Here is a 72,089-nt window from a genome sequence, read left to right on the forward strand (position 1 = left end):
GTTTCTCCTGCTTCCTGTTTTGATTTTGGTTGTCCTGTTTTTCTTGGCCTTATCGCCATCACAAGAGCCCAATATAGCAGTGACTTCTGTTTGAGAAAAGAAAAAAAAAAACCCTCGAGATTTTAATGGAGTTTTACAAGTCATCAACTTCACCTTGTGATATATTGAAGCCTGCATATATCTGTTGTACCTTCCCCGACTGAAGAAGGCATAAGGCATGCGAAACTTACTGTATGTGAAACAAATGTTTTCTTTTATCTGTATGTAGAAGTTAAAGTCTTTTACACTGATTTCTGATGTTGTATATTCTACGCTTAGAGCTTTTCTTCTTATATATATCTATATATATATTACATAAAAAGTTCTTCTGTAATAATACATATCAAATATTTGGTTTGGCTTGGTTTGGTTTAATTCTAAAAACACTTCTAAAGTTGAAGCGTATAGGTTTCTTCTTGAGAATATTAATATTGAAGAAGTTGGTGATTGAGGAAAAGATGTAAATGATGATTAAAATAAACAAAGTGGATGATAATAGAAGGAACAACATGTCGCTATCAGAGACCCACGGGGTTTTAAACGAGACAACAAAATAAGGAAATATGCATGCATTCAACCTAGGGTTACTTGACTCTTAATTACATTTTAAAATTTAAGTTTCTGATATATAATAATTTATAAGAAATAAAATGTTGAAGATATCTTGAAGGGTGAGATTAGGAGGTTATAAAACCTGGGGGCTAGTTTATGTTTAGAAACAAACCATTAGAATTAAACTTTGGCTGAACTTACCACTCTTGTTTCTCTTGTTTGACATAGAACTGTTAATTTTCAATATGACTTATTAGCCTGATACGATAAGACAAAAAAAATTTGGGTTAGAGTTGATTTTATTGACATGAAACTAAATTGAATAGTGTTAAAATTGACACAAAAATAAGGTCGAACTAATCCGAACTATTATAGTATAATTTGTTAAAGATAAATTATAAAAATATTGAATAACAATATCAACCGTTGTTAATGGCAAATAGTTATACTTTTATATAGTTGTAATTACTCTTACCATTCTTTATTTTTATTTAAATATTTTATTTTATTTTTTGATATTAAGAATTTAATTTAGTTAGTGAGATTATTGATGTGTTTTAAAAGTTTTGATATGAAAATTTTAAATCATTTGTAAATAAAACAAAATATTATATTACATGTTTTATTAATAATAAGTTGAAAAAATTTAATAAAGAAATCAAAACGCTAAAAATATTTAGAAGAGTAAAAACAATAAATAATTTTTTATCAATTTAGATTGTGTCAAGTCACTTAGAAGATTAAAAGATTAAGTTAGAGTTAAAAAACTTTTATGCAATTTAGATTTGAGTCAGATTAAAATTGAAGGTTCTTGCCCTAAAATCCGAGCTGACACAACACAAACTAGACTCTATGACACGAATTGTTAGGTCTAGACTTTTACATGAGTATATCTCTCTTAATCGAAGAGTACATCTCATTTTTATGTAACTTTAAGGGGGGGTTTGGTTTGAAGAATATTTTATTATCAAAATTAAAAAATTACTTTGAAGATTACTGGATATAAATTTACTATTATGTTTAGTAAAATTGGTATGTATAAATAATTATTGTAATTGGTTAGAAGTAATAAAAGAGTGGTAATATGTTATTTTATTTATTATATGAATATTAATAGGTATAAAAAGTATATTTCATATTATTTATTATTTTAATTAAAAATTGAGTGCAATTTTGTTCCAAAAATGTAATAAGTAAGGATATAAAAGTAATAATAATTAAAATTATAATGGTAATTTTTTAATATATAAAGTGAAAAGTAGTAATCAGATTACTTTCTATATTACCTGTCACATCACCATTGTTAATGAAATATTATTAGAATCTTTTATTACTTTGTAAACTAAACAAGATAATGAAAGTAATAAAAGATAGATTATTAAAATAATCTTTAAACCTCTCAATCAAACGGACCCTAAAAGTATCTTAGATGTAAATACATTCTTATCTAAAATTTGCATGCCATGCATTAATAACATTGAAGGAAGATGATCATAATTAAGATAAGAATGTCTAATACAGTAAAATGTTAACACAAGAAAAACATTGAATACGTTGTGATCTTGTTCACTAAGTTCTTGAGATGTTCATATTGTTTAACAAAGACAAAAAACTATAACAATAAATGCAAACAATTTTATAAAACAAACACTTCATTAATAACAGAACTGAATTATGAAATTAAGTTATTGTTTGTATAATTTTTTAATTCTCCTTGTGAAAATAGAAAACTAATTCCTAAAATACATAAGCATAAGTATTAAAAAATAACTCTACTAGAATTAGATTATTCTTATTTGGCTGGGACAAAGAATCTAGAAAAGTTACCCTTTAGAGAAAATTAACTTTCATTAAGATTTGCACTCTATAGCACAACTTCCTAAACTCACTAGAATCCTTGAAACACTTTCCAACCACATTATAATCTCTAAATACATTTAGACTCACAAAATCCTAATGAAACTTGAAATCTGTCTTAAAAAAAAAAAATCTTGGTTGGAATTGTATCATGGCAAAGTGGCCACGAGTTGAATTCCAATTTGTGCCATTTGTGGTTGTGTTGAACAAGATATTCTAGTGCCACGGTGAGCATATTTTGTCCACGAAGTTTAAGCAACTTTTCCTTGCTCTCTTTATTTGAATTCCTCTTTTTTGTGTTTTCTTCCTCTTTTTCCTTGGTTCCTCTCTATGTTCTTGTCTTGGTTTCTCTCCATATTTTTGTTGACTTGGTCCTCTATCATACTATCCCACTAAGGAAAAAAACTTTCCCTCGTAATCAAGAAAAAAAGAACTCGCCCTTGAGTTATCTTCATTTTAATTACCTACGTATAAGTTGATAAAGTAAGTTCTTGACACAATTTCCTTGAAATTTGGAGCATAAATTTGGAGCATTCGATAATCCAAATATCAAGACCAGCCATTCAATAATCTATATGTTTTCTGGAAAATTGTGTTAGGAGTGTCGATTAGTGACACAAGACAAGGATTGAATGGGCAATAATATCATTTATGAAAACATAATATAGATGATATCATTCAACAAGACAAAAATGATAACAACAAATGCATAACAAATTGATAGAAAAACAATTCTTTAATGAACTCAAAGAACTTAATTTCATTAATGAATAGAATGGAATGAATATTACAAAGAATCAAAAATATTTTTATAAGTTCAATATTGTCTTACTTTAATTAGAAAAAGTAACGATTAATAGAATTATAATAACTATTAAAAGGAACACCAATCTAACTAATGTTAAAGTATGTGCGCAAGGGCCAATCATATTAGGCTATCCATGGTACTTCTATCATAAATTATATGACAATTATTCAATTCTCATATATATGTGTGTGTGTGTTTCATGAATGCCCTTAGATTAGTAGAATTATGATGAAAGGATAAGTGTATAACTTTATTGTGAGAACCTTATGAGCACATAGATAATACAATAAGAATATGATAGTGTTGAATGACTCTACCAAAAGGTAATGACATATCTCAGGTATTGAAGTTATTGGCATTAACTTACTGTAACACATAGGTGCATATAAATTGTATATCCATCAGAATGACTTGCCAAGAAGATTTCATATATATGGTAACCCAAATGCATATGAAATAAACCTTCTAATATATTGTGGTTCATGTGATCCTTAAATTTGAGATTACCAAAACATTTTACATACCAGTTAGCATAGTTTTTGATAATAACCTAAATACAGTAGTGGTTAGCTATATCGAGAAGAGTAGTGAAGCTTAAGTATGCTCTGAGGTCTTTTGTCCTTTCCATATTCCTAGATTTGAATATAGGTCAAATCAGGTTGATATTAGAAACAAAATCTCATTTTAACTTGATGTACGATTGTGCCCCATTAAAGCAAACTCATACATCATTAAAGTAGATGTATACTCACACATCTTATGATGTATAGTCATACATCATGTAAATTTAGGACTCTTGATTAGAGTTGAAGTCCAAGAGGAGAAGATATATAAATTGGTTGTCTTTCTTTTTAAAACCCTAATTTTTTACCATTGATTTTCTTCACAAAGCAAAAGAAAATTTTCTTCAAAGAAGAGACATTCTAGCAATGACAATGAAGAATTCCAATGGAGCTAAGTTGGTTGACAACCAAGAAATAGGAAAAGAGTTTTGCGGCAATTCTCCTATGAAAAATCTAGGTAAGTAAGAATGGTCATTCTTTCTTAGAATTGATTCTTCGATGAATTGCTGCCTTGCAACATGAATCTTGCATAAGTATTAGTGTTGATACTAGGTTTGATGCAATGAAATTAGATTGTAAGTTTATTATGAAGGGTTGTGAATCTTTAACATGTTATTGATGTCATGATTTAGGATGATGTATAATTCTAATGTAATTAGATTATCTTGTTGCTAAATGCATAAAGACTAAAAAGCCAAGAGAAATCCAACTAAGAATTAGCCAGAAACGATTTCTAAGATGCTATGTATGACCTTGCCTAGCTAGGTCACGAGCATACATGGGTTGGAGACATGAAGAAATTGCAAGGGCATATATTCATGCACGGATTCATGCACAACCATATGTCTCTCCAAAATTCAGTAGCGAAAAATGAAGAAGATGAATAGTGATACATAAACATGTATGCTTGTATGTCTGATGGCGTACATCCATACACCTCATCTTTATACATGTATGCTTGTGAATTTAAAAGGGAGTAATCGTACATGTGAATTTCAAATAGGTACGCTTGTGCATTCAGATTATGTATGCTCATTCCTTAGTAGATTTAGGTGATGCATGCTTAGGAGTTGACATAAGAGTGATCATACGTCCACATAATGATACGTATGCTCGTACATGGCTAAGTGTACGCTTGAACAAAGAAGAAAAAGTATGGTCGTAACTTGGTTATATATATATTGTACCCAAACTATTAATTTAATTTTTATTGAATATCAAGAGATACTTGAGGAAATTATTAGCAATGATTAAGAAAACCCCAAGTATAGATAAAAGGGATTAGATAAAAGTTCAAGAGAAATCCATGAGTTTGGGTATCAATAAGGATTGACCGTCCTAATGAGATATAAGATGATTCAATGCCTATAAGACACTGATATTGAGATTATAAGCTAATTAAGAGAGTATCCGTGACCTAGGTAGCTCATATATAGGGTAGGGTCTATCTATTGGTGTAGTTAGATTGAGAGTTACTAGCCAATACTGTGAGTTTGTCGATTGACAATGAGATTAGACAACCAATACTATAGAGAGCGCATAGAGAATGGTCACTAAAGTGGGTATGTTGATTCCCTTAGATTCGATTAAGATTTCGATAGCCTAAGATTGAGATTGAGATAACATGGTTAGTAAAGGAAAGCGATAGATTTTAATTGAGAGGTAAATATATATCATTCTTGATTATTGAGTATTTTGTACTTATTCCTTTCCTTTGTTTTTTGCATGTGGAAAGATTAGAAGTGATGATAGTAAGGCAATGGATCAGTGATGAAGTGATATGTAAGTGATGGATTCATAGATATAAGATAGATTGATTATGAATTGATAATTAGAGACTTGATTTTTATTTAATACGCAATATTTTTATTATCTATGAGATTGATGACTAGGGATTTATTATGCTTGGAATATAAATGAGATTTTCTTTATTATTGTGATTAATAAAGATTATTAAGGAAATTATTAGAAATGATGGAGATGCATGCATGTTTGATTTTAGATTCATTGATTTGATTTGAGAATGTTATTAAGGCATAATAGATTTTAGTAGCACTTTACTTTAGTAAATTTTTGCTATCACCCAACATAAGGTTGGATTTGATGCTATTAGCATGACCAAGCCTAGAGTTCTTGGTGAGATGTTCCTATCATTAGCGATGCTAAAAAATATAGGCATTTGTAAACAAAAGAAAGATGATTTGTTTTACTTTGCTTCATCACGTTTAGCTACTAGCATACCCTCATCCACCCTTGTAGAAGAAGAAGCAACCCCTATTGAGCAAACTTCACCTTAGGCTTTAAACAACAATTCAATTTTGGTGAGCTCGTTAATGATGTTTGTGCCTTGACCACAAGCCAAAATTATTATGCAAGTGGAGATTGCTCAGATGAGCTCTTAACTAACAACATTATTGAAGTGTTTCCCTTGTAAAGTTGGTGACGCAAATGATTAATTATTGTTTGGTCTATTTGTATTGGTGTTTTACTGTTTTATTTTTTTTATCTAGATAAACTATATTTATTATTGTGTTGATCTTTTTAGGGTTTCAATGCCACTCTGCCCAGTTTAACTTTGTCCTAATAACAAACCTTTTGTGTTTATGTAAGTTTGTTTTTTGTGGATAATGGAATGAATCAAGATGCCTAGTTAATTTTGTTTAGATTTTGGGATGCATTGATGAATTCTATTGTGGTTTCTATTTTACACATATATTGATCATGTCAAAATTGGTGAAATTGAGAATTCCTTCGTATTTTTTTGTGGCACCATATATGACCATGTTATCTATTTACTTAGTTGTTCAATGGCTGCATATATTCTGTTGCGATCAAGACTTTACTCGAATTTCATTCCACAAAATAGAAACACAATTAGACCTAATTAACCATCACTTGGTTAATCACATTTGTATAAAATCATAGGAGTATTTCTTAATCTTTTTCATTTTTTGGTCTGGTAAGGCCAATGTCTCATTCTAAGTGGACGGTGATAAATGCATGAATTCAGAACTCAATTTTGGTGTTTTTGCATTTTATTGTGTTTCATTTTATTGTATTTTTGTTCTATTTTTCGTCTAAAGTTTCTTACATTTTCATGCATAGTGAGTCCATTTACGTTTGCGTTATCTCCATGACATTCTAGAAATGCATGCAAATATCAACTGTATAAGCTAAAAAAGGTAGTTGTATATGTGCTCGTATTAGCATCTAGATTAGCCTACATGGTACATGCATAACCAAAGTTGAATTTAAAAAAAAAAAAGATTTTTGTTGACATGAACTGATGAACCCTAGGCAAATTAGGAAGTAGGACGATTATAAATGATTTTTCAATAATGTTTTTATCTCAAGGGTTATGAATACATGAATGTTTGAGATTGGTAAAGAGGATAATACCCTCAAGTCAATTGGACTTGTTGTAATTTGTAATTACTTTATTTGTTATTAATAAAAATATTATTTTGATTATTCATATTAACGAAGTTTACTCGAATGGTAGAACCGTGACGAGAGAATCAAATGATTGATCATAGAAACTTTATGTACATATTAGGTGGTTATTTTGGAAACATCCATAATTTTAACATTACTTTCACCAAGGGCACAAGTAATGATGATTAGATTATCATATTTATCATGTGTCAAAGCTATTTGTTAATAACTTTATATAGGTACACATTATAGATATGTTTTTCGAATAGACCTAACATGTTACTTGTATAGTAAATTGCATAGGGCTTTTTGTCACGTCTTTACTAGAGTACTACTTCTATAGCATAGTCGTTTACATTATACATGATTTTAAATAATAAGTTCCAGTCAGGTGGTTACACTAGCGATGTTGAAACTAATGCTTCCTTCAACTTGGAAAATACAATAACACATTTAGAATTGAAATCGAATGATGCATCTTTGGTTAATAGGTTCAATAAAGGTTTTGCTATTTTTGAAAAATATTTGATAAATCGTCTATAGAAGCTAGCATGACCAAGAAAGCTCTTAACTTTTTTTATGTTTGTTAGTGGAGGCAACTTCTCGATAACTTTTATATTTGCTTTATCAACCTCTAATCCTTTATCAAACACCATGTGTCTTCATATGATTCATTTTTTGACCATAAAGCGACATTTTTCCTAATTTAATACAAAATTCACTTCCTTACATTTTTGTAAAACTTTAGAAAGGTTAGCCAGACAATTATCAAATGTGCTTTTATAAAAAGAAAAGTAATCTATAAAACTTTCATTATGTATTTAAAAAAATCAGAGAATATAGTCATCATGCATCGTTGAAAAGTAGTTAATGCATTACAAAAAGCATTCTCCTTTTTGTGAATATGTCATATGGGCATAAAAATGTGGTCTAGTTGTCTGGATGGATAAGGACTTAAAGAACCCAAAATATCTGTCTAGGTAGCAAAAGGACGAGTAATTGGTTAGTCTTTCTAAGACTTGATCTATGAATAGTAAGAAGAAATGATCTTTCCTAGTTGCATTGTTTAATTTCTTATAATCTATGCATATGCATTAACCTGTTACTGTTTTCATTGGTATTAGTTCATTATTCTCATTTTGGACTACTGTTATCCCCTATTTCTTAAGTATAATATGCACAAGCTTACCCAATCACTATCAAATATAGTGTATATAAGTCTTACGTCTAATAGTTTGATAACTTTCTTACATACTACGACCTTTATATTAGGGTTGAGTTTTCTCTTGTTTTATATCATTGGCTTGTGACCATCTAACTTGTGTATGCAATGCATGCATATGGAAGGGCTTATCCCTTTTATGGCATGAATGTTGTATCCTATTATTTTCTTATGTGCTTGTAACAAGTGTACCAACTTTTCTTCCAATTCAGAATTCAAGTCAACATTGATAATTACAGGATATGTGAAATTAAATCCAAGATATCTATACCTCAACTTTGCAAGTAATGGTTTAAGTTCTACATGTGATGCATCTTCTATTGAGAGTTATGGCATATCTGTATTTTCTTGCATTGTTAATTGTATTTCTTTATATTTATGGCATGATGAGAATCCTACTGGTTCACTTGCTTCAAATGTTATGCATAGACTATTATCTTTGCATCCATGTTATTGGTACAACTGTGATGATGAGAATCCTATTGGTATATCTATATTTTCTTGCATTATTAATTGTATTTCTTCATATTTATGGCATGATGAGAATCCTATTAGTTCACTTGCTTCAAATATTGTGCATAGACTATTATCTTTGCATCCATGTTATTGGTACAACTGTGGTAGACAAGGCAAGACTCTAAAGTATCCTTTAGGTTTCTTTCCTTGAATATCTATCCTACAACATGAATTCACGTTGAAGGGTTATTTAGTTAAATTGAAAACATTAAACTCCACATTCTCTTATCTTATCTCAAATGTTAACTTTCTGTTCTTCATATCTATTATTGTTTTAATTGCTGTCAAGAATGGTCGTCAAAGGATTATAGAGACACGTGCATCTTCCTTCATTTCCAAGACTATAAAGTTGATCAAAACATAGAATTTTCTTACTCGTATTAGAAAATTTTCTAGTACTCCGCTTAGATATTTAATTGATGTGTCTGCTTGCTAGAAAGTGACTATTGTTGACTTAAGTTCTCCTATATCAAATCTTTTACAAAAGGCATAAGGCTGATGTTTGCTCTAAGGTCATATAATGTTTTGTTAAAGGATTCATTCCCTAATACATATGGTATAGAAAAGCTCCTAGATCTTTTAATTTGGGTGACAACTTATTCTGGATGATTGCACTACATTCTTCTAAAAGTCTATCTCAAATTCTTCTAATTTCCTTTTATTTGAGAGTATATCCTTTAGGAATTTTGTGTATGCAGACATTTGTTTGATGGCTTTAAGGAAGGGTATGTTTAGATGAATTTGCTTGAATATCTTGGAGAATTTACCAAATTATTGGTTTAGTTTTGCTTTTTGATATCTCTGCGGAAATCCTAAGGCAGTGTGGTACTTAGTTTGTCTAGATGTTTTTCCTCTTACTCTCTAGTTGCTTTAATGACATCAATTGTATTTGTATCAGTGGTCAATTTTATGTGCCTATCAAATGATACAACTGGTTTCTCTAAATCTGATGCAATCATTTCTTCTGTTTTTTTTTTATGTTCTGGATTCTTGTATATGTTTCCACTCTTGGTTATTATTGTTTTGCATTACTCTCTTAGATTCAACGGTTGGCTTAGTAATTTTCCTAGATCTTTAAAGTTTGATGAAGTAGTTTATTGGCTTATTTGAACTTCAAGCATTCGATTATACATGGCCAACTATTTTAACCTTCCTATGAGTTATTTGATAGCTTCTTCTTATGCATTAGTTATCTACTTATGTGTTTATATAAAACTTTTTATCATTAATTTTAGGTTTGACTTCTCTTCTTTGGGAGATAGATGCGAAAGTTGAGGTGTCAACTTCCTTGATTGAAATCTTAGTGGTATTCTCAAGTTTTTAGCTTGCATTAGATTGAATAGGTTGATTATTCCATGAAAAGTTTGGATGATTCCTTCAACCTAGATTATAAGTATTGGAGTATGGGTTCCCTTGTCCTCTTTGGTTGTAGTTACCAAGTTTATTTGTTCTATGCTCAACTCTTTTAGGAATAGGTTTAATACTATAATTTATGCTAACATGTCCTCCTTCGCATATCTCACAATGTACTGTGACATCCATTGCTTTTGTATCCATTCTTTCTAATTTCTTTGTCAAGGCATCCAACTTAGCATTTCTATTGTTATATCGCCTATTTCATGAATGCCTTATGACTTCCTAGGTGTTATGTCATCATTCCAATAGAAACTACTCGTTGCCATTCTTTCTATACAATGAATTATTTGTAGTTAATGCCATAAACAATTTGCTAGTTATAGCGTCCATATTAATCTTTATTTGACCAGGTAAACGACTGTAGAAGTTTTGTACCAACATCCAATTTGGTAACCCATAACATGAACAATGTCTTTAAATATCATTATATCACTCCTATCCTTCATATAGAGTCTCATCATCCTTAGTGGTGAATGTAGTAATGTCATTTCTTATTTTTGTTGTCATTTCTTATTTTTGTTGTCTTCCTTGCAGTAAAGAATTTTGTCAAGAAGGCTTATGAAAGAGCTTGTCATGTAGTGAAGGATCTTAAAGGTCTTGATTTGAGCTAGATAATTGTTTTATCATGAAATGAGAAACATAACAAGTCAACTAACCATTTACCATAACCATTCACCATCAAGTAACTCAACATTTCATCGAAACATCAACACAAATCACTTCATAAAACAACAGTCATTAAATAACATAAGTCACATAATAATATTTGATCACCAATCACTATATGAAAACACTACATCAAAGTAGCTTTATAAGTCATAAAATAACCACATTACATGATACTATAACTTGTCTAGGCATAAAACAAAATTAGACAAATTATAACAAACTAAAGCAAAACAATGTTCCTCAAGTGCAAGAAAAATAATTAAAGATACAAATGCAAAAAATATGAAGAGACATGTAGAAAACTAAGGATCTAGATGAGGCATATCATCCATTCACCCATAAGACATTCAAAAGCTTAGGTCTCCAACTTCTTCACTCTATTTGTCTAGTTTAACATCCAAAGACACCTTCCTCAAATTTATAGCTTCAAGAGATTTCATGATCCTTTGATTTTCACTAAGGGATTTGTGTGAACAAGTTTCCTTCTTTGAATGTTTGGCTCAAGCCCAACTTTCTTTCTCAGCTCTTTCTATCACCTATATCTAGAAAAGCACCTCTGTATTGAATTAATTAATTTCTCCAAAATTCTTTACACTTTCTTTATCAAGATCCGAAAACTCTATGACCAATTTTTTAGCTATAAAAGTCACAATCTTCCCAAAATCAATATATTATTTTAAATCTTTAATATCACCTCATTTTTGAATTAACCAACAAGCCATGTTAACTTGTTTTCCTTTTATAGAAGTCTCTATTAAAGTGTCTAGAACAGTCATTTGATCACTAATATTTTTCCTAGCATTTAAAGTATATGTAATCATTCTATGAAGGATTCATGTTGTCAGGCTTTCTAACAAGATGTATTTTAACATGTGGGTGTCGTACATCCCAATGCCTCTACATATTGCAAGAGCATTGTCTGAACTGTATTGCTTAGGCAATTCCAATAATCCTTCACAATCACAACCCAACCACCCCACTAAATCTCTAACGAATTATAAAATTCATAAATCAAGTATTCTTAGCAATTCATGTTCATATTAAACAATTTCTCCCATTTTAACACTCTAAGGGAATTTTAATTTCCTCATTCAAACCTAATGCATTCAATTAATTAAAATATAAAAACCTCGATAAGTATATTCATCTTTCCATTTGAGCATAAAAATTTGTCTTTAGGTATAAGTCTTTGAATATCACCCCATAGGTGATGTGTGTATAAATTACACCCATTCAGGGTTAGTTATTAGGTTTTAGGAGAATTTTTATCAGGGTTTTTTGAGTTTCATTTGATTTTATCTTTGTGTCATGATATATTTTAACTGTATGCTTATTTTATGTTTGTAAGTGTTTTGGTGAAGTTTGAAGACAATTAGAATTATTTCAAAACAAAATTGGAAACTTGTGGTTGAGTGAAACGTGTTCCTGCCGAAAATTCCAAGAAGCTAATACAGACATATAAGACAATTGAATTAGATGAGATCACAAACAATCTTAAAAATCTAGGAAAATAGATTTTTTCACATAGTTGTCAAACGCTAAGTATTTAATACATCCCAAGACATTATTTTCTGTGTCTTTAACTTCTTAGTCGTATTAGCGGTCAAGAATTCAACACAAAAACATAAGATCAAAGATCAAGAACCAAGAAGATTAAGACTAAATGATTCACTTGGATTTCTAATCTTCATTTTCTTATTCTTTTACAAAATATGAGTTGTTTTGATTTATTGGTTTGTGTTTTTGTAACCACCATGAATGGTTAAACATATTTTCAAAGGATTAAGATGGATTTTTTTCGATCCCCATAATGATGTAGTGCTTTTATATTCAGTTTAATAATATTTCAATAATGTTTTGATTTAGTGATTGGGAGTTTATATTCTTGTGTGGTACTACTAATATCTTGCATGTTAGTTTATTGATGTAGATTATTGAGAGATAGATACACAATTAGTTCATACATTTGTTAAATCTGAAAATTCAATTTAGAGATATCTTGATTTCCTTGTGGAGTCATTGGTCAACACAATGCTTAAAGGTTTATATTAACCAAGAACCACAAAGGTAAGTATCTATTTAATGTTTACATGTTTATTCAATCTGGAGAGAGGAATTAGGGTATTATAGGTTGATTAACTAGCAAACTCATCACATTTATCTAAGAAGTACACAACATGCGCTACTAGTTACGTAGGATTATTAGTGAACTCTTAAACCTAGAATCAAATCATGGATAGTTAAGTTAGGCGATAAAATTAGTTAAGTTTGTTAGTTTAGTTAAAGTAGGTAGTTAGATTAGTTAATTTATTTCAACTGCATTAAGTTCTGGTGCCCTAGCTAATTAAGGTTTCAAAACGAACTATTAGTTAGCTCTTACTTTATGTGGGATCGATGTCTTTCGATAATACTTGATTGATTTGTACACTTGCGAGTTAAATGTGATACATTTTTTGCATCGTTGTTGAGGATTGATGTTAGTTAATATTAGTATAATTTATGACTTTCTAGACTAAGGCTTTCATTTATTTTTTTGTAATTTGGGTTTGGTTTAATTTTTATTTTATCTAGTTTTTTTAGAGTTGATCACTCTCGTCGTTCTTACAGGTGCCTAAGTAGTTTATGACAAGGTTGGGAACTTTTAGAGCACTGAAGTTTGATCCCAAAATTGGAAAAACCTTCAAGAATCTAAGAAAAAGCAAGTAAGAGTAAAGAGGAGGAGAAAACGTTGTCTCTAACATGGAGAGTCATTAGCTAAAGATCTACATGCACATTTGTCAAGATTCTCACAAATTTGTAACACTTTCAAGATTAGTGGAGTCATAGTCGATGCTATCAAGTTAAGGTTGTTCTCGTTCTCACTCAAGGACGGAGCAACGACATAGTTGGACTTAAGATCTCTAGGATCCTTCGCAACATGACAGGCCAAAAGAGTCTCAACTTTTTCCGACAAATGCATTCTGTATTTAAGTTACAACGTTGCAACCAAATTTTATAGGTGGCTAATTTTAATTAAGAAGCTGAGCTTTCATTTCGAATTTCCCATTCTTTGCTGTCTTGGTCATGTATGTATAAATATATCCAAACAAAACTGGTTCTGTACATTGAAAATCGTAAAATAATACATACAAATTTTTAAGTTCTCGTAAAGGAAAAAAGGGTTTTAACAAGAAAATACTTTCCACAAGAACAACCCCACAAAGGCCTTCAGACTACCGTACTAAAAGAAATAAAAGCTTCCAAACCCTTAAAAAAAAAAAAAAACAAAGGTCTTCAATAGTATTAAACAAACACTAGTACTGAAGGCCTGTAAAGATATGTACAAACACAGGGTTTTATTTATAGCAACAGCTGCAACACTTCAATTCAGAATATTTCCCAGTTAATTCTAGTGATGAGCATGCCGAGCAGAAGAGTAAGCGGAAAGTGTCGAACCAGTTAAATGCAATGAGTGCTTCGCGAGATCCACACTCTTCTTCATAGCCAACCAGCAAACACAAAAGAACCCAATCCAACCTGAACAAAACATAATTCATCCAAAACAAGAGTTATATGACAAATCTGTTACCAGAACTTATTTAATAATAGAAGACTAAAGCATCATATAACAGATCAATATTTTTGAGCACGAGGTTTTTAATGGGATATTTTACTGTCTAGTCAAAGCCCTAATATAATATGGTACAACAATTCCACAATGAACAAGTAAATCTATGAAGCATACAACCTGGACATTCAATTGCCAAGCAACTTTGCATATGGGCAGGCACCCCACAACATCCATGTGCAGCTTTAAGACACAGTTGAATAGGAAAATGCAGTAGACCAAGTAATGAGAGTAATACAACTAACAAGGTATATATCAGCATTCAGGCATGACAATAAACATGCAAGTTAGTAGATGATCCTCTCTGATAATTGAACATAGATTTTCAGGAATTACAGATCATTATCATAGTACCACATCCGTTTTTTGAATCTCAAAACAAGGCCTTAGATCATCAACTTCAATTAGAAGCTTAGCCACCTAAATTTTCAAAATTATCAAGAAATTCAACATCAGTTTTGAAAAATTCTTCCTATACAACATGAGTAAATGCAATTTCCGATAATAAGACATCGCTAACCATGTAGCAGACAGGAAAATTTGGAAGGAAGATTAATAATAAAAAGGAAGAGAAAGAGAATATCCCAAATGGCAATACCTGTAGCCACCATAACAGCGAAAATTGCTGAAATTGTTGCAGTGGAAATAACAAAAGCAGCAACAGATGATGCCCCAATATAAATAGCAGTTACACAAGCAAAAAATAGTGCCAAGAAACCTCCTGCTGCTGCCAGAGAAAGGAGAAGGGAGACAACAATGGCATTGATAGTTGCAGTCAGAAGGAAAAGCATAAATACAACCAATGCTGTCAAGGTAATAAGAGTAATTGTCCCAACCTGCATAAATTCCAGAAAGAATCAACAGGAATTCTAAAAATTGAACCCACAAAATGTTAATACTAATGGTGAAGAATTTGAAAAAAAATAAATAGATATTGAGGTAATTAGAGGCAAATGGCTATGCATCCACTCATTGAAAAAAAGGAAAACTCCAAATTAATGAACTGGTGTATATTCAGCAAAATAAGTCTAGAGACAAGGTAGGAGAGACTCCATATTGCAAAGTATCTGAAATTGGACAATAAGTACCAAGATGCAAATCATTTATCCATCTCAACATCTTCATTTGATCTTAGGCTCAAGGAAAAATAAATAACAGAAAAGTTATTGGAAGAGATTATACAATAATGTGTTTCTCCCATTAAGCTCTGATATGCTAGAAGGGAAGAGATCATAAATCATCTTGATCCAAAACTAGAAGCTCTTTCAACATAGAAAAATGCTTAAATGGTCTTTTTTCCACACTCACACTCTCCTATCCATCCTATCTTCTCCAAAAAAATACCAGAAAAAGTTGAAGTATAATTTGTAAAAGGGAGGAGATCTGAAATAATCTTATTCCAAAACTAAGATGACATTTTAATATAGTCTCCATTCAAGAGCAAAAAAAAAAAAAGATACGGATGAAAATTTAACCCAAAAATCAGAATAACGATAAAAAAATTAAATTAGAAAAAAAGAAAAATGTCTATAATGGATCATATTTGACTGATTTTCTTTTATCAAATTCTCAGGTCTTTCTTACAAAGCATATTCTTTGTTCCCTAAATAATAATTTTTTAAAAAGCAAAAGGGAGAAGAGAGAAAAGCAAAGGGGAAAATACAGACTTAATGGAGAAAACAAATTTAATATATTTATATATATATGGATAGTTTTTGAGAGCTCAATAAAATAAGAAAAAGAATTGTAATTTATATAAGTAGCCTAAAACATAGTCAACTAAAGAAACTAAATTACAAATAGAATCTAAATAAACAGGTACAATAAGGATTTAGATCACCCAATTGCAAAAATAAAATGCTTCCTTAAATATATAATAAAATATGTTTTTTAGAACTAATACTGAGAAAAGCACAATTTCCAGCGAGTTATATTGCTAATAATGGCTGCAGTGTGGAGGAGAGGAAACTCCCCTTTCATGGTTTCTTCCATTCACCTGTAAAATACCAGTTATTATCCATTGTTGCAGGTAACTCATTAACTCCAATATTCAGATACTGAATCTCTTAGTTCAAGCAAAAGAGAATAAGGGTTCAATTTTACATCCACTATTGTAATATCTTTCTAACATACAAGGATAAACAGAAGCCAGTAAACACATTGGCGAAGAAAGACTAGAGTATTATTGATTTTCAAGGCAAACGAATCGATGGACATAAATCAGATCCAATGGCCACAATAAAAAATTCATAAGGAACTCACAAGACATGAAATGGATATCAACTTTCTATTAGAATATATGATGGTCAATCTTGAAATGTTTACAAACCTTAATACTCCTCACCAGGACATGAACAAAAGGATGATACGGTGTGCAAGTAGGATTTTTAGTCTAGATCAGTGCAAAATGTTTATGTCAATGTTAATAGTTCTATGAAGTAGACATAAGGCAACTGGGAAAGTCATTTGCAGTAGCAGAATTGTCTTCTGAGAATAATATAAGTTCATCAAATTTCCTATTTGCCAATTGCAAATTTGGTCAGTTATGTTTTGAAGCTTGTTCAAGTTATCATCGGGCAAAACATGTCAGGTAATGAAATTAGTTGAAAAGCTTTCATGTTCAAGAAGGTCAAAAACAAAGCTACCTGATAGATAAATTCAACCACTAAAACTTTATCTATAGATCCATAAATAAAAGGCAGAGGTCCAAATCTTATAAACTAAGGGTATGTTCGGGAGCCAAACTAGACTAATTTATTAAATTGCAACGCATTGGATTAGACTAACACTATTTGTCACACCATCATGCATTTGTTGTAGTATTGGATGGAAATGGACTATGTATATTAAAAATGAATATACTACTTGGGATAGTGAAAAATTTAACAATATTTCAAGGTGTCCCCCTATTTAATAGTATATAGCAATGCATTGCGTTTTTTAGATCATGATCTAAAGTAATACCAATTACCACTTGTCGAATAATCATGTTGGATCAACTCTTCTTCGTATTGCGGAGAGCTCATCTTTTTGGTTGTTCAAAGTGGTGCCATGGCATATGAAGGAAATTTGCATGCCATGTCCTCGAGGATGCGTTGCGTGTTACGGCTGGAATTTGGCAGCATGAGTTATCATTGAGCATCACATATACATAGCGATCTATGTCATCCTTAGAGCAAGCCTACACTCAGCAATGCATGAGGACGCTACCCCCAAAGGGGCATTCAAGTGATCGCGCAAATTCGACTTACAAGGTCCAATGCTTTTTGATAAGGTTGGATTTGAATTGAGCTCGCTAGAGCTCAATTTTCAACTCAGCTCAATCGAACCCAAAATGAGCTACCATGGCTCGAGTCATGGTTTTAAAAATTTTTGAGCTCAAGCTCAAAAAAAGTTTTTTTGATCATAAAATTATTTTTAAATATATTTTTAAAAATCTATGTTCTCTATTCAAAGAAAACATGTTTGGAAGTTTATTTACTAAAAGAAATGAAAAATAAAGGCTATTTATAATAGGTGGAGTGAGTGCAAAACCCCACATTGGAAAGATAAATTTTCAACTACCCACTCCAACCCCATAAATAAGCACTTAACCCAATTATAGTGTCCCACATTGGGTAGAAGAAATACCAATCACACAATCCACCTATTATAAATAGCCTTTATTTTTTCATTTCTCATCACATTTCAACTTTTTTTTCCATATTTTCTTTTACTAGAAAAAATAACTAAGTTTAAATTTAATGAGTAAAAATAATTTTGCTACAATGACAAGTTAAACTTGAGTTTGACTCTTCATATCAAGCTAAAACTTGGCTCTATGGAAACTCATTGAGCTCGAGCCTACGCACAAGCTCCACTCTCTTGAATTGATCTGAACTTGAGTTTGGTTTAGCTCGAATCCACCCTTCTCTTCAATCAACTAGCCTACCAAAGGTTTGAATAGGTTGCGAATTGCTTTCCTTGAGTTCATTATCCGAGAGAATTTCTTAGGGCATAACAACTTGAAACACCTCACCTGTTGTAGTAAAATATCGCGCCACTAACAAAATGATAGTGTTTGACTATCGTGGCATGTCCTATCCCATTAATGGCATGACAAGTGTTGTGATAAGGTTGAATAACTCATGGATAATGATCACATTCATACCAATTTATTTATTGTTTTGTGGATTAGTTTCAGGCGCAAATCTCAATAGGAATGTTACTTAGAAGACTTATCATTTGTGCAAGCTCCTTGATTGACACATGTTATTGATTAAGGTAATGTTATGTGGTAGAGATTATCTCATTTGAGTGTAAGTAAAGGATTTGTAGAGAGCAAATCATGCACAATTTTAGTTTCTTTAACCTTTGTTTGATATCTAATTACTACCATGTGGACTCTAGTGAAGAAAATGTTGCAATTGGGTAAGCGAGCTACAGTTGAGAGAGCTCAACCATATTCATAACCTAGCAGGTCAAGTCTTTTTTTGGGAAGACATGTGTTCAAATCTCAAATACAAGGTATGAGACTTAGATCCCACGTGGGAAAGTATCAATACAAGTGTGAGATTTATATAGTCTTGGGCTCTCCAATCTCAATAGCTAGCTTTTGAAGTATAATTCTCTCAATGTTCATATCATTCGATATCAGAGTCATCACAACATCACTCAGTCGTAATTGTGTAACAAGGTTGGTGACGCGAATATTGCAGTGCTTGCCTTGAGCTAGCGCACAACCAACCCACATGGGCTTCTAGACTGTGGAGAGTGGTGGTATATTAGCATCCCAAACACAAGGTATGAGACTTAGATCCTACATTGGAAAATATGGATTTTTAGTGTAAAATGTATATAGTCTTGGGCTCTCCAATCTTAATAGCTAACTTTAGAGGTATCATTCTCTCAAGGTTCATATCATTGTAGGATCCCAAGTGCAAGATATAGGACTTGGACCTCATATTAGAAAGTATAGGCTTTTAGAGTGGGATTTATATGACTTTAAACTCTCCACTCTCAATAGCTAGCTTTTGAGATATAGTTCTGTTAAAGTTCATATTATTTAGTATTAGAGATATCTCCACGTTTTCCAATTACAATCAACGCAGGTGGTGGCATCACCATTGCAGTGTTCACTAAGGACTAATAGGGAAGTAGTGCATAGCCAACCCAAATAGACACTGAGACTACAAAGCATAATGGTATGTTAGGATCTCAAGTGCAAGTTATTGGATTTGGATCTCACATTAGAAAGTATGAACTTCTAGTATGAAATTTATATAACTTTGAACTCTTCAATCTTAATAGTTAGCTTTTTAGATATCGTTATCTCAAGATAAACAGCCTCAGCACCTACACGAGTTGGTTGTGCAGAGTTCCCTACTAGCCCTAGGCTAACACTCAATACTGGCATCATCACCTATACCCTACGATTTCAACTAGAAGACATGCTAATGACTTTGATATTAAATGGTATAAACCTTGGAATAACCACATCTCAAAAGCTAGCTATCTAAATTAAAGAGTCCAAAACTACATAAATCTCACACTAAAAACTCATACTTTCCAATACAGGATCCAAGTCTCATACCTTACACTTGAAATCCTAACAATAAATCTATAAACCTTCAAAGTGAAAGCCTACACCTCGGGAGTGTAAGCTGAGAGTTGGTGATGTTTATCCAATGGAACTCCTTTTGAAGAGATTATAGGAGGAGCTCCCTTTTTATGTAGGCAAGAGTAGTCATAGGGAAGTTCAGTCAATGGATAGGTCTGGCAAGCCTATTCCTCCTCAATCTTCCTTCAGTTGGGTGTTCACAGACAAAAGAGAATATTCTTGAACTTTCGTTCTATGGTAGAGATGTTGCAACAGTATATTAATCAAGACAAATGGAGGAAGTATCATAATGTGACAGTTCTTACAAAACTACAACAATGAGTAACAAATGGAATGAGAGTATTGTCTTATGTCTTTCGTCTTGTGTCTCTATTTTGTGTAACTCTTTCTTAATGGTGGTTTCCCTTTTTACTTGTAGGCCTTTGGTAATTTGCCACTTTTTTTCATGATGCGTGGCCGATGAAGCATGTGGATGATTATTTCTAGAAATTGATATAGTTTTAGAATCAAGTCACTTCTCTAAAAAGAGAAATGTTGGACAACAACAAGCAATTTGAGACTCAAATTGAGCAATTAAAGCCAAGGAAGAGTCATTGGTTAAAAACTTGTCTCATTGTTGTGAACATTTATGACAAAAAGATGATGAAATGCATGTTTTCCCGGTTTGAAATTGTAAACTCCACAAGATGTTAAAATCCAAAAGGGAAATCAACAAGCAGATTCACTGGTTCTGTGTTTGATGTCACGATGGTTGTGATCCCATTGTACTCAATGTTTCATCATCCTTCGTGCTTGTGGAAATAACCCTTTATGCTTATTGAGTGCATAAATTTAACCAATGGGGGTGGTCAAAATATACTTGCTATACAGAATGAGATCCTTTTCAAATTTTTTGGTGTGAGGTTTCTTGTGATCCAGTAGTTGCTCTCTATTCTCTTTGATTTGACTCTATTGACTGTTTTCAAATAGGAAGTTATTAGGTGAGATGAGACAAGTGTTGTTGTCGAATGGACTGGAAGGACATCTTTCCCTCTAATGTTCAACTCTCCAATTTTTTCTAACAAAGTGTCAAGAGATACATCAAAGTTTGACAACATAATTTGAATTGAGGTACATTTGGTCAACTTCTTCTATGAAGCCCAAAGAGTGTTCAAGTGATCAAGTACGTTTGATTTATACGTCCAACAAGTCATTCCTTTTGGTAGACTCTGGTCTGTTGTAGCACCAATGGCTAGAACATTGAGTAGATGTCATCTGGTATATGAGAAGTTGGCTTCTGCTGTTTGTCGGCGTTGTCCACTAAGTGCGTAATAATACTTGAATACTTGTGCCTAGTATTCTAATAGTCGAAAGATCTTCAAATTTGAAATTATTAAATTGTTGATCGCTAGTTGCAAGTATCCTCTTTAATATTCAAATTGTTGTGTTCAGAGGACTATCCTCAAATTGCTTTTTTTTTTACGGCATAATGGAGGATAACATTGTTAAGAACAAGGGAAAAAAAGTAGGCTGCAAAGAGAATAAAATAAATAAGAAAAAAGAGAACAAGAAAAATCATTGTAAGACTAAGAATCCAGAGTGCAAGGAGAGTGAAGAGACAAAGGGAATAAAATTGAAGAAATCAAAGAGGATAGCTAAGACAAGAAAAGTAAAGAGAGAAAAAAATTGAATAACTAATCAGGTTTTAATATAAACTTTTAAAAGGAAAACAAAAATGGGAAAGAAAGAAAATTAGTAAAAATGATACAGTCGAAAACAAAAATAATAAACTTAATTATCTAAATTCTTAACATAGATAAATATAAAGTAAATCACGAGTATGTTTGGTGCTCACCGAGATGACCAATAGTGCACGAAGAGGACTGCCGCTACGAGTCCAGAGAAGAATATTCTGGCCAGTCTGTTTCGAAGCTTCGCGAAGAGGTGAACAATTCTCGGTTAGAGAAATTTTTGCACGCTTCAGCAGAGGAGTTGATCCATCGCTGCTATTCGGATCAGGGAAAACGATCCTCGCAATCAGACGGTAGAGAACGCCGTAGAGTGTCTCTTCTCGCTCACTTATTTTGATTTCACTTTTCTCGCCATTGATTATTCCCAAATCGTCATGTTTCTCCATGATTTGTTGCCTGCGACCTGTTAGATCTTCAACTTCCATTATGAAACTCTTATTTGGACTTCCGGATTTGGAATCTTGAATCTTTCCTTAATCTCTCGACTAAAATAGTGAGCTCACCTGTACCTATTATTCGATTTACTTTGGGATCTACATTTGTGAAACAGAAAGATATTTTTATGGGACTGAATTAATTTAATTATAAAGAATACCCTTTTTAAACCAGAAATTCCAATATGGTTATATTTAAAACACATGAAAATATCAAATGTTATGAAAACTATCTGTCCAATTATCTTGTAATACTAATCTCAAAAAATTTTGGATAATTAATTTATCTAATCTTTTTATCATGTTATACAATTTCAATTTATTTTGTATGCATGACATGAATATACTTAAGAACTCAACTTCACATTCATTTTACTTTCATCGTTAACCTTAAAAAATTTAAAACAGATATTATTCACAAGCATTATTCATGGGTACTGTTTATAAATATTGTTCACAAAGGTAAGTCCAATACTGTCCACAAGTACTATTTACAAGAATTGTTCATAAGGGGTATAGTTTATACGACCGGCGGGTGGGTGTAGGGTGGACAAGTATATGGATAGACATTGTATTGTTCATGAGACTATAAACAAGCTCTATTTCATGGGTATTGTTCACAAAGTTGGTTTGTGGGCATGGAGTAGATTGGTAAGCACTATTTTATTCATGAGACTATTCACAAGTTTGCTAATAAGTGAGGTAGATGGATAAAAGTAATATTATTTATGAATACTATTCACAGGGTTGATTGGTTAGCAAATAGGGGTGATATTGTTGACAAGTACTATTTATAAACACTATTCAATTAAGATAGTAACTACACAATGACTTAGTGATGGAACACAAAAATTATGAGTTATGGTGTGTTCAAGATGTTAAATAATCACCTATTTACTAAGTGATTTTAACTCACCTATTCATTTTGTAATTTTGTGGGTTAGGGTGAGTAACGGGCTTGAAAAGGAGCAAATGGTCTAGCTTATGTCGTTGCATGAAGTAGGGAGGTATTTTTGTCAATTTAAATTTTATGACATTTATATATTTCCTATGTGGATATTGCATCTTGTTATGCATCCCTTGGATTTTGGATTGTTTCAAACACTAGAGATGTTATTTATTATTGTGTATGCATTTGAGGTATTTCAGTTACAACTTTTTGCACACATTGAATTTATGAGTATTTATTATCATGACTTAAATTTTGTTGTGGTTAAGGGAGAGTTTAAGTTGTGCATGTCTCTTTGGATCATATTCCATTTAGAGGCATGTATATGGAAAAAGATGTTACACCCTAACACTCAAAAATTAAATCTCTACCCTAAGTCATATTTTTACATTTCAAAAATCTTAATCATTCATATTGCATCGCTTAAATAAATCAAACATAATTACTCTAATCATGTTTATGTAATACTCAGTTATTCCATCAAATATGTATCATCATATGTAATTTTTGGAATCATCATCATATCACATTTTAGTTGTTCAACAATCATACATGATCATAAGTGCATACCTTTCCAATTAAAGAGATTCATACAAATATAACTTGGAATGTCAAGCCTTAGTTACTTGTATTTTGGTGTCAAATGCATGTCTTCACATGGTAATGATGTTTTCTAATAGCTTTCTTCTGTCTCCGATGACCTAAATTTGTTTGACCAATAGACTCTCAACTCTCTGTTTATTTTCTCTCTTAAGATTCTATAATCTAGTATAATGTTAATGTAATAAGTTTCTCAGCTAACATACCAATTTTATATATACATATATATATTTACAACAATAATGTCGTTCAAGGTCGTGCCCCCCTCATGCATGGTCATCCAAATAATTTTATCCATCCTTATAACGTCCCTCGATCTTTGAAGATATGTTTAATCCAATAACCAAACTCATGCACTCTAATGTATGATTGTGCATAATGACTAGTTACAAATTCATCTTTCCATTGACTATACATGTGTGTACTTCCATTATGCATGAATGTACATTATGACTAGGGACAATATTGTCTAAACAACTTGCCTACCCTCTCTAAAATCTTATAAGAACAAAAATACCTAAAAACTAGTTTACCTTTCCTACTGAGCCTCATAACATGTCAATAGGGAGCAATCTTGACAAATACCTTATCACCCATGCTAAACTCAAGATCCAGTCTCTTGTAATTTGTATAACTCGTCTAAAGGTTCTAAGCTCGCCTCATCCTTTCTTGAATCATTCTCAAATTATCTATTTTTCTTTAGGTTATCTCTAGTCTAAAACCCTATGTTACAACATTTCTCTTACCGACCTCATCCCAATGTAAAGGTGATCAAAACTTCCTCTCATAAAGTGTCTTATACGAAGCTATCCAAATAGTCGCTTAACAACCATTATTGTAGGCAAACTCCATAAGTAGTATCAGATCAATCTAACTTGTTTTGTGATTTAGGTAATAAGATCTCAACATATCTATGATCAACTAGTTAATTCTCTCAGTTTGATCATATGTTTAAGGATGATAACTGGTGGTAAATATTAAACTTATACCCAATGAGCTCTTTAAACTCTACCAAAAAGCTAATACAATTTTGGTGTCTCCATTAGACATAATCATTATAGGTACCCCATGAAGCCTTATAATTCTTCTAACAAAAATCTAACTCAGATGATCTATACTCGTGGTATTTTCAACCAAGATGAAATAAACTAATTTAGTCAACCGGTCCACAACAACTCATAATACATTAAATCCACCATGGACTTTTGCTAATCCCATAAGAAAGTCCATCGAGATGTGTTTCTATTTCTACTAGAGAATACTCAAAAGATGCAACATCTTTGATGGTCTTTGGTGTTCAACCTTAATTTATTGATATCTCAAACATTAAGCTACATAATCTCCTATATCCTTCTTCAAACCCGACCACCAAAATATCATTCTCATATCCTGATTCATCTTTACACTTCAAGAAGGCAGTGTAAAATGTGTTGTGTACCTATACTAGAATCCTACTCCTCAATTTCTTATCTCAAGGAACACATACTCAACCTTGTAATCTTATAATGCCATTTTTAACCTAAAAAACTGTTTCAATACCTTTGATAACCCTTTGGCTCATATGCCTACACCAATAATTCGAATCCTACTTGTCTTGAATCTCTTTGAATAATATGGATTTGATCTCTAATTGGGCCAATACACTTGTAACCATCACATTTGTTTTAACAAAATCTCTTATTTCAACTCTTGATGAATTATAACTGAAGATAATGAGACTTTATAACTCAAGGCATTTACGATCATGTTCCCCTTACTGTTAGGGTACTACCCTTAAGCCAATCATCATTGTTGTAATTTGTGATCATTATTATTTTAATTAATAATAGATAAATATCCTAAGAATGGTTCAACGTGATGAAGGGTTTAGTGCATGACAACTGATCATGAGGACCATATGTGCACACTAGCTAGTCATTCTGAAAACATTTGTAGTTTTGATACCAAGAACAAAGTCATACATAATAATAATAGAACTATCATAGTGTTTAATGACTTCATTGAAATATGGTAACAAATCTCACATGCCAAAATTATTTGTTGATAGTTTGATACAATATATGAATGCACGTTATAGACATGTTCACTAGATAAACCCACCAAGCAAAGTCTAAATTAATGGTTGCTCTAGTGTTTATGTAATTTATTCTCTTAGTGAACGAAGATATATATGATCCATATGACACGAGAAGGAAAATCGACCTTTGCGGGCCAAATCAAGGTTGATTTCATCTTTAAAAAAAAAAATTCCTTACCAAGGATGGTTGTGCATCAATTACAAACGTTCATGTGCCCATGTTTTTCAAGAGAGATATGTCCTTCTCAAATGTCAATAGAAACAAATCTCTATCCAATGGTCATATTAGCCTTTCCAATCATAAAAACCACTAAATTAAAGCTTCTTTGAGTTGGAAAAGGTTAGTAATCATACATGTGAAATCATATACTTTTCTTCTCCAAAAATTCTCTTCTAAGCTCATAACTCACATATTTGAGAGATATATTGTGCATACTCTTTGTATCAACCTTTGTAGAGGTATTTACACTTAAGATTTTCTATATTCAATCTTTGTTTGGTGAAATCTAGGATAAACTATTATGTTGGGCACAATCTCAGATCAACTCATGTACTTGAGCGAAATCTTAAAAAATTATTGTAAAGAGGTGATTCTTTACGAGTGGAACTTTAAATAGTAGTTTAAAGAATTAAACATAGAAGGCTTCAAAGAGCATGCTTCGACCAACTACAAATATTGAGCATATCTTTCCCCTTTTCTTTACTTTGTGCACATTATTTGTGTTGTGTTTTTGGTTAATTATTTGATTGAAAATTTTAATTTATATTAAGTTTTTAAATGATGCTATTCACTCCTCTTTAGGATTATAGTAGCCATTAAGGTGTTTTCAATTAGTATTAGAGTTTGGACTCTAGGTTGTAAAATCTAACGATTTTTTAAGTTTAAGATTAAATTTAGAATGACCAGCACATATACCCCTATTTTTACTAAATGACATAACATTACTAGACAACTATTGTTTTGTGGTATAAACTACAATTACTTTATATTCAATTTGGTAGATTATAAATTTTGGAGAAAAATTGAAAACGATAACCTTATACGTAGAGTCCCCAGGGCAAATTTGCCTAAAAATGAAATAGATTATAATAATGATGATGATGATGATGAGAAAATATTGAGCTTAAATGCAAACCTATTAATATGTTATTTTGTACTTTGGATTCTACTGAATATAATAGAGTTTATTCAAATGAATCAATACAAGAGATATGAATTATCCTTTAAACCACTCATGTGAAGGAGTCTAAAATTGAGCTCATTTTCTAATAATATGAGCTATTTGAAATTAAGTAAAAAGAGAATATAACTAACATGGACAATAGTTTATCTAACTTGATAAATGATTTAAAAGGCCTTGGGAAGAAGTTTGAGACAATTGAGCTTATTAAGAAGATTTTTCAATCATTGTTGAAATCTTGAAATATAAAGGTGACCACCATTGAAGAATCGGAATATCTTAGTAAAATATGCATAAATGAACTTATTAGAGTTTTTTGACTTATGATGAAGAAAAAGCTCCAGGAAGAGGAAAACAAACTAAAAAAGAACTTAGCCTTAAAGGTGAAAAGTGAAGAAGGTGATTCCTCAATGGATAAGCAAGACATGAGTCTTCTTTCTAGAAAATTCAATAATTTCCTTTCAAGAAGCAAAGGAAAGAACTTCACAAAATCAATGTGCAAGAAGGATAGTGACAATGAAATCATTTGCTACAGATGCGAGAAAGTTAGTAGCATTTAACAAGAGTGTTCTCAACTCATGAAGAGAAAGAATGACAAGAAATTAAAAAAAAAAAAAAGTGTTTGTGACCACTTAGAGTTAAAATGATAATTCAAGTGATGAAAGTGAGCCAAAAAATAAGAGAGTCAATTTGTGCTTCATGTCCATGAGCGAATTGGAGGAAAAGGTTAGTAATTCTAACTCTTAATCATTTAATGAATTGTAAGAAGTAATTAAGTCTTTAATGGATGAATAAAAATGCATGCATACTAAAAACAAATTATTAAGAAAACAATTGGCATGGATTAAAAATGAATTTAAATCATTCACACAAGACCATGATAAAATGAAGAAAGAATTAGAAATGGTTTGTAGAAACACATTTCATGATTATATGTAATCTCGACAGAAGTGTATCTATATGTCTACTCATAGCCATGTGTTTCCTAGGATGATGTCTGAAGGTGAAATGCATATGCTCCTATTATCTAATATGCGGACAAAAACAAAAAATTTTAGGTCAAAAGGAAACAATTTTGATATGAGTGAAAGTGAAATAAGATTCCCCCTATACTTAAATTGAGTAATGTCTTCATTGAACGTAATAAAGTAAAGAATTGTGGGTTTAGTGTACTCTCTGTATCAGAATGATCTATATTCGAGCATTAAAGTGCTTATGCTTGTATTGTCGTATCTTTTAATCTCAGAATAGAAATCGTTAAGGCAAAGACAACAAAAATAAACTGAATACTCATTATCCATTAAGTGCACAAAAATTGATACAATAAGTATAAAAACAAAAGCAACCAAATAATCGATCAAACAAAAATAGGGCACATTCCTAGCTAACCCTAGATCTGCCTTATGGTTGCTGTGCTTTATTTGCCTTTGACCCATCACAAAGACCTATAAATCATCATCATCTTCCTCTTTCTCTCTACCCAAGAATACCAAACATAGATAATTGTTAGAATTTTTGGAGTCTTAGAGGCTAAAAGGCAGAAAGGAACCTTTAGAAATCAGTCTTGCCACGTGAAGATTGCTTGGAACTATGGAACTAAAGTAAGTGACTACTTTTATCAAGTATTGTATAATCTATTGTCATGTTGTGAAGTTGTTAAATTGAATGCAATGAATATCTTGGTTATATGTTTATCGTGTGTATAGGTTACTAGTAATGATCCATTTGATTAATTTAGATAATATATTGATTTTGGATGATAATTCATAATATCTTGAATGAATAATATGCCTTGTGTTGATGACAAAAGCCATTTTCTAGTATGCATGTTGGTTAAGCAACAACAATTAGTATTGTAATCAAGGATTATCTTCTATGAATATATGTGTATTTATGAAGATAGTATTTTTCATGTTGATGTTTTAGTCATGGATTTACTTTCATGATATGAGAATTTTCAGAGACGATCCTAAAGAAACATTAGATTGAAACCTGTTTAGTATGATTAATTGACATGAATTTGAAGGCAATGTAGTGGGATTAGATGGCTAAAATTTCAAAAGTCAACAAGGAAGATGAAATCAAAATTCTGTAAAACCTTGTTACATGCTTGTGTGTTGCTAGACACATTGTCTTGTATATTTAGAAAAGAATAATTCCCATGTAGGTGAAGCTCATAAGTGTGTTAATTTGGATCAAGTACAAGCTTGTGTGGTATAGGACACACGGTCATTTATCTAGCCCCAAGTTGCATAACTGTATTTATAGTTTGCATGGTCATGTATAAGGAATTAAGTACACCCCCGTATATGGAAGACACACCCTTATGCATAATTGGGGAGTTTAGGAAGGAAAGTGCAAGAAGTTAGCAAAATTTAAGATAGTTATGATAATGACTATTTTACCTTTATGAGAGATAAGTATGAGGAAAATACACAATAAGGTTCTAATAGAGGCCATTATAAGCATATTGGCTTTAACGAAGGCAATATGAGATGACATTATGATGAGAGTGCCCGACCCTATATATGACAACACAAGAGAGATTTTGGGGTGTCTAACTATATAGGTGACGACACAAACCCAACCTGGAGTGATTTCTAGTCGAAACATAAAATGATGTATTCTTTTTTTTCATTGAGTTATATGTAGTATGACCTATCACCAAGTTATTTACAATATAGATGCCAATGAGCTGTGTGTAGTGTAGTATCACCACTAAGCTATATGTATTATGGCAAAGAGAACATTAGAGCTAGTCTGTGTGATCGTCTATGTGTAGTGTGACCTATCACAAAGTTATTTGCAGTGTGGATACCACCAAACTGTGTGTAGTGTAGTATTGTCACCGAGCTAGTATAGTATGGCAATGAGAGCATCAAAGCTAGTTTGTATGATCGTCTATGTGATCTTAGCCTAAAGTATAACCAGTAAGTGTATTGGGTGCACTCTGTATCTAACATCTAGGATGTCGTATATTTTCACCAGATATCTAGGATGTTAATATACATTATGTGACAATAGTCATATAGAATGATGCCATAATTAGATATTAAACATAGGGTATCAAAATATTTGGATGGACATCTGAGATGTTGTAAAACACCCACGATACCATAACGAAAATGGAAATGAAACACCAACATTCTTTTATTTGTATTATTTATGTTATGTGTAAGGAATCGAGAGGTTACTTATTTACTGAATGTGTTTCACTTATCGTGTTACTTCTATGATTTTATAAGTATGTTTATAAAGTAGCAGGGCAATGGAGAAGCTAATGGGTTAACTCAAGATGTTGCATAAGTAGAAAGTATTTTAGTCATATGTCTATGTAGACTTCATTACTATATGGATTTGTATTAGGATTGATTATGCACTTGATAAATTGTATTTGAATTTTCAAACATGTTGTTTTTGGATTGGGATATGTATGATGTTTTATTAAATACACTTATAAGATTGTAGAAGTTTAATGGTTACCATGCATTTTTTATATTGTTGCATATGTTTGAGAAAAGTTTAAGTTAACACGTCTCCTTTGGTGCATATTTCAAGTAGATGTATGTATTTAGAGAAGGGTATTACAAATCACATCTTAACCGAAGTAATTTAGATTAAATCACCCACAAAGATTTCGATCTGGTTGGAATCACACCTTATTTGGTACGATCTGACCATTATTGCACTAGGATTGTGATTTGACATGATCACTCATTAGCTAGTGCAACTTGACAATAATACACCTTATTAATGTGACTTTGGTTGTCAAATCTAGATAGATTATCGAGTTTCACTCTCAAGAGTATATTTGTCAATTGGGCCTATTGAATCGAGCCCAACACATTCAAACTTGAGCCTAATCTTTTTTTAGGCTTAATGCTTAAGGCTTGCCCATTCGAGCTTTAGTTTTTGTGTTCAAGCTAAATACATTATATTTTTGTATTGTTCGTTCTTAATATTTAAATAAAATAACATAAATATCATTTGACCATTAAAACTAACAGTTAACTTTAGACAGAATAGTAGGTCTTACCTAAGTTGTATTTGGCATAACCTGTCATACTCACAGGTTATACCAAACTGTGGCCCACCAAATGACAAACCTTCTAAGCTATGTCTACCCAAGGCATGGCAAGGTCAGGGGCATGACCTAGGGCCCCTTGGGTCGTACATCCATTAGTCTTTAGCAAACTAGTATGTCATACTATATATATTTTAAAATTAATTTATTTTTTTCATGGTTCATGTTGGGTCAGACTCTAAGGCCCCTGACAAGGTTGCACAACCCTTGAAATGTATATATAGCATTACCAAATTAATTTTCAATTAATATATTCTTTTATAATGACATTACAAAATTCATCATGCATGACCGTCACGGTCGCACAACCCCCAAAATCTATATATAGCATTACCAAATTAAGTTTCAATTAATAGATTTTTATAATGACATTACAAAATTCATCATATATGACCAAATTTTGTTGCTTGGAAGGCTTACCATGAAATCTATGATGGATTGTGAAAATCAAATATTTATTTTGTTTTGCTTGAGGAGTAGTTATATATTCATGTGCATTTTTTTACTTAGGAATACATGTATTTTAAAGATATGAGCTTGAAATTATGTTTTTTTCACTTGTTTCTTTAGAGACCTACCTGCATGTTTGGAAGATTATTGGTTTTGATATGGAATGTTTATGTATAGGTCAAGCAACTCTCATTTCTTCTGCTTCTTCTCATCCCAACTACTAGAAGCACTAACATCATTCTTTATCCATCTCTTCTTTTCAGTAGATCCTTCACATGCAAGAGCAATGACTCTTTCTCTTCTTTTAGGCACCTTCTTTGTACCTCGCTTTTACTGGGAACTTGAGGTGTACGAGTGATATCTTACCTCTCTTTTTTAAATGATTCATTTTTGCCACAATCTTGACCTTTTTCTTAAACATTCTTGTCTTGAGATTAATTTCAATGGTTGGCTAGTGTTTGGTGAGATTAAATCAAAAGGGTTTATGTAGATTTTGTAAGAAACATTATAGATTATGAAAGTTTGTTTAGCAAGACTAAAAGATAATTCCTAGGCTTTACAATATATAAGTAAAAATAGATTGTTAAAACTAGTATTATATTAAAGAATATAACCCTTGATGTTGAACCCTAACTTATGAAGATCAAAGCACAAGAAAATATTTGAAAGTCTTCATAAGTTAGGGTTAAACATCAAAGGTTGTATTTTTGTGATATAAAACTAGTTATAACTATCTATTTTTACATCTTTATAATATAGCCTAAAGATTATCTTTCAGTTATGCAATAAATAGTTTCAAAATCCATAGTTTTTCTTTCTAAATACACAGAAACCTTTTTGATTTAATCCTACCAAATGATGGCCTACCATGGAGATTTATCTTGAGACAAGAATGTTCAGGAAAAAGGATCAAATTGTGGCAAAAATGAATCACCTAGACAGGAGAGAACGGATATCACTCATACACTTTAAGTTCTTAGTGAATGAGATGATGTAAAAGAGGTGCCCAGAAGGAGAGAAAAAGTTACTGTTCTTGCAAGTGAAGGATTTTGAAAAGAAGAGAAGGAGAAAGAATGATATCGATGCTTCTAGTAGTGAGGTCGAGAAGAAATGGAAGAAATGAGAGTTACTTGAGTTTTTAAGCAAATCTCATTCTTATTACCTGTATGGAAGGAAATTTCAATCATGAAAGGGTTTTTCTTTTGGACATATAGGTGCTCATAAAATTTAAAAGGTGTTTATCTTAGGTGCATTTCCTTTGCTAGTTTATATCTTTTTTACTTATCTTTAAAGGGAGAAGTAGTGTGGTCTTAAGGAGCACCTGGTTTCAACTCTCCTGAATATTGCTCAAGACATTAAACAAGGACCTTATAAAGGGGTTCCCACTCACTCTAGAGGTTTGAACATTGATATGAATGAGTAGTTCCTACAAAGTGAAAGTCATTTGACTTATTCACCATCTTCTCCAAAGAGAGGTGGTGGTACAAAGCTAAACCTGAACAAGCCACCCCCTTCAAAGGGTAATGATGGTGACAACAATGCTAATTTTGTTTAATAAATTGTTGGCTTATGTTTGTTTTTTTTTTTTAAATAAAGATCGTCCATAATGTTCTACCTTCATGTTTATGGATTATTTTTGTTGTAATTTGGGTAGAAATATAAAAAAACAAGTAAATTGTCATCATGTTTATGGCACGTGTAATGATGATGAAATTGTCATAATGTTAAACAACCCCACTAAAAGATGGCGACAATTTTCATGTGTCAAAACTATTGTAGACAGCTTAATGTGACACATGGATGCACATTGTAAACATATTCATTGAACTGTCATGACCAAAGGATATTCATATGGATGGTTGTTTTAGTGTTTATAGAATAAATCTTCTAAACACCACGGGTGCATTTGATCCTTTAACTTGAGGTTGTCAAATCGTCTCATATAAGAATTGATATGGTTTGACCTTATTCAACATGTCGTCCTAACTGAGGTAGCCATAAAGATAGTAATTGAGTATATCGTGAGATATATGGAAACTATAGTTGATCAATAAAAGATTCATCATTCCTAAATACAGGAGAAAATATCTCGCATAAAAATACTAAATGATATTTATGACTGTTTGAATTTGTGGCTCAATTGGATAAAGTTGTAATCTAGTTCGTGTTAGTCATTAATGTGTGTCAGTTCATATCAAGAAACCACTGAGATAGACATACATTTATGTCTCAACCTTTAGAGATATTAGTTGATAAAAAAATTAAATTACATATAATTGTGATGTTATAAAAGCTTAAAAAATGTCCATTAACACCCTGTCATCCAAGTGATCATGATATTTTGCTAGAGGCTCAAATTCGATCCAAATCTAGACACTACAAGTTCGATAAAAAGTTTATGGGTCACACTTAGTAAGGAGTTGAATTGAACCTAGAGATGAGAATTATTTGTTGACAATCTTTGTGTTTAAAGAAGAGAGAGATATCGCGAATGGATTGGATTTGCCCAATAGGGTTGAAAGGGTCCGGTTTGACCATGTATTGATGAAGTGCATGGTCATCCATCATGCAAGCCATCCATATAGTTTGGTGGAACAGGTGTTGACCATGCACATGCATGGTACCAACTGGCACCATACAAAAGAAAATGTATCATTCATTCCACCCATGTAGAGCCGAACAACAAATGTCGGTTGTGCATGTTAATATGCCAATCATGCATATGTCTTGGATAAGAACTGTGCACAGTTGACTTCTAGTCGTGCTTGGACTCCACCTACATATATTAATAAAACATGTTTTTTGCAAGTGGTATGAATAGAGTGAAGAAAAACCCTAGTTGAACACTCTTTACCTTCTCCTTCTCGTGAATACCAAACATCCAGTCAAGAGCTCTAACAGTCTCTTTGTTTGAATTGCCTCTTTCTTGTTCGTATTTTATTTAAATACGAAGACATCAACTTCCAAGAATTGAATAACACAGTGTCTCAAACCACCCATCCTTGACTTAACTAAAATAAAAAATTACCGGTTTTCTCCAAAGATGCAAACAGCTTAAATGTGATAAACAATAATAACCTGCTTTAACACCTTCATCATTAGGATTCATTAAAAAGTATTATTTAATCAAAATATTTTGTAAAATATATTAACATTCATAATAATAAATATGAAACCCAAGCAACACTTAATTATAATTCATTTAAAAATAGGATTATTTTTAATTATATTATTGTTAGGTATAGTCTTTTCAAATACAATATTACAGAAAACACAGTGAAAGGTTATATACAATATATCAAACCCTGTAACTTAATCCAAAACAGTACTTTTACCAACAGCATACTCAAAAATCTCAAATTCAACCCTATACAATATGTTAAACATAAAGCCTCATTTAACTTGTCCTCCTGACCATGTTCTCTCAAACCTTTATCCCAATCCGTCGAGCAACCTGCATTAACAAACTTCAATTACATTACACTTTAGAGAAACTGCAAACCTGGCACCAAAAAAACCCTCATTATCAAAAACTAAGGTAACTTCGTCCGATTTTAACACTAAAGCTAATCTTGTTATACCTGTGACACCAACATCACAATAATGCAAAGTATTGATGAACAGATACAAAATTTTGCAGGTTTTCATCACTAAATTTGTACTCGATAATGGAGAGTACACTAATATATACAAATTAACATCAAAATTGTCCATGTTGGAATATTTCAAACGAAGTGAATGATAATAGTAACAATATAGTCAAGATTCTGAAAACAAGTTACATAGTACATAATGCCATGATCAGATCCTCTCCACCTTTTCTGTCCATTTTCACTTCTTTGTTGTTAAAAATTAGAGCTTACCTCCTTAAAGGAGTGAACATCACTTCCCCAAAGCCAAGCATCACACCCTGCATCTCTGGCACCCCACACATCATTCCTACGATCATCCCCTACATGGACAGCATCCTCTGGGTTAACTCCCAGTAACTCACAAGCTTTCAGAAATATTGTTGGATTTGGCTTCTCTGCTTCAACCTGTTTAGAAAATAAACAAAAGAATCATCAATCATATTCCAAATATATACACTCCTGAATGTACAAGAAAACTTTAGTTTACTTGTAACCATATTTATAAATCATTTAAAAAGAGTATAACAATAATCTTTAACCAAATACAAATTTAATATTGTATTACATTATGAATCTTACAGATGTGAGATACAATATATAGATAATTTTCTGTTGCTTTAAAAACAAGCAGGAATAAAATTCATTCAAATATAAGTTGATTAAAATTTAACCAATAATAACTTAATTTTCCTACAAATGATGCAAAAGTTGATAGAAGAAGCCACACCAATGAAAACACAGATTGCAAGACATTCATGCAATTTATCTGTCATCTAATAAACAAATTCAATAAAAGAAATACCATTCAAGGATTCTCTACTTCTTTATTAATAGGAAAAAGGATAGTTGGATCAACCATGTTGATCATCCATGATTCAATTGTAACATGCTAAGAAGTAAAAGGAAGTAGGTATACTCTTCACACATTTGCTTTTTTGCATAAAACATCTTTAGAGAAACTAAGAGAGGCCTTGGTACTTACTTCAGCTGACACTGCAACAGCATCAAACCAATGATCACAATCTAAAGCACGCAATAGAGGCCTTAATCGGGTATCAAAATTTGACACAACAGCCAATTTGACACCTGCTTCTCTGATAGCCTTAAATACTTTCTCCGCTTCAGGATCACATAGGTGCCAAGCCTATCAAAAAAGATTCAAAAACAAAGGAAAATGGGAAAAAAAATCATCAATAATTATGACTGCAATGCAAAATTCAAAAAAGGAAAAGAAAATATTGACCACCCCACCTTTTCAGTCATATAGTAGTTATAAAGTTCTTCAAAGTACTGAGAGTCTGAGCAGCCAGTGGAAGAACTGACGATAAATTGCCAGAAAGGTCTTCCATCATTCACATATCTGCAAGAAGTTTTTGAAAGTACATCCAGTCAAGGGTAAGAAGGGAGAAAAAGGTCTAATAAATTTTGCAATTGAAATAGTATGATTCAAGAAAATAGGATTTATAAATTCTGCAGAAATTGATTCATATATAAACTTAGATCAATTTATCCTTGAGCAAAAGAATCTGATACAACACAAACGTATGAGTCCATTTATCATCACTTTTCAACAAGTATATAGTCTCCTGCAAGATTAAAACATTTTTTAGAATTACTGGATTTTGACCCTTAAAAGAGAATGCAAGAACATCAACAAACCACATCAAATTCAAAAAAAAAAGAATTAGAATCTATAGTTGATAGAAGACTCACAGTAACCTTAACAAAAGGATAATAGCCTCAAATTTATTTCAGGTCTTAAATTACATAGGGAAATAAACTTATCTCGACAGAGTCTTAGATTACCTAGGGAAATAATTCTTAAGATCACTATTAAGAAGAACTAAAAAACATAAAGAAAAGAAGGAACTACTGACTAACTCCACGAAAACTTGATCACATAGCATATAAAATTTCCTGCAATGCTTTCAGATATAGTAAAAATAATTTTCATGAAGCCACAATTAGATTGAACAGATTCATCTTACTATGCTATCAATTTCATTTTATTATTCACTAAGCTGATTTTATTATCCCAATCTGAAATAGATGATAAACTATGTCCATGCAGCTGGGCAAATACCATCAACAAAAAATCACCAAAGTGTAGTAACACATCAATGTGCATGCCTTTCCAAGGCAACATATTCACCCTTAATTGTCCAGAAAAACAAAAGCAGAATACGTGTCAGCATACATGTAAAGAGGCACTTAAATCCCTACCTAAGACACAGTTGAAGCATTTCACCAACAATTAGTGATCTGGGAATGCTTCAATCAGCCATAAGTCATTTTAAAACAAGTCGAAAAGCGCATTGCAAAGCATAAAACCATGTATCAATGAAAATAACCACTTACAATTCCCAGGTTTACAGGCAATAATAAAAATAAACAAATAAATATTATAGAGAATTACCACTTACAAGCAAGGTTAAAAATAAATAAATAAACCAACATGGATATGGGAATGCTTCAATCAGCCATGACTCAATAGAAACCAAGTCAAAAAGCACATTACCAGTCTTTTAAACCAAATATCATACAGAATTACCACTCACAATTCCAAGAATCACTGGTAAGAATATAAAAGAAAAAAAGAAAAATATGTTTTTTGAATTAAAACTGTTCGTAAGATACACAAAATTAGAATAGGAAAAACCACACAAGATTACACAAAAAAGGGAAAAGTTACTAAAGAAAGAGGGCAATGTTACGCAAACACAGAACCCACAAATATAATAATCATGTTGACAAACTCTAAAAGAGCACATAAATTTATCATAGAAAAAATCATGCCTGAGACGAGATTTGCCCCATGGTTGCTCATAAGCCCTTCGGTATCGGTTCAATATCTCAACTTCTGAATAAGCCACTCCATACTTCTCCCCAATCTCTCTATATATCTAATCATAAGAAGAGAGAGAGTCAAATCAATTAAAGAAAACAAAATTCAGAACAAAATGAATGCAATGCAAAATTTAAAAATAAAAAAAAGAAAAAAGATTTAATACCTGGGCCATGGGCTGAGAGGGAACAACGAGAGTACCAACAGCGTCAACAAGCAAGGCCTTGTGGGTGATCTCACCGTAAAGAGACCTCCTGTAATCTTCATAATCTTTGACTCCAAAAAGGTCAAACCCAACCCCTATGGCTTCTGTTGCAGCAGCGGCCGAAGAAGCAGAAGAAGAATAAGAATGGTGGAAGATTGAGCCACGGGTGTTGGAATTAAGGTTCAAAGTGATTTGAATAAACCTAGAGAGCTTCGTTCTTGTAGCCATTAGAGCCATTGGTGAATTTCATTTGGTTTTGGTTTCAGTTGGTCATAGGATTCTACCGTCTTTGTCTGGGAATGCGTGCCATGAACATACAACGCAATCGCATTAAAACCATTCCCTTCAATCTCATTGTTCCTGTCAATAATTATAATTTTTTTTTAATTTTTATTATTAAAGGATAAATGAAAATGACACTTTAGAATTCCGTCCTACAATAATCTCATTGTAACTACTAAATTATGGGAATTATTGATTAAGGTATAAACTTTTAGAAAGGCCAAAAGACTTATTCCCACTCAGGTAGGGTGAACTTTTTGATTTATACCCTTCAATTTTTTTAAATTTAAATATTTATCCAACTTCTATTAGAATTTTGGTTAGAATGAAAGATAAAACTATTATTTTATTTATAATATTAAAAAATTATAATTTTATCCTTTTTTTCCTATAGATTTTAAAAACTAATAATTTTATCTCAATTTCAAGTTTTTCAACTTTAAAAAATAATTTTTTCCCTTCTAATACCTAAAGTTTCTTACTTTCCTCTTTAATAACAACGATCACTGAAAGATAAGACGAAGAGACAACAACTATTTTCAGTAGATTTCTCTTCATCTCTTCGTCGACAGAGACGAAGAGACCTTTTTGTCTCATCTGTCCTCGACGAAGAGACATTTTTGTCTCATCTGTCCTCTCTTTGCTGACAACATCATCTCTCTTTGTCTCTTGCTTTTCCAACCTCTCTCCTACACGTTTCTAGCATCTCTTTCACAGGTGCACTCTTTGTGCTATTGTGGTTTTTGCGGTTTTGGTCTGCGATTTTCTTCATCGAAAACATGCGATTTTGGTCTCATGTTAGTTCAAGTGTCAAAGAGAAAGTGGGGCTAACGTTAGGTAGAGAAGGTGTTTGGATATGGAGGAGCTTCATCGCTGAAATAGAATGTACAGACCATTTAAGGGTGAAACAAAATTTTCAAAAAATTAGAGTGGGCAGTTGCAATAACAAAAAAACTTAAAGAGAGGAAATCCTGAAGTCGAAAGTTAAATAGTCACTTTTCAAATCTGAAAAATATGAGATTAAGAAAAAATTGTTAGTTTTTAAAATTAAGAGAAAAAATAGGATAAAATTATAATTTTTTTAATATTATTGATAAAATGACAGTTTTACTTTTTATTCTAATAGAAAAATCTAATAAAAATTTATTAATATATAAATATTTGAGTTTTTAAAAGTTAATAGGTATGAGTTTAAAATTTCATAATACTAAAGCATTTTGGCCTTTTAGAAATTCCTAATAGATTAATAAAAGTGATAAATTCTTCAATTAAAAGATAATTGTTGACTTGCATGAACAAGTCAACAATTAGGACAATATATTAATTCATATTATCTCAACACTTTTTATATATTCATGTTATAAATATAACAAAATAAATATTACGAGAAAGAAGGGCCAAAGGACTATTTCCCATCTAAATTTAGTGGATTCTCAAAATAATATTTGTGAGGCTTGAAAAACTTGAAATCTTACCCATTGATCAATTAAGATTAAAATTTTGAATAGAGACAAAGATAAAATTATCATTTTACTAATAATATTAAAAAATATAAAATTTATTACATTTTTTTTCTAAGTTTTAAAAACTAATATTTTATCTCTACCTAAAGTTTTTTAACTTTGAAAAAAAACATTCTCCCCCCCCCCCCCCCAAAAAAAAAAAAACTTAAGGTTTTTTTCTTCTTCCCTTTGACAACTATTTTTGGTATTGACGACCTTTTATTTCTAACATAAATAGTTAGCCAATGTACGAAAAATAATTTAGAATAGATCTCTTCGTTAGAGATGAAGAGCGTCGATAAAGAGATCTTCAGATCTCTTCATCGTTGGATCTCTTTGTCTCCAATGAAGAGATCCGTTTTAGATTTTTTTCTGTGCATCGGCCAATGATTTAGGGTAGAAAAGGGAGGACATCAATGTTGGAGATGGTGGCTAAAGGGTGAAGAAACAATTTTGGGGTGGGGGGGGGGGGGGGGGGGGGGGAATGTGACTTTTCAAAATTAGAAAACTTTAAGAGAGAGTGAAGTTATTAATTTTTAAAATTTAGGAGAAAAAGAAATGAACTTTATATTTTTTTAATATTATTAATAAAATATCAATTTTATCTCTATCTCTAATAAAAAATTTTAATGACAATTACTTTATGGGTAGGATTTTAGGTTTTTTAAACTTTATATTTTGATAACACAACTAAACCAGAGGGGAAAATTGTCCTTTGCCCGAAGAAGAAGAGTAGTGAGCAGGTTTGGATTCCAACTGAGTTGAGCTTGACTCGGTTTGTATATAGTAGAACTTAAGTTCGAGCTCGTGAAAACTAAGCTCAAACTCAATTCAAATTTAGCTTAACTTATTTTGAGCTAGAGTTTTTAACTATTTCATTATTAAATGGTGTCTTTTAATACATATTGATCAAAACGTTATTTTGTATCAAAATTTTTAATTGTTAAATTTTGTGAGCTCAAGCTTGAGCGAGATTATAAAATATTGACTTGTTTGAATTAAATTTAAGTTTAAACTTAAATAAACTCAATTTAAATCTAACACTAATTGCGAGACAGATTCAAAACAGACAAGAAGAAAATAAGAGCAAAAGGTTATTAAGGAAAGTGGAGAAATGTGAATGTACATTATTTTTCTTGGATGATTTTCATTTGCACAATCTGGGTGGCATTTATAGGTGGGAAAATGTCAAAGAAATCTTAACTGTAAAGCGAGGAATTAAGAAGTTAGTGGACAAAGAAACATACTTAATCACTCTTTTTTTCTTTCAATATTATCTTTTAATTAATGCATTCCCATTGCATTAATTAATTGGACTAGGTGGAAAGCCATTGGTTACGTGACAATTCACTCATAAATCTTTATTATAATAAAATATATATATAAAAGATGAATTATACTATATGATACCATACTGACCACTGAATTGATTAGTCATATTTTTATTTTTATTTAGGATATTATAATAAAAAATTATATTTTATATATAGATTTAAATATATATTTAAATATATAAATTATATGTATAATTAAATATTATTTTATTTTTAATTTAAAATATTTATAAATTATTGTATGATATTCTAACATTTTTTGTTTGAACTTGGGTCGAAGACAATCCACAAACTTGAATTGTTAAATACCTTTTGTAATCTCTACGGAGAACTGAAACATCATATGATTAAAGGCGAATGGATTGACGTTAGGATTGTTCGTAAGAGACAAAAGTGGTGACGTGGTGGAGAGGGAAAAAGGTTACTGATGTGTCAGCTATCGGACCCACCTTAACTTCTTGCCTCAAATTTCGGGCCTGCTTCTGGTTTCTGAGTAATCGGCTCGACCGCCTCATCGATACTAAAAATTTGCGTTTGGCCGTCTGGCAAAACGTTTAGGTATAAAACAAATAAAGCCTCTCGGTTCGTATTTCTTTAGTTATTAACGCTTTGTGATTTTTGTACATGCATGACAAATAGTTTGCAGAAACAAGAAAAGGCCTAATAACTATATTCCACTCAAGGTTTGATCAAATTACTTTCCACCCTTCAAATTTAGAAAATCAAATTCCTAAAATATAAAGTTTTGGATTTTAGGTCAATGGCCCTCCCTAACTCAACTCGAAATAGAATAGTTTCGAAATTTTTCAATCTTAACCTAACTTGAACTATATTTAGATTAATCTGATACAATCAAAATTGACTGAAAATTGTTTATTGTTTCTACTTTCCTAAGTGTTTTTAACGTTTTAGTTCTTTCGTCAAATTGTCCTAACCTACTATTAACAAAACACATAACATCACATTTTTTCTTATTTATAAATTGCCTAAAAGGTTACATACAAAGACCTTTAAAATATGTCAATACTCTTAATAACCAAATCTCATTCTCATTATCGGAAAAAAAAAAGCAAATGTTTAAATTAAAAATATAATTGGAATAATTATAGAAATACGAAGATACAACTATATATAATATGTAAGAATTTTAACTATTATTGATATTTGTCTTTCAAAGTTTCTTTAATTTGCACCTAATAAATTTTACTACATTAATATTTATCTAAATATTCAGGTTAGTTAAAATAACTTTCATGTCAATCATAACATGACTCGATTTAGTTTCTAGTCATGTTATATTGACTCGAATTATATTTCGTGTAAAAAAACTCAATCTTAACTTGATTTTTTTTTGCATTGTGTTGAGTTAACAAGTTTTATTAAAAATTGCAAGCTCTAAAATTCATCACTTAGGCCCTCTAAAAAAAATAAAAACTCTAGCTATTTTAAAATATTACATTGTGTTTGATTCTTTAAAGGTGCAATATGATTCTAGAAAACATCAAGGGGTATATTAAAATTTTAAAACTAAAAAAAAACCTCAAACTCTTTTTGAATTTTTGCATACCCTCTAAAAATTTCATTTAGACCCTTCATATTTTCAAAATTTATTTTACCCCTAAAAATATGTTGTTTTGAAAAGAAAAATTATAAAAATAAAAGGAAATGGAAAAAATGAGGAAAAAAGGAAAATAGAAAGAATAAGGGGAAAAATAGAAATAGAAAAATCTATACAAAATGACCTTCCTGCTTTTTGACTTCACAAAATTCACTAACAAATATGAATGGCAGGCGAAAATTTGGTTTATCAAAACTTATCATGCCACCAAACCTTGGTTGTGATATAGTCTTTTGGCCATAAGAAAACACATATAACTTTAATAAAATATTGTAAGAATTTAATTTAATTTAAATATTTTAGTGAGTTAGCTTTGTCTTGACATCAATATTCTTTGACAAAATGATATTATATGTCACCAACATATGTCAGGGTTAGTTATGTTTTCATTGGTGGTCAATTTTGCATAGTGATGGAATTCAATGTAAAAGATTATGAACATAACTAAGTTTTTTACATGGTTGATTTGTTACTTGGAAGTCGAAATTAACAATTATGTTATTGAATGACCTAAGTAAATTCTTGCAAGATAACAAGACAAATGCAAAGAGTGCAATGCAATAATATGAGTTATCATATACACATAGCGAGTTGATGTCATATGCAATCAATGTAAGTTATAATCTTCATATCAAGGTTCATATTTTCCTTAGTGCAAGTAATGCTCTATATCTTGCATGTTGATATCTGGATTGTCTTATTGTGAGTTATATTCTATATGTTGGGGTAGATGTCTCCAAGGGGTAAATTATTATCTGTACATCAAATATTGACACCTTGACTTACCTTGACCAAGGTTCACAGAAGGACAAAAGATAACTTTTTTTTTATTTCACTTTTATTTAGAAGAAGTTATTAGAGAGACATTTTGTCTAAAAATTTAGGAAGAGTTTCTTTCTTTAGCATCAAATCAGTAATGATGAAATCTGCACCAGTGAGAAGTACACTGAGCAATGATGGAATTCAGTGCAAGACATTATGAATGGTAGGAAATTTTTAACATTGTTTAGATGGTACTTGGAAACCTAAGTCCACGACTATGCTATCGAAAGATCAGAGTAAATTTGTAGCGAGATTAAAAAAAAAAAAAGAATGCTGAAAGAGTATTGCAAAAGAGTTTGTCCCTAAGCCTATGTACAATCTAGAATTTACAAGTGAAAAAGCTAAGGTTAAATAAGTAACAGAATATAAAAACCATGATATTATAAATCATACCATTACTATTTAGTAATTGTGTGCTCCCAATATAGTAGAAAAATAATTGTACTCTAATTATAACAATTAGTGTCACGAAAAGTAATTTCATGATAACAGGGAACCTCCTACTGCATATTGAGGATATCATAAAAATGTTGGTAACTAATAACTCCTATCTTTCTCGTTGTCTCTAGATGGGAAGATATTCTACTTACACTTCGGGTTGAGCTATACACTAGCAATACACCTGAATATTTATTGTGTCATTAATTATTGTATTATGCTAAAATTATGTATCCATATGTCTTACCTCTATAAATTTGAAATGGTGAGATGGGTACATTAGACAAATACCTATAAACACTTAGGAGTACAATTTAACATACACATCTTGTGTTCTTATGCAATCTTATATCATATAATTAATAATAATTATGTGGACGTAAGCTATTAATCTTTTCATCCGAACCATGTAGAATTCCATTTGTCTTTCATCTATATTACTTTTTCTATTCATATTCTTATATCCGAATCTTTTTGATTCGTTGAATTTTTCATTGATACACATTTTAACACTGTCAGCTTGCATATGACATTTTGTGGATATAAGTCAAAAGTTTGTTATTTTGGATGCAAAAAATGTCAAATCTCTAGTCAGTGTTAAAATAGATTTTTCAAAATCAATTTTTAAAGTTGAGATATCGAATAAAATATTAAATTTCAAAACTTAAAGGGAAAATGAAATAAAATTATATATTTTTTAATATTATTATTAAAATAATAATTTTATTTTTATATTTAACGATAATTTTAATAGAAATTCAAAGATAAATAGGTGTTTAAGTTTTTGAATTATGATCGAGTGTGTTCTTGAAATTAGATTAAAATTTAGGTTGAAAATGCTGCTTTGGCATGATGCAACATAAGTCAAAAGGTATGGGTGTTCAAAAGTCAAGGCATGAAATTAAAGGCCGAAAACAAATCAAAGATAGAGTTTCGAATAATTGAATGACAAATCAAGAAGTTCAACATGAATCAGTTTGAACATTACAAATTAAGGGAGGAGGGCCTTGGAAAATAATTTGTAATTACAGTCAGAATAGAATTAGACATGGGTTAGCACATAAGAAAATTTCAAGTCTAAATAAATTTAGGAATATTGAGATAATTAAATTTTCTAAGAATTAAGTGGTGAATTATTAACATTTTGTATAAGAAATCTCAATTCAGAAATAAACAATAACAATTTTCATATAATTTAAATTGAAGCGTTCACTAAAAGGGAACTTATGTGGAGCAGATTGAGCATAGGAAAATACCACAACTTTATAATGCAATTGTCAACGTCGTGGATTTTGGCCACAGGAAGTAGAGGCTGGTAGTGAAATTACACAGAAATCACAAATTATGCATTATTGGTTTACTGATAAGGGACAGGCTTAGGCCCCCTTGACAAATTGTAGACTTCAGTGTCTTTTTCTTATGACCCACTTCTATCTTTGTAAGCCCGAAATTCAGTGGTGTAATATATCTCCTTTTCAAGAATCATAACATAACAATTAAAATAATTATTATTACTAAGTTGTCATTTAATATTTTTCCATTCTTTCTCATAAGTGAGATTTCGGTCCCTATTTTTTTTTTTTTTTAATAAAATCTAAATTGGATTTCCATCTACAATTTTCCTTTCCCAATTGTGATCAGCTTCAACTTTTGTGAGAATTAAGAAAGAAGCATGTTAGTTGGGCAAGTCCGAGCCTAGATTGTTTAATTCGAAAAATCAATTTTGAGAATAATAGAATTCGGATGTAGGGTGGTTTTGAAATAGGCTTGAAATTCAATTCAATTTAATGAATTGGTCTTGAACAAAAATTGTAAGATCTGAATAGAAAGCCCTGAAACCTCAGCCCAAAATTTTTCAGGCTTGGGTTTGAACAAACTAAACCCAATTCAATGGGCTGAATTGCTATGCCTACTAAGACAATAAATGAAATATAAATTATTCATATAATAATTCATTTTCATCCCTCACGTACATTCAAGTAAATTGACTAGTAGCTTATGTTGTACAGATGATGTACATTTAAAAGGCTTGAAGCCCATGTAACTTAGAAGTGTAATTCGTTTGTGATTTATAAACATCTTTATTTCATAAGCTCATAAAAGGCTACCAAAACAGGTTGGTCTCACATAATGGATTCCACTTGCCAGTCACATAGATAACCCCTAATTTGTTTTATACAAAATCATTTTTTCATTAATTATTTTATTGTTGAAAAATAAAGGCTTATCTAGAGCATTTGGTTTTTCAACTCCATAAAATGTTCTCCATTGTATTAAGTTTTAATTGTAAATGTTAATTTAATTAAGTTATATGTTAAAGGCCAACCGTTACTGTCTTCATTATGGTGATTGTTCATGTCTTTCAATGCAACTTCTTAGCTGTGAAAGACCTTTTATGTTTGTACCCAAACACGCAATCTTGTACGCACTCACTTTTCGTATAGTCATTCTCTACCTACTAATTTTACATTTATGCACATTTGTTGTTCTAATTCTTGATTGATTGTTTAAATTCATAGAATAAAAGACTTTCGTTCACATGTCAAGTTATTTTTTTTTTATAAGTCACATGTCAAACTATTACTCAGTATTTTTCTTGTTACTCTAGGTCAAATTATTTAGGTTATCCACATCATATTTATCCATATAGGTCAAGGTTGAAGTTACATAGGTGGAGTGGTTTAACCTATCAAGGTCAAAGTGTTTTTTTTTTCTCTTGCTACAACTCGCACTACAACATCAAGCCCTTGTTGTTGCCCTGTAGTTCTGGTCATATGCTCCATTTTGTTATCGTTGATCCTCGATATCGAACAAAGTTTTTCTAACCAAATTTAAGAAATTTCACTAATGGATTTGACAGTGAATGTTACTGATGTTGCTCCTATTGGTGTTATTGGTTTTCCTAAGCATACTAATGCCAACATGGCTATAATGTCTTCATTTGACACCATCCCAAAACTGCCAGTCATAAAGCCATTTCCTAATATTTCTATCATTGAGTTTTTTGTAGGTCAAAACCACAAAAGGTGGTAGGAATTCGTATTCTTTATGCTAGATAAACATGGTGTGGTTATCGCCTTAAATAATCCAAGCTTTCTAAAGCTAATGATATGAAACTAATGAAATTTTAGGTTCATGCTAGTAAGGATTGTAGACAAAATCCTTAGCACCCTTTCTAACGTGTTGTTTGATGTCTTCTATTCTTATAAAGAAGCAATGAAAATTTGAGAGTCAATGAATCTCTGTTTCTTTTCTAATTTGGTCGCAACAACACAAAAGGAACTTCTCTTTTTGACTGCAAAATTAAAAGAGGCAGAGCATAGAATCAAAATACCCTCACAAAAATATTAATAAATAGGTGATAGGCAACAAAAATATTAATAAATAGGTAATAGCCAACAAAATATTAATAAACAGCTTCAACGTATGTTTGCTTAAATACACATTAAGTAAACATAAAATCTTATAAATCAGGTAGAACATTACATTTATCTCTTAAGATACATGACCCATTTACTAACAATCCAAAAAACTAGGACAAATCAGTAACAGAGTTTTAACTTATTTTAAACACTTAACCAAAATAATAAACCATGAAACTACTAATTTCTGCATTATTTTAATACTCTCTCTTAAAGTAGAAATTGACAGTAATAATCATATGCCTAAAATATTCAAAATTAACCACATAAAGAGGCAACTAACTACTCATTTGTATTGCAATATGCTATCTGGATACTTCCTTTTGAGACTAACTCTTTAATAAAGTGATGTCGTATCTTAGTATAACTTGTACGACTATGATAAATTAGATTCTTGGTCATGGTAATGGTGGACTGATTGTCATAGTAAATAGTTGTAGCCTTTTGCTTTTGCTTCATGTCTTCCAAAATTCATTACAATCAAACCGCTTGACATGCTGCTGAAGTTACAACCATGTATTCAACCTCTAATGTTGATAAAGTTGTAGAATTCTGCTTCTTTGAGCTCCAAGATATTGCACTTGACCTAAGAATGAAAATATAACCAGAAGCATTCTTTTGATCATCTATAGAACCGACTCAATCGCTATCTAAAAAACTACATAGGTCTAAATTACTTGTAGTGTACCAAAGACTATAAGAACTTGTTCCCCTCAAGTTTTGTAGCACTCTCTTTGTTGCATTATAGTGAATTTTGCTAGGAGTTTGCATGAACCTAGTAAAAAAGATAGTAGCTTGCAAGATATCAGGTCAAGTATTGGTGAGAAAAAGCAAACTATCGACCAGAATTTGATAAACATGAGTGTTTATTTTTTCTTCTCCATCTTTTTTCACTAAATTTTTTATTGCTGCCATAGAAGTCTTTACATTTATGCATATATGTTATTCTTATTCTTGATTTGTTGAACTGTAAGAGATTGTTCAAATTCATAGACTAAAAATCCTTAAAGGTAATGACTTTTGTTTGCATGTCAAACTATTACTCAGTGTTCTTCCTTTCTATTCTAACCAAAATAATAAACCATAAAACTACTAATTTCTGCATTATTTTAGCACTCTCCCTTAAAGAAAAAATTTACAGTACCAATCATATGCCTAAAATATTCAAAATTACCCATATAAAGAAGCTTGGTGAACATGTCAATTAACTGCTCATTTGTATTGTAGTATGCTATCTGAATACTTCCTTTTGAGACTAACTCTTAAGATAAAGTGATGTTATGTCTCAATATAACTTGTACAACTTTGATAAACTAGATTCTTAGTCATGGCAATGGTGGATTGATTGTCATAATTAATAGTTGTTGCGTTTTGCTTTTACTTTATGTCTTCCAAAACTTGTTACAATCAAACCGTTTGACAAGTTACTGAAGTTATAGCCATGTATTCAACCTCTAATATTGATAAAGTTGTAGAATTCTACTTCTTTGAGCTCTAAGATATTTCACTAGACCTATGACTAAAAGTATACCTAGAGATGTTCTTTCAATCATTTATAGAACTAACCCAATCATTATCTGAAAAATCACACAAGTCTAAATTACTTGTAATGTACCGAAGACCATAAAAACTTGTTCCTTTCAGGTATCTTAACACTTTCTTTACTGCTTTACAGTGAATTTTGCTAGGAGTTTGCATAAACCTAGACAAAAGACTAGTAGCTTGCAAGATATCAGGTCAAGTATTGGTGAGATAAAGCAAACTGCCGATCAAACTTCGATAAACATGAGTGTATATTTTTTCTTCTCCATTTTCTTTATTGAATTTTTTATTATTGGTCACAAAAGTCTTTACTGAATTACAGTCTTGCAACTTGAACTTATGAAGATGATCCTTCACATATTTCTGTTAACAACTAAAATGTCTGCACCACTTTGTTACACTTCTAATCTAAAAAAATAGCTCATCAAACCCAAGTTAGGTATCTTAAATTCCTCAACCATAAAGTTTTTAAACTTATTCATAAAAAAAATCACTATTACTAGTGTAAACCAAATCATCTACATAAAGACATACAATGAGTATCTCTCTATCTACTTTTGCTTTAACATACAATGTATGCTTAGTTACACTTTTCTAAAATCCATTTTTGTTGAAATGCCCATCAATCTTTTCATACCAAGCCCTAAGACCTTGCTTGAGGCTATATAATGCCTTTTTTAGCTTGAACATTTTCTTCTCTTGCCTTTTAACCTCATAACCTACTAGTTGTTCCATAAACACTTCCTTATCCAGAACACCATTTAAAAAAGCTGATTTTACATCAAATTGATAGACATTCCATTTGTAGTGTGTAGCTATTGCCAAAACAACTTTAATAGTGTCAAATCTGGCTACTGGTGCAAATGTTTCCTTGAAATCAATACCTTCACATTGTATATAACCACTTGTAACCAGTTATGCTTTGTACTTGTGAATTAAACTATCAAGGTTGAACTTCAATTTGTAAATCCATTTTAGCTTAACAACTTCTTTGCCTTCCAATAAGTTAACAAGTTCCTATGTTTTGTTTTGTTCCAAGGTCAACATTTCTACATCCATGCCCTCACACCATTCCTCTAAACTTGTATCATCTTTATAGTGACTTGGCTTTTGAACTTGTGTAGCTTGGCATTATTCTACCCCCTGATAAATCTCTTTAAAAAAACCCCATTTTCTTAAAGGTGTGCCAAAAAAGCTTGAAGATGTAAAGCCTGATGGGCTAATTGGATTTGAAATGTTTAATTCACCATTATAGTCTCCTATAGCAATAGTAGGAATGTCAAAACATTCAAAAAATTCATGTCTATAAAAACTCTAAACAACCCTATTTCTCATCCTAATTCCATTCACTTTTCTTATCAAACACAGTATCATGATGAATGATAAGCTTTTAGTAATAGGATCATAAAAATGATAGCCTTTAGTTTCCATGTTATTGCCTACAAATATATATTTAATATTATTTTCACCAAGTTTACGCCCTTTTTGAGAAAACACATGAACATAAGAAATGCAACCAAATACTTTAAAAAGGGTTACCTTTGGCCTCCAACCATGCCAATCTTTAATAGGCATTTGATTATGCAAAGCTAATGTAGGGCTACAATTGTGAAGATAGGCTGTTGTATGAATAAGGCCCTTTGCATTCATCATACTCTTTGTCATCTTTATAAGACTTGTATTCTTATGTTTTGCCACACTATTTTGTGGACGCATGTTTCAGGTTGTTAGTTGCCTCAAAATGTCATACTCTTCACAAAAATCATCAAACTTGGTTGAAACAAATTCTCCACCACAATCTATTCTAAAAATCTTTAAGAGGTTCCTACTTTGCTTTTCAACATAATTCTTGAACCTCTTAAAATTAGGCAATACAACAAATTTTTCTTTGGCAAAATAAACCCATGTCATCCTGCTATAATCATCAACAAACACATGGAAATATGAACTATTATTTAAAGGAGTTTTCATAGGACCACATTGCACTAGCTCAATTAGTTTTGATGCTCTCCTAGCATGTGCTTTGGAAAATGCATCTTTATGCTGCTTTCCAAACACATAATTCTCACATATGTCATTTTTATGATGAATCGAAGGTAATCCATCCACCAAACCTTGATGAGACAATAGTTTTAACCTTTTGAAATTTAAGTGCCCATACCTATGGTACCATAACTAACAACTATCTTCTAAAGAAGTTGCAAATGCTTAATCTTCACTAGCAGGAGAGAGAGGAAAAACATTGTTTTCAACCATGGGAACCTTGAACAACATGTATTTCTTTGATTTATTTAAAAAGATAGTGCAAGAAAAATCCTCAAAAAATAAGTAACCTTTATTTAAAATTGCCTTACACTCAACAAGTTAGAGTCCAAATCAGGCACATAAAGGACATTTTTGATACAACTTGAACCTTAGGGTTTGACTTTCACAACTTCTTTTCCACATGTTTCACAAATTGTACCATCACTCATCTTTACTTTCATCTTGATTGATTTATCTAAGTTGATAAATGCATCTAAATTTGTTGTCATATTATTGTTACAACCACTATCTTTATATCAAACATCTAAAAAACATGTTTTAGCAATATAACAAGCTAAGAATAAACTTTCAACCTCATCTTCTTTTTCTTTTTCTTCAGTAAATTTAATATATTTTTTTTTCCTTTAATTCTACAAAATTTCTCAATATGATCGGGTTTTTTTACAATAAAAGCATCGAGGCTTACGATTTTGAGTCTCATGGTCACCACCTATATCCTTGTAGCTATGGTTCTCATTGTTACCATTTGCTTCCCTATAATGATGAATGCTTGAACATCCACCGCCTTTGCCTATTTTTTTTTCCATGATTAGAATAGCCTCTTTGCCTTTTTTGGCCATTTGACCCATTATTGCTAAAGCTGGGTTTGGAAAATTGCAGCTTTGTGTGAAATGCATTCTCAGTGTTGCGTTCTTCTCGTCCATTTATTCTATCTTCGTGAGATTTCAAAGAGCCTAATAATTCATCAGTTGTACATACATTTAAATCTTTGGACTCTTTTAGAGCAACCACCACATGATTGTACTTCTTGGGCAAACTTATCAAAATTTTTTCAACTACCTTTTATTCAAATAGTTCATCACCATACTTTCTAATTTGGTTGACGACCTCCATCAAATTGCAAAAGTAAGCTTCCATAGAGTCAACATCCTTCATAGAAAATTCCTCAAATTTTCTTAAAAATATTTATAGCTTAATAGTTAATACGTTAGTAATCCCTTGGTAGCCTATTTGAAGTGCTTTCCATGCCTCACTTGACTTTGTTGCAGTTGCAATACTTTCATCTACTGCTTGTTAAATGGAGAAGAGAGTTTTGGCATCTTTCTTTTTAAGGTCTTTGAGAGCTTCAACTGAAACACTAGCTTTGTTGTAACATTTCTCTAAAAACTCCCACATATCTTAAAAGATAAAGAGAGCATTCATTTTTATTCTCCATACTTTATAGCCAATCCATTTGAACAATGGAATTGAGGGAAGTATTGGATTCACACTCGTAGAGTTGTTTGCCATTTGCTAGACATGTGATGCTTTGATACTAGATGTTTATTTTATAACCTAGTTGCAACAACACAAAAGGAACTTCTCTCTTTGATTGCAAATCAATTTTGAGCTATTCACTTGCAAATTTGATTGAATTTAAGTTTGGTCTTAATCTGAATGTTTAATTGGTTTGATTTAGATGAATGTTAAATTATCCAAAATAAACACATTAAGATGACACGAACAAGTGATGCCTATATTAAATATATTTAGTTAGTTACCAAAGTATTTGAAACAGAAAGCTTTAATAGACATCAATAATTAATGAAAATAAATTTAATTATTTGTGATTACGTAATATTGCCAAATAACATGAAGACATGGAATGTTTATACATGAGTGATTGAAGTTCATTGATTAGAGAATATTTAAAGATCGCCCAAAGGTTGACTAATTTTTTCTAAAATCATGGACATAATTGTGGTTAATGAATATACTTGGTTGGTAACTTTTGTTTACCCAAAGGTAATAAACATATCTAATTGGAGTATATAATATAACCAATTTAAGTTTTTCAAATAAATTATCAATTATGGTTACAATTTTTTATTGATGTAACTCCCAAAGAAGAACGATAATATACATTTAATGTTTAATATTATAAAATAATTTGAATTAGTATTATAGATTTATATAATTACTCAAAGTATTACTGTTTGTGAGTTTTATGGTAATTATTTTATTCTATGACATTAATTCCTATTTTGCTACATTTGCAAGTTTCATCTATTGTAAAATTCAATGGGCTAAACTTTAATTAATGAAAGGAGCAAGTTGAGTTTAACCTAGGAGTGTTAGACTTGAACCAATCTCTTCTTTATGATAAGCTCGTTGAACTCACTAAGGCTAATACAGCTAAAGAGAAATCTTTTCATAAAACTTGGGAAAGATCAAATAGATTAAGTCTTAAATTCATACAGATGACAGTGGCTAGCAATATTAAGTAGTCCATTGCTGACATTGGTAATGCTAAGAAATACATGAAATTGTTAGAAAAGGCTTCTCAATCTAAATTTGCTAACAAGTCTCATTATGCAACATTAATGAGTACACTCACCAACATGAAGTTTGATGGTTCTTATACTATACACAAACATGTAACTGAAGTGGCCGATTTAACAATAAGGTTGAGGGCCATGGGAATGATTGTGGATGAAAGCTTCCTTGTTTGATTAATCATTAATTTCTTATCTCTTGAGTATGGTCCATTCCAAATTAATTATAACACAATTAAAGATAAAGGGAATTTCATAGAATTGAAAACCAACAAGACTTAAGAAACAAGAAATCCATTTAGTAAATCTTTTAGGCTTATCATCAAGAGCTAAAAGGAAACTAGGAAAAAAGCTTGGAAAAGGAAAAGCACCACTTAAGATAAATGAATCTTCTGCCCCAATCCACAAGAAGGAAAGAAAGAATTATAAGCATTATTTCTGTAAAAGACTTGGTTACTTTCAAAAGGATTGCCTAAAATGTAAGACATGGTTTGAAAGAAAGGTAAACCTAGTGCTTTAGTATGTTTCAAATCAAATTTATATAAGTTTCTTATAATACTTGGTGGATTGACTCTTGTTGTACCACTTACATTTCAAATATATTGCAGAGATTCCTTACAACTCAAACCATAAACGATAATAAAAAGTTTGTGTACGTGGGAAATAGAGCCAAAGCTCAAGTGGAAGCTATCAGGACCTACCATTTAATTTTAAACACTAGACATCGTTTAGATTTGTTTCAAACTTCTTATATACTTGAGTTGTCAAGAAACTTAGTATCTTTATTTAAACTTGATTTGGAATGATACTATTTTAAATTTGGGAATGGATGTTTCAGTTTATTTAAACATAATTGTCTTATTGGTGCTGGTGTTGTGATGGATTATATAAATTAAAACTTGATACTTTTTTTGCTGAGACATTGACCTTGCATCATAATATTGCTACAAAACATGTCTTTGTGGATGAAAGTTATGTTTATTTGTAACATAAACATTTGCACTACATATTAAAGAAAATAATACAAAGATTAGTAAATAATGAAATTCTTTCTTACTTGGATTTTACTGATCTTGATATTTATTTGGACTATACTAAGGGTAAACATACCAGTCACATAATTAAGAAACCAGCCACAAGAAGCACAAAACTCCTTGAAATAATTCACACTAATATATGTTGACTTTTGATATTATATCTTTTGAAAAAGAAAAATACTTTATCACTTTTATAAATGATTTTTCATGTTATAGCTCTGTCTATTTGCTATATGAAAAATTTTCAATCAGTAGATGTCTTAAAGGTATTTATAAATGAGGTTCAGAGGCAACTTGATAGAAAAGTTAAAATCATTAGATTTGACAAAGGTGACAAATCAGGAAAAAACCTTGGTCCATTTGCTAAGTTCCTTGAAGAACATGGCATATGTCTTCAATACACAATGTCTAGTACATCGCAACAAAATAGTGTTATAAAAAGACATAATCATACCCTAATGGACATGGTTAAAAGTATTATAAGTAATTCATCTTTACCTTTTTCATTATGGATGTACGCATTAAAAACCGTTGTATATTTTATTAAACAGGGTTTCTAATAAGGCTGTTTCAAAGACAACACTGTGTATTTGAAAGAAACCTAGTTTAAGGCACCTGCATGTTTAGGGTTCCCAACAAAAATAAAGGTTTATGATCCACATAAAAAGAAATTAGATTCAAGAACAACTAATGGTTTCTTCATTAGTTATCCAAAAAAATCAAAAAGGTATAAATTTTACTATCCTAACCATTGTACGCGAATAATAAAAACTAAGAATGCTAGATTCATTGAAAATAATGAGATTAGTAGTAGTGTGGAATCATCTAAAATAAAAATTCAATAAGTTAAGGTTTAGTCTCCTTTACCTACAACTTCTACTCATGTTGTTGTTTCTCTTGTTGTAGAATGTCCAAACAACACACAAGAACAACAAATAAACGAACAACCACCACTCCGTAATGAAGTTATCGTTAATGAATATCCAATATTTGAACCATAAGAAGTAGCATTAAAAAGATCTCAAAGAGTAAGGAGATCAACCATTTCGGATGAATATGTGGTTTATCTATAAGAATTTGATTATGATTTAGGAATTGACGAAGATCCAGTTTCATTTTCACAATCCATGGAAAGTGTCAATTCTAAAATATGGCTAGAAGTCATGAAAGAAGAATTAAATTCAATGTTGTTTAATGAAGTCTAGGACTTTGTAGTATTACTTGAAAGTTGTAAAAGTATTGGATTTAAATAGGTTTCAAAACCAAATGCAACTCGAAAGGTAATATTGAAAGGTACAAGGCTAGACTTATTGTTAAAAGGGTTTACTTAGAAAAGGGTATTGACTACAAAGAAACATTTTCTATGGTTTCTAAAAAGGATTTATTTAGATTTGTCATGGCAATGGTGACTCACTATGATTTAAAGTTACACTAGATAGATGTGAAAACTGTTTTTCTCAATGGAAACTTAAAAGAAGAGGTATATATGAAACAATCTGAAGGTTTCATAGGTGAAGGAAAAGAAAACATGTTGTGTAAACTTAAGAAGTGAATATACAAACTTAATCAAGCTTTCAGACAATGGTACCTCAAGTTTAATAATACCATTACCTCTTTCGATTTTAAAGAGAATACTATCGATTGGTGTATTTATTAAAAGGTCATGGGAGCAAATTTATGTTTCTTATTTTGTATATTGACGATATTTTGTTGGCCACCAATGACTTTAGTATGATGTATGAAACCAACAAATTTCTTTCTAAGAATTTGGAAATGAAAGATAAGAGTAAGGCATCTTATGTGATAGGAATAAAAATTTTTCGTGATAGGGTCACAAGGATTGTTAGGATTGTCTAAAAAAGAATATATTAATAAAATTCTAAAGAGATTTTAAATAGATAAATGTTTTACTAGTGTTGCTCCAATTCAGAAAAGGGATAAATTTAGTCTTATGCAATGCCTAAGAAATGAATTGGAACGCATCAAATGAAACAAATTCTTTATGCGTCTATTGTAGGGAGTTTAATGTATACTCAAATTTGTATCAGACCAGACATCAGTTTTGTTGTTGGGATGTTGGACAAGTATCAAAATAATCCAGGGATGAACCATTGGAAAGCTACTAAGAAAGTATTGAAATGCATACAAGGAAAAAAAAATTTATGCTTACTTACAAGAGATTTGATGATCTCAAGATCATAGGTTATTTAGATTCAAATTTTGCTAGATGTGAGGATACCAGAAAGTCCACTTTTGGATATTTAGTTTTATTAGTTAGTGGAGTAGTTTAGTGAAAAAGTACAAAGCAGTTTGTTATTGTTGTTTCCACTAAGCAAGATGAGTTTGTGGTATGCTTTGAGGCCACTGTTTAAGGATTATGGTTGCAGAATTTCATTTCAGGGCTCAGGACTGTAGATAGTATTGCGAAGCCATTGAAAATTTATTGTGATAATGTCACAACAACTTTCTTCTCTAAAAACAACAAGTATTCCAAGAATGCTAAACATATGAAATTGAAATATTTTGTCGTTAATAAAGAAGTTCAAAAACAAACAATGTCAATTGGACATATTAGCACTAACCTTATGACTATGGATCCATTAACTAAAAGATTGCCACCTAAGACATTTAATGAAAATGTCAAAAGAATGGGCATTATTAGTAATGATTTATAGTGTATTATATTCTTATGTGATTTATACTATGAGTTCTTGTATGTATTGTTTCTAATTTATATATGTGTTTTATCTTGTTATTAGTTATGTTATTTTATATATATATAAAATTGAATGAATATTTTATGAGAATATTAAATATGTCTTTAATAAAGACATTGTTGTTTGACTACTATGATATCTTTTATTACAGATTATGTTAAGTATAGAACTTATATAGTGATACATAGAAGGAACTATGCCGATTTAATGGCATATGATCACTATGATTCTTATGAGTTTGTGCTTAATCTTGATTAATGTTGACTGATTTAAGAAAAACTTTAACCTTATTTCACGAATTATGTTTTATTATTAAATGGTGAATTTTTAATGATACTATGAACCAAGTGGGAGAATATAAGAATATTTTCATTAATATGGTCCATGTGTAATTAACATATAGTATAAGTTTAATAATAAATTTGGGCTAAAGTGTTATTAATCAATTTAAAAGGATTTATGCATTACATACACTTTGATGGAGCTGTAATTGATATTTTTATAATAATTATAGAAGGCTGGCTTCTCTCTATCTAAGTGTGTATTTTTTGACATAGGAAAGGCTACGAGAGAAAGGGAGGAAAACTAAGTTTGAGTTTTTCAATAATCACTTCAAAATCAAGCTAAAATCACCAATGAAGTTAGGTATGTTTAAACTTAATTAATATGTAATAATTGTAAGTTCTAATTTCTTGGGAATAGAATTTGGGTTAGTAAAATTCAAGAATAATATATATATATATATATATATATATATATATATATATATATATATATATATATATATATATATATATATATTAAAGTTTCATGTTAAGTTGATCCGTATTAAGATATAGAGAATGTTATGTATAATTATGTGAATATAGTTTTATGGGTTTCTTGAATTATAGTATTAGGTATTACTGTGATAAATTATTTATCCTAATTTCGATAAAATAAATTTATATGAAAAGCACAAACAACTTTCTTTTTCAAATTTGATCACCTACATCATAATTGAAGATACCAATCGAAGGGAGATCATCAAAACCAAAGTTAAGGAAATTTCATAAAAGGCTAACCTATCGTAAGGGAAATTTCATAATAACAATAAAAATGTATGCTAATAAAAAACTTGATTGTGTGCCTATACACAATCAGGTTATATCATATAACCTCACTTTTAAGAAGAAAGTCTTATGTTTTGTTCATGGAAAGTCAAGTCACCATGCTACTAAATGTAGGAAAAGAGTGACAACTGTCACATACCAGAAGCTAATTTGGTTTAAGGCATCGATATTATTGTTACTCATTTCAATTGCTAATTTTGTGGCCGATATAAAAGAATGGGTAGCAAACATAGGTGATAAAGGGCATATTTGTGTAAACAAAGATGCCTTCACCTTTTACACTCCATTAAGGGATGGAGAAGAACATGTACTTATCTTAGTGATTCTCAAACAGCTAATGTCCTTGGCAAAGGAAAAGTTCTTCTCAAACCCAGATTTGGCAAGACCCTGACTTTGAATAATGTATTAAATGTTCCTAAAATTGGAGAAATTTTTTTTATATCTTTAATAAGAAAAGTTGGGTAAAAGTTTCATTTGAATATGATAAGATTGTAATCACAAAGACTAATATTTTCATGGGGAAATGCTATTGTAGCTAGATACTCTTTGCACCTAACATTTACGAGGTTAAGAATGGAAATGTATCTTCTTGTGTAAGCTTTGTTGTGTTTGGCAACATAATCATAAATTAAAAATTTTCGAACATACCACAAAACCCCATTTGGATCTCTCTCATAGGATGTCAAATACACGATATGCATAAAACAGTCATAAGATATCTATAAGAGTTATATATGCATTGGTAGCTCTTTCGTCTTTTACAATTGTTGCAAAGGCGTTGAAGTCATTCTTAGACCAAGTGTAAACCTGCATCACATTACTTACATGAAGTATGAACAAAAAGGATGTCAAAATATTGCATAGTGGTCTGTTGGGACATGATGCATAGGGAGAGTGTTTGGTTGCACAGGCATATGTATGTGTAGGTAAATTGTGAAACCCTCAAAGTCAAAATTGTGTGCAAATGCGCCTGTATATAGAGGCACATTTAATAAGTGCAAATAAAATTATATTTAATAAGTACAAAGCAAACTATAACACAATTAGATTTATCTCCTTAATCTTTTAATAACCAAAATTTATATATTAAAACACTTTAATAATATAAAATTACCAAAATTTTATACCATCTAACGAATTAAATGAGATAATGTCAATAATGGAAGATTGATTATTGAGATAATCAAATATTACTTCAAACCAAAAATCACCTATGAGCCTATGAGTTCCAGTGATGGAATTGGTTTGACAAATCAAGTGTTTTGGCTTAAGTGGGCTTACATGTCGTTGCAAGAATAATTTCCAGGTCGCAAGAAATTATAAAAAAAAAAAAGAATGGCACCACCCTTGTTTAAACGACCAGCATGTTTCAATTTGAAGGAAGTATACTGTACACGTGTGTTATAAACAGGTGAAAGTGACTGTTTCAATCGCTGGTGGGAGCGAAGCAAGTGAACTCCCGCGAATTCACTTTCACTTGCAACGAACTAACTTCTTTCTAGCTCTCTATATCATATAAATCCCTTCTACACTAAACAAACCCTAATTCCCAGTATCATTTTCATTTTCACTTTTACTTTTTTTTCCCTGATGGCCTCTTCTCTTTCTCTCAGTCCCTTCTTAACCTCTTTCTACAGGGACAGTTCTTATGTTAAAAGCACGTAGGTTTTTTATTTGAGCTATTTGCTTTTATTTTCTTAATTTATTAGCTCACGTAAAATGATTTTTCCTTTTTCCCTTTTTGAATGGTTCTGGACATACCAAATTATCAATAGAAAAGAATTTTAAGTTGACTTGTTCAATGGATGTCAGCACTTCGGCTCTTGTTACTGAGTTAGAAGAACGTTTTGATGGTTTGTCTCCGGAATCGTTTATTTTTATGCATCTTTTTTATGGTAGAGATGTGTTATTTATTAATTTATTTAAAAGAATAGAATAATGTATAGATATTAGTACTAAGGAGCTGGTATCTCGACACTATTGATGAATTATGAGAGTAGCTACATTTAAGCAGGTGAGAGTAAGTTTTTGGTATTCATAATTATAAACACAGAATTAAATGCAAATTTCTGAATGCCTAATGACTTATGTATATAGTTCTGCCGTGGAAATCTTTATTTCCAAATTTTGTATAATCATATAATGTGTTTGGATATATTTAGAAGAGATTTGAAGAACTCTTCACGGATGGCATTTTTGGTTCATCCTTAACTCTTTTTACATTTTTATGGAACGTCATCTAATATTGTGATACGAACCTTATGAGAACTACACCTCAAAAACTAGCTATTGAGATGAGAGAACCCAAGACTATATAAACCCCACACTAGTTGCCCATACTTTCCAATATGGGATCCAAGTCTCATATCTTACACTTGGGATCCTAACATATCACCATGCTTCGCAGCCCCGATGCTCATGCAAGCTGGCTGTGCGTTAGCTCCCTACTAGCCCCGGACAAACACTGCAATACTGGTGTCACCACCCATGCTGCACGATTGCAACTGTGAGACATGGTGATGACTTTGATACCAAATCCAATTTAGTAAAATAAGCAGCTTCATGCAGTTCATCCAACATATCTTCCACCATTGGAATTGGAAATCTGTCTTTGATAGTGACTGCGTTAAGGGCCCTGTAGTCAGTGCAGAAGCGCCATGTTCCATCCTTTTTCTTTACCAGTAGAATGGGTGAAGAAAAAGGACTAGTGCTGGTCCAAATTAATATTGAGCATATCTTGTACTTGTTTCTCTATCTCTGCCTTCTGAAAGTGGGCATATCTATAGGATCTTATATTGATTGGCTCTGTCCCCTCCTTAAGGTTGATATAATGATCAATTTCACGTGAAGGAGGTAGTTGTTTAAGTTCCTAGCATACATCCTCAAATTCTTGTAAGAGAGGTCGCATTTATGTAGGAATTTCCTCTCCCGTATCACACTGTAAGCAAATCGCAAATAAAGAGTTCCCTTGCTCTACTTCTTTTGATAGAGTGTTGAGTTCAGTGGGTCGGATAGGCTTGCTATCCATTCCCTCCAATTGATGAGGTTGGCCTTCCCATATGAAAGCCATTATCATTTGTCTCTTGTCACATATGACCGTACCTAACTGTTCTAGCCAATGAATTCCTAACACCATGTCTAATCCGATTAGTGGTACGAAGTATAAGGTTAAGGTGAAGGCAATTCCTTGAAGCCATACTCTGACATTTTTGAACCTTCCTTGGCACTTAAAGGGTGCACCATTCGCTACCTTTACATTAAAAGGCTCAATTGGCACTGCTGGCAGTTGTAATAACTCTACAATTCTTTCATTGATAAAGTTATGTGTCGAGCCACTATCAATAAGCACAACCAACTCGTGGGAGCCGACCTTAGCTATGATCCTCATGGTACGAGCAGTCGACCATCCAGTAAGGGCATAAAGTGAGATTTCTGGATCATCTTGTTCCTCCTCATCATCTGGGTTTCCTTCCAGTAACAAGAGTTGCGGACCCTTACACTTGTGTCCTAGCACGAATTTATCATCACAGTTAAAGCAAAGTCTTTGTGCTCTTCGTTTTTGCATTTCTTCCCATGATATTCGCTTCATTGGTGAGGTTGGCTTAGGATTGTTAGAAGTCATACTCCCTCCAACAGTAGTAGAGAATCGAGTCACCTTCTTTTGTTTGCTAAGTTGTTCATCCTTCATCCTAGCTAAGCCAATTGCTTCTTTGAGGGTCTTCGGTTTGAACATGCGAATTCCTTCAGCTATTTCGAACTTCAGTCTACCCATAAATGTTTCCACTAAAACCTTTTGAGTCCACCCCTGAACTCTATTGCCCAATCTCTCAAATTCACGCTAGTAATCTCGTAAAGAGCCTGTCTAACGAATCCTTGATAGAGATTCGTCAAAATCCTCACAGTCGGTTGGTCCAAATCGTGACCACAATTCTTCTACAAAAATACTCCACGTGACTTCTTTTGTCTGCTTCTTTCTCAAGATGAAACGAGGCCAACAACACTTTCTGTGACTCTGTAGTGCTTTGAAACCTGAAAAATTTTTCTGCCTTGTGGAGCCATTCAGTGGGGTCGTCTCCCGCAAACTTGGGAAACTCTAGTCTAGTGAGCTTAGAAGAAAACAAGGGACGCTCTCCTTCGGCTTGCCCACAACCACTAGCTAAGCCAATTGCTTCTTTGAGGGTCTTCGGTTTGAACATGCGAATTCCTTCAGCTATTTCAAACTTCAGTCTGCCCATAAATGTTCCCACTAAAGCCTTTTGAGTCCACCCCTGAACTCTATTGCCCAATCTCTCAAATTCACGCTAGTAATCTCGTAAAGAGCCTGTCTAACGAATCCTTGATAGAGATTCGTCAAAATCCTCACTGTCGGTTGGTCCAAATCGTGACCACAATTCCTCTACAAAAATACTCCACGTGACTTCTTTTGTCTGCTTCTTTCTCAAGATGAAACGAGGCCAACAACACTTTCTGTGACTCTGTAGTGCTTTGAAACCTGAAAAATTTTTCTGCCTTGTGGAGCCATTCAGTGGGGTCGTCTCCCGCAAACTTGGGAAACTCTAGTCTAGTGAGCTTAGAAGAAAACAAGGGACGCTCTCCTTCGGCTTGCCCACAACCACTATTACTAGAAGAATACCCACTTCGATCAAAAGCTTGAGTGAACTTGATTGCTGGTTGTGATTCCGCGGCTTCCGTAAGTTTGCTAATTGCAACCTCCAACCGTTGAAGCTTCTCCCCGAACCCCAGCTCTAAACGAGTGAACCTATCCTGCAAACTGCCCACGCTGGACTCCAAATTTTCAATTCATTCCTTATTGGTTGTCATCGGAACCTTGGCTCTGGTACCGAGTGATATGAACCTTAGGAGAACCACACCTCAAAAGCTAGCTATTGAGATGAGAGAGCTCAAGGCCATATAAACTCCACACTAGTTGCCCATACTTTCCAATGTGGAATTCAAGTCTCATACCTTACACTTGGGATCTTAACATATTGCATTAACATGCATATATGTTTTTGTTTAAATGTTAGTAAAAATTGAAAATCGTAATTCAAATTGTAGGTTAGAGAGAAATAGAAGAATTCTGAAGAAGATAAAGGATGATTTCTTATAGTTTCTTTGAGAGAGAGCTCATATGTCACTTTGTGGGCATGATTGGAAAGCAAATTAAAGCAATTTCTTTTATAATTCTGTGTGCAATGAAGAACTTGTGTAAGAGGAGATAAATTTTTATTTTCCACAGGCATTATGCTCATAAAAAATAGACTTAGATAAGGCCTATACATGTATACACATACATATTTCACTCACTTAAATCAATTTGGTTTTGATGTTTCACTCTAGTTTCCATGAACTTTCAATGTTGTAGCCTTCAGCGTTAGAATATGGACCCTATGATTATACCAGAAGTGGAAATCCTACGCGCCATGTCTTGGAAAGGTATGTTTTTATGAAAATTCTCTAGTATACTTTTAATGTTCCCTTTGAACATGACCTCTTGTTGTATAAGGCCAAAAGAGTGACCTTATGGTTTACTTTTCTTTGTTTAAAAAGACAGTATATCGTCCAAGATCATCATTCGAACAGCCCCGTGATTAGTTTCTTTTTCCTGGTTTCTTAGCCTCATTGCGAAGATGGACAAGGCAGATCGAGCATTTTGCTTCGCCAGTGGAATGGCTGCATTGGCTGCTGTCACTCATCTAGTTGGAACTGGTGCTTTCTTTATTTTTTTTTACTTCAACTTATCAAATTAATTAACCTCCATTTAATTAAAAGTATCATACTCTTGGAACAATTTATGTTATGTTCAGGTCAAGAAATTGTTGCGGGGGATGACTTCTATCGTGGTTCTGATCGTTTGTTAACACAAGTGGCTCCAAAATCTGGAATTATTGTGAAGTTAGTAATTTCATTTTTATTATAATTTTTAATTTGATCTTCGTTATTATGCTTTTTCTGTATTGTAAATTGAGAATATGTGCAGGCGTATTAATACAAGTGATCTGGATGAGGTTGCATCCTCCGCTATTGGTCCTTGGGCAAAGCTTGTGTGGTTGGAGAGTCCCACCAATCCTCGACAACAAATATCTGATATTCGTGTAAACCATTTACCTTTATTTGTCAGAAAATTTATTGACAAAATTTAAACTTACTATTTATATAATTCAATAGGATAGTTATAAAGTAATTATTCCTTTCTAATCTATTCCAATTTAATGCCATCTATTAAAGTTTCAAAATATTAGTCCAATACAATATAATGTTTATGAACTTTTGTCTAAATGTGTTGAACCCCATATGGATGCCATTAACATCTACCCTTCTCAACTTGAACATAGGGATTATTGTCATCAATTCATTTTGTGATAGTGGCTTTTGATATTTATTTGTATGTAGGAACTTTTGTAAACTAGCAACTTCAGATTTATATTTGCCTTCATTTTCGAAACTCTGATTTGTAGAAAATTGCTAAAATGGCTCATTGACACGGTGCTCTTTTGTTAGTGGATAACAGCATTATGTCTTCTGTACTGTCACAGCCCCTGGAACTTGGAGCAGGTACAACATCTGACTTGAGTCCAATAAACTGCTATTTCTTTGTATAGTTGCTAATTGTTGGACATAGTTATGCATTCAGCTACTAAATTTATATCTGGACATAGTGATGTCATGGCGGGTGTGCTTGCAGTTAAAAGGGGAAAGGTTGCAGCTCTTACATGCTGTATTTATTCTATGCTTTTCTTAATTTCCTAATATCTATTTTTAATATAGCATCCAAAACTGTAACATGGAAACACACACATGGTTTAAACGAGGAAATCAATGTGTTATGCCCTAAATTTTCTTATCATAGATCTAGTCTTTTTCTCTTTTCAAATGGCCATCTTTATATTTACCAGCTTGGCAAAGGACTTGTCTTTCCTGTAAAATGCAGAAGGCTCTGCATTAGCTCCATTTGATTGTTGGATCTGCTTGAGAGGCATCAAGACCATGGCCTTACCAGTCGAGAAGCAACAGGTACTACTTCAAACTGTTCCCAGTTTGTGCAAAATATGAAATTTATGTGAAAATAGAAACTTAATAGTTTGTGCTTTAGTTCAGGAGTATGGAGAAAGGGATTCAGAATTTGATCCACAAATAAAGTGATAGGGCTGAAGGTACTTGGGAAATCTTGGAAACCTCTCAATTATTTTGTAACTTTGGTTTATATCTTCTCTTAAATCATCATCAATAAAATCTAATTGAAGGAAATCTCACTGTGTGTATTTAACTTCAGAAATTATATAAATATATTTTTATGGATAACTTCTTGTTACGCTGACTTGAATTACTTAACCCTTTTTGTGGGTCTAGCTTGGGGCTCTAGAGATGACAATTTACTTGGCTGGCCTGCTACTAATGTACCACACCCTCTAAGTATCTCGAATTCCAAGGTTTGAAATCAATTGAACCACTATTGTGTGTATGTATACCAGATTGCGAGTGTGATTTGGTACAAGTGATTGCAAATAATGAAATGATCAACAAAATGACGTTTTTAAGATTGTTTGAAATCTGCAATTCAAAAGTTTAAATTCATAGTTATATTATTAGTGTTTAAGTTTTCAATTTAGCAACGTAAAATATGAATGTAAAAGTATTGTTATGATATCTCTATACAATACTTAATTTATAGGACAAGAGATAGCATTACAAGACATAGTGAAATAATAGAATCATAGTGTAATGAATCTAGATAAATCCACTTACCATGAAAAATTGTTGATCATGTGTTCTTAATTGATAGGATGTGACCCTTATCCCACAATGGTTGAAGGTGAAAGACGCATATAAAGAAGATTGTGAGGAACAATTGTAATTTTCTTTTCCCACTCTCGACAAAAGGAGCCTATATTGTGTTGTGGACTTGTATGTAGATAACATGGTTAGTCACTTTGTGTCATTCATATAACTAGTCTCTATATAAGGGTTAATGGCCTTTCAATATTGTTTTAGAGAAGAGTTTGACCACACAACAATTACCCCTAGTTTCTAGAGTGCAAGGTGGGCCTAAAAAATTTTTCACCTTTTTACACGAATGAACCACATGTGAACAAGTAAGATCCTTGCTTTGAAATAAGTCATCTAAATGGCATTGCAGTTTGCATTAAATGTAAGGTATGAGCATGTCATATCTCTTTCATAGCGTTTGAACTTCCATGATGTCTTTTTGGGCATAAATCATTTTTCTGATTCAATAAACAATGTTTGCCATTGTCTTGACTTAAATGACTGATATTGTTTCTGCATGTTCCCAAATTGTCTACAAAAATGCTTTGAACTTGAGCATCAACTTCTTCTTTTATCCTGGACATTCCAAGAGTTTAAAATTTTGAATGTATTCTATAAAAACCCTAAGTCACTCTCATAACTTTTAGAATTCTAGAATGAAATATTTGAACATATCACCCTTTGAACTTGTCCAATGAAACGTTACTCTTTTCGAACAAAAACCCTTCAAAACCCTTATTTCTTTTGAATGAATATTAGCCCATAAAGTCTTTGCGAACCCTTCTTAAGGTGAGTTTTATATTCAAGTTTTTTGGTTTTTTTATCTTTGAATGTTGTTTTCATCTTTGTAGACTAGTTCTAGGTGTAGTTTAAGATTGGGTAATAGTGTTTAAGGGAAGAAAAGGCCATTAGGGTTCTCTATTTCAATTTCCAATTAGAGTTGAAGTTCATTTTTGTTCATACTCTGGTAGTTTTTGTAAATCTACATTTTCAAAGTCGTTCACCTTTGGATTGAGCTGAAATTTTGTGGAGATGTTCATGACGCAAGGCTATACATTTTGAACAGTGAAAATCTGATTTTGAGCTACCTAAACCCAAATTGAACTGTGTAAACAGAATCCTATTTTAGTGATTTCTTTCCACTAAACTTGCGTTATTTGTTTTCTTGTTGCTTATAATAGTTGTTCTTGATATGCTACTAATTGTATGCCTCTAGTTTTACTAGGGAGAACTCTGTTTATACCTATTATTATTGTTAATAGTGGAAGATTTATCTAGACTAAGTCCTATGGTTTTTCCTTTCCACATTGGGGAGGTTTTCCATGTTAAAAATTTGGTGTCCATTGATTTATTTAATCTTGTTACATTTGTTTTGCTTGTGGGTTCCTAATAAGCTTGCATAGAAGACTAGAAATTATTTTTTATCATAAGCCATTGTTTTGTTTTGTTTGGTTATTAGGCTATTAGATTTTATTTCTCAACAAGTGGTACCAGAGCCAAGTAATTATGTCATTAAGCATGTGTTAAACAATGGAAGCTAATACAAGTAAAATGGTGCTTTTGAATGGTCCTAATTATCCTATTTGGAAGACTAAAATGGAAGACTTGTTTATTATTAAAATTTTGCATTAGCCAATGTTTTGCACAGAAAAACCTGAAGATAAAACAAATGAAAAATGGACATTGTTACATAGGCAAGTGTGTGGATATATTAGGCAATAGGTTGATGATAACATGTTGAACATATTGATGGGGAGACATATGCTAGGACTCTACAGACGAAACTTGAGAAGTTATATGCTCATAAAAATGCAAACAACAAAATGTACTTGATGAAACAAATGATGATTATTAGGTATCAAGATGGAACTCCTATAATTGATCATTTGAATGTTTTTCAAGGAAACTTTAATTAGCTTTCAGCTATAGGTATAAAGTTTGAAGAAGAGGTTCAAGGTTAAATTCTTCTTGGGTCATTGTTAGAGTCATAAGAGACATTCAAATTGTTGTTGACTAATTCTACTCTAAAAGGAAACATGACCATGGAGTTTGTCAAGTGCAGTATTTTGAATGAAGAGATAAAGAGAAAATCATAGGGTTCCTCTCCACAAGCAAAAGTTTTTGTAATAGAAAATAGGGGGAGAAGCAAAAGTAGAGCGCCAAAGCCTAGAAACAAAGAAAGGGGCAAGTTAAACAAGTATGGCAACGTTAAATGCCATTATTGTAGGTTGAAAGGCCTTATCAAGAAGTATTGCAGAAAATTCAAGAGAGACAATAAAGAAAAAGATGGTGAGAAAAAGAATGACGTTGATAAAAGTGAGAATCATATTGTTGCAGCTACTACAAAAGATTACTTTGTAGTTCTTCATGATGAGCTCATAAATGTCACATGTAATGAGACTATTTGGATTGTTGACAGTGGTGCTATAGTTCATGCAATATCTTAAAGGGAATTTTTTGCATCCTATAATTATGATGATTATAGGATTGTTAGTATTGACAACAATGTTGTTTCAAAAATTGTTGGCATTAGAGATGTGTAGCTGCAAACTAAGAATGGCACAAGGTTATTTCTTAAGAATGCTAGACATGTTCCAGATTTATCTCTAAATCTGATTTCCACAAGAAAACTTAATGATGTAAAATATTTAGTCTCTTTGATGATGGAAAATTAAAGCTCACCAAAAGATCTATAGTGGTCGTTAAAGGCAAGAAAAAACCTATCTTATATGTCATACAAGGAAAAATCTCTAAAAATAGTATTAATGTTATAGGGGAAGATGAAACACTTGACTTATGGCACAAAAGACTTTCTCACATGAGTGAAAAATGCTTGTCCATTTTAGCCAAGAAAAATATCTTGTTTGGATTGAAAAACATTGCCTTGAAAAAGTGCGTTCATTGCTTAGTAAACAAACATAGCAAAATTGCCTTCATGATTTCACCTCTTTCAAGTAAGTTAGATTTCCTAAACTTAGTGCATTCAAATGTTTATGGGCTTATGAAGACTAGAGCACACAATGGTTCGTTTTACTTTGTGACCTTTATAGATGATTATTTCAAAAAAGTGTGGGTATACGCCTTGAAAACTAAAGATCAAGTCTTAGATGTGCTCAAACAATTTTAGGCTTTTATGAAGAGATAGACTAACAAGAAGCTTAAATGTATCAAAACAAATAATGGTGGTGAGTACTTTGGTCCTTTTGATGTATATTGCAAAGAACAAGGTATTAGACATCAAAAGACTTTTCTTAAAACTCCTTAGTTGAATGGTTTAATTAACAGGATGAATATAACTCTAATTGAAAAAATGAGATGTTTACTGTCACATGCACAATTACCACAATTCTTTTGAGGTCAAGCCTTATACACTGTAGTACATGTGTTGAATCTTACACCATGCCTTTATCTTAAATTTGATATTCCTAACAAAGTATGGTACAATAAAAATGTTTTTTATGACCACTTGCATGTTTTTGGGTGTAAGACTTTAGTTCACATTCCTAAGTATAAGAGGTTCGAACTTGATATGAAGACACGACAATGTATATTTATTGGCTATGATTATGATGAATTTGGCTACAAGTTTTATGTTCCCACTAAGAAGAGATTGGTAAGAATCATGGATGTTATATTTATGAAAAACTAAATCGTACAAGATACTGGAAAGACAGATCAACCAGTGCCTCAAAAACATAATGAGCTAATTGATTTGGATCTTATTCCTCTAAAAGAGCTATTAACACATGTTAATGAAAATGTTTATGATGACCACCAGAAAATAGATGATATAAATTATCTTTTACATGGTAAAGTAGAGAATGAGGAAGAAGAAGAACAAGTGATAGTACCAGAGAACCTTCCTAGAAGATCTACTAGAGAGAGAAGACCTCCTACACAGTATCTTTCAAATGACCTTTTACATTGTATCTTTCAAATGAGTATATGAATTTCACCGATTGGGGAAAAATTGAAATTTTCAATGAAGCCATGAAAGATGAGCATAAGCAAAAATGGTTTGCTGCAATGAAGGATGAGATGAAGTCTCTACAGGAAAATCAGACATTTGACCTTGTGAAGCTACCTAAAGACAAAAGGCTTTGATAAACAAATAAGTGCATAGAATAAAGCATGATGAGTATAATTCTAGCCCACAATATAAGACAAGGTTGGTTGTCAAAGGATTTAGTCAAAGATAAGAGGTTGATTTTAATGAGATTTTCTCTCTTGTTGTAAATATGGCATTTATCTATATAGTTCTTGGTTTAATAGCTAGCCTAAACTTAGAGGTTAAACAGATGGATGTAAAAATTTTCTTCCTCCATAGTGATCTAGAGGAAGAGATATACATGCAATAACTAAAAGGTTTTGAGGTAAAAGGTAAGGAAAATTATATATGAAAACTAAAGAAGAGTCTCTATGTGTTGAAATAAGCCCCAAGACAATAGTACAAGAAGTTTGAATCAATTATAAAAGAGTATGGTTACAAGAAGACTACTTCTGGTCATTGTGTTTTTACTTAAAAATTCTCTGATGATGATTTTTTTTTATCTTATTGTTTTATGTTGATGACATGTTGATTATTAGTAGGAATGCTTTAAGAATTATTATACTAAAGAAGCAATTGAGTCAAGTTTTTGCCATGAAAGACTTAAGGCCAACAAAACAGATTCTTGGCATTAAGATCACTTGTGATAAAAGCTGTAAGAAGTTTTACTTGTCAGAAGAGAAGTACATTGACAATGTTCTTCAGAGGTTCAATATGAACCAAGCAAAAGTTGTTAACTCTCCCATTGCCACTCAAGTTGAGTTAAGTTCCAAGCAAAGCCCATCCATAGATGAAGAAAAGAAATATATGGAAAAGATTCCATATTCATCAATTATAGGAAGTTTAATGTATGTAGTGGTTGGTACAAGACTATACATAGTTTATGCAGTTGTTATGATGAGTAAATTCCTATCAAATCCTAGTAAAGAGCATTGGAATGCAGTTAAGTGGATCATGAGATATTTTAGTGGTATATCAAATTTGAGTTTTTGTTTTAGAAATGGAAAACCATTGTTAGTTGGTTACACTGATGCTAATATAGGAAGAGATATAGATACTTGCAAGTCTACTTAGGGTATTTGATAACTTTTGCAAGTGAATTATGGCTTGTTAATCTAGACTTTAGAAATATATTGCACTTTTATTATTGCAACTGAAGTTTGCAAGGAGTTGTTTCGGGCTAAAAAATTTATGTTGGAACTTAGGTTCAGGTAACAAAATTATATGTTATTTTGTGATAGTCAAAGTGTCATTCACTTAGGTAAGAACTCCACTTTCCACGCAAGATTAAAACATAGATGTAAAGTATCAATGGATTAGAGATGCTTTGAATGACACTAAAACTTGTGAAAATTCATATTAATTGAAATGGTACAGATATGTTGATAAAAGGTTTGT

At 31.7% G+C, this 72,089-nt stretch overlaps 3 protein-coding genes across 5 annotated transcripts; 1 reads left to right on the plus strand and 2 right to left on the minus strand.

Moving 5' to 3' along the window:
- Window positions 1-14,155: 14,155 nt before the first annotated feature.
- LOC123225876 lies at window positions 14,156-22,574 on the minus strand. Its single transcript, XM_044650191.1, has 3 exons — window positions 22,118-22,574; window positions 15,283-15,520; window positions 14,156-14,593 (listed from the first exon to the last, which is right to left on the minus strand). Exons 1-3 carry the CDS (start codon window positions 22,436-22,438, stop codon window positions 14,466-14,468), a joined length of 687 nt encoding a protein of 228 aa, XP_044506126.1. The 5' UTR covers window positions 22,439-22,574; the 3' UTR covers window positions 14,156-14,465.
- A 12,411-nt stretch (window positions 22,575-34,985) lies between these two features.
- LOC123224879 (haloacid dehalogenase-like hydrolase domain-containing protein 3) lies at window positions 34,986-38,821 on the minus strand. Its single transcript, XM_044648625.1, has 6 exons — window positions 38,432-38,821; window positions 38,217-38,323; window positions 36,672-36,780; window positions 36,403-36,564; window positions 35,652-35,825; window positions 34,986-35,242 (listed from the first exon to the last, which is right to left on the minus strand). The coding sequence occupies exons 1-6, from the start codon at window positions 38,705-38,707 to the stop codon at window positions 35,213-35,215; spliced, it is 858 nt and encodes a 285-aa protein (XP_044504560.1). The 5' UTR covers window positions 38,708-38,821; the 3' UTR covers window positions 34,986-35,212.
- Window positions 38,822-64,467: 25,646 nt separating this feature from the next.
- Window positions 64,468-66,115, plus strand: LOC123226602 (cystathionine beta-lyase, chloroplastic-like). 3 transcript variants are annotated; one of them, XR_006504352.1, is made up of 6 exons: window positions 64,468-64,585; window positions 64,684-64,771; window positions 64,857-64,971; window positions 65,378-65,431; window positions 65,773-65,890; window positions 65,970-66,115. XR_006504352.1 is itself a non-coding variant. In XM_044651155.1 (5 exons), the coding sequence occupies exons 1-5, from the start codon at window positions 64,507-64,509 to the stop codon at window positions 65,830-65,832; spliced, it is 396 nt and encodes a 131-aa protein (XP_044507090.1). In that variant the 5' UTR covers window positions 64,468-64,506; the 3' UTR covers window positions 65,833-66,115. The 3 variants fall into 3 exon arrangements, 1 of the variants encoding a protein (XP_044507090.1); XR_006504353.1 differs by having other exon boundaries at window positions 65,975-66,115; XM_044651155.1 differs by having other exon boundaries at window positions 65,773-66,115.
- Window positions 66,116-72,089: the final 5,974 nt, after the last annotated feature.

This window comes from Mangifera indica, chromosome 9 (assembly GCF_011075055.1).
Source record: "Mangifera indica cultivar Alphonso chromosome 9, CATAS_Mindica_2.1, whole genome shotgun sequence".
In the NCBI taxonomy this organism is placed as follows: Eukaryota; Viridiplantae; Streptophyta; class Magnoliopsida; order Sapindales; family Anacardiaceae; genus Mangifera; species Mangifera indica.

Excerpts from the sequence above, each read along its gene's own strand:
- LOC123225876 (XM_044650191.1), bottom strand. The coding sequence starts at position 22,438 with ATGGAAGTTGAAGATCTAACAGGTCGCAGGCAACAAATCATGGAGAAA. Across the intron at positions 15,521-22,117 it reads GTGCACTATTGGTCATCTCG|GTTGGGACAATTACTCTTAT; the intron begins GTGAGCACCAAA and ends GAATTTATGCAG. Across the intron at positions 14,594-15,282 it reads CGCTGTTATGGTGGCTACAG|GTTGGATTGGGTTCTTTTGT; the intron begins GTATTGCCATTT and ends TGTTTTGTTCAG.
- LOC123226602 (XM_044651155.1), top strand. The coding sequence starts at position 64,507 with ATGGACAAGGCAGATCGAGCATTTTGCTTCGCCAGTGGAATGGCTGCA. Across the intron at positions 64,586-64,683 it reads CACTCATCTAGTTGGAACTG|GTCAAGAAATTGTTGCGGGG; the intron begins GTGCTTTCTTTA and ends TGTTATGTTCAG. Across the intron at positions 64,772-64,856 it reads AAATCTGGAATTATTGTGAA|GCGTATTAATACAAGTGATC; the intron begins GTTAGTAATTTC and ends GAATATGTGCAG.
- LOC123224879 (XM_044648625.1), bottom strand. The coding sequence starts at position 38,707 with ATGGCTCTAATGGCTACAAGAACGAAGCTCTCTAGGTTTATTCAAATC. Across the intron at positions 38,324-38,431 it reads CCTCTCAGCCCATGGCCCAG|ATATATAGAGAGATTGGGGA; the intron begins GTATTAAATCTT and ends TCTTATGATTAG. Across the intron at positions 36,781-38,216 it reads TGGGGCAAATCTCGTCTCAG|ATATGTGAATGATGGAAGAC; the intron begins GCATGATTTTTT and ends AACTTCTTGCAG.